A 72,089-nucleotide genomic window follows, 5' to 3' on the forward strand; every position below is an offset into this window, starting at 1 on the left:
ACACAGACGCCTCTTCGTTTCGCCTCCACCGAAAAGCAGCCGCCGAGGTCGGGTCCATACCCGGGTACTCCGGCACAGTAGTCGGTCGTCTTACCACTGCACCACCCCAGCGGGACGTTCTGTGTATGTAAGGATCGGCGAGGCATACATGTGACCCGGGAAAGGGGAGGCTCAGGGGAAGTAGCGCGCAAGCGTGCTGATGGGCAGCTTCATTGCCGGGAATTGTCTGGTACCCTAGAATCCATATCACACTAATCCTTTCGGGGGGGGGGGGGGGGGGGGGGTAGCGACGAGGATTCGCCGGCTGACGACACCGATGCGTCCGCGAAGGTAGTTATGGCAGGCCGTCAGCGAATCTGACATGATTGTAGCTTGTGCATTAGTGGCGGCGGCCGGGGCGATGGCTGCTTCTTCGGCAATACTCGGTTCGGTGGTGCGAAGAGGGACATAGTTGAGGAGAGTGCTCGTTGGAGATGTTACGGTAATGGCCATGCGTCTGCTAACAGGGCCAGCAGCGTCTACATACAGAGTATTCGGCTCGCCTTTCCATATTTGAGAGAGTTGAGTGGCACTTTCCTGTCGGCGGTCTTGGTGATATTCTGCATGCATGTGCTTGGGGATCCCCGCCGGGGAGGTACAATGGTAAGACGCCCGATGATGATGATGATAAACTCTTTATTTACTCCCAAAGAAGGGCAACCAGCCGAAAGACTGGTTGCACTGCTTAGAGAAGGTCAGCAGGGATCCCTTGGGACTCTGCGGCCTCCAATGCGCGCAAAATGAGCTGGCGCTGTTGGGCGAGCTCGGTGGTACGCAGGAGGAACTCCCACGCATCCACTGTAGCTGTATTATCTGCGTTGTGTCGTATACATGTCCACACCATGTGAAAGAATGTGGCCGGTTGTGAGCAGTGTTTGCAGCTAGGTGCAATAAGATTTGGGAAAATTTTGCTATTTAGCCATGGGTTGGGAAAGGTTCCTGTTTGTATTTTGCGCCAATGGACGGCCTCGCGCCGGGACAGTTCCCGGTGTGCAGGGGGGTATCGACACCGTTCGAGCCGATAATGCTGGAGGATGTCCGTGCGTGTAACAAGGCGAGTGCCTTGGGGAGTGTCAGAGGAAGCGGCAGGCTGAGGAAGGGGCTCCGCCCGGTAGCTGAGTTCTCGGGTTAGAGCATGCGCCTGTGCGTTCTCGACTACTGTCCGGAATACCCGAGTTCGAACCTGACCTCGGCGGCTGCGTTTCGATGGAGGCAAAAGGAAGAGGCGTCCGTGTGCTGTGCGATGTCAGCGCATGTTAAAGATCCCCAGGTGGTCAAAATTACTCCGTAGTCCTCCACTCCGGCTCCTCTTTCTCTCTTTCCACATCAACTCGCACCTTCCTCCCTTCTCTTACGGCGGGTCAGGTGTCCACAAATACAAGTGCGACCGATACTGCACCTTTTCCTTCCTGTGAACGAATTATTATTATTAATATTATTATTATTATTAATATTATGTGCTTGGGGAGAGATTTGACGGTAATTGCTCTCGGATATTCTCTGGCAGATCTTCGCGGTTTTCGGTGGTAAGGGGCGGAGCAATATTGAGAGTTTGAAGGACGTGCCTTCCATTGTACAAGACAAGTTGCGTCAGGCGAAGCCTTCCAGTACGGCACCTCTTTCTTTGACTACTACCTCCCCCTCTTCTTTACTGCGCGGTTCAGGTGTCCACCGTAAAATGTGAGAGATACATACGTCTTTCTGTTCATCTAAACTAATTTAACAATTTATGGCTACGTCCGCCAAAAGTTACACACCCGTTATGGTTTAGGTGACCAGAGGTAGTTGATACGACTCCCTCACACATAATGAAACTGAACACAACAAACTCAAACAACCGTTTAAAAACGCAGCCGCCGAGGGCGGGTTCGAACCCGGGTACTCCGACACAGTAGTTGAGCGTCTCACCACTTTCCACTTTCACTCCCATCTTGCCTTCCCTTACCATGCGGTTGAGGTGTCCACGGAGAGCAAGTGAGACAATTACCGTGCCTTTCCCTTCCTATAAATCAATCAATCAAACAACCGTTTATCACTGGTCTGAACCTCGGGTGACAAGACTACAATTTTGAACCAATGTACCCACACCAAGTCTTGGCGTTTTTTGCTTAAGATATCGACACGAAAATATCTGGACGGTAGAGGCACGCAACTTCGCTGTAAATATGGCGCAATGCATCTGGTTAAAACCAGCGACATATGGTTTCCTTCCATGTGGCGATCCATAGTGCAGTATTTATTTACGAATGATTAGAAAATTACTTGAAATTAATCATACATTCTAGAGCGTAGCTCATTGGCGCCTGTTCCTGGGTTTCGCGTCGCCGTCAGCGTCAGCGTTGTTCCTCGTAACCAGCTCCTTTCACTCCTACCTTCCTTCCCTTCCGACGCGATTAAGGTGCCCACAAAAACAAATTTGAGAGATACTGCGCCTTTTCATTCCTCTGAACCAATTATGAAACGCACGCTTCAAAGCTCAAGTGGACTTTCACTCCCACCTTCCTTCCCTTACGAAGTGATTGAGGTGTCCACAGAAACAAGAGTGACAGATACTGCACATTTCAATTCCTGTGAACCAGTTATAAAAGGCTTCAAAGCTCAATCACTGTGCGGATTTAGGTGTCCACAGAAACAAGTGTGAAAGATACTGTGTCTTTCCATTCCTGTGAACCAATTATGAAAGGCAAGCTTCAGAGCTCAATCACGGTGCGCGCATTCCAAGTCGAAACGCAGAACCACGTTCTCTTGACTCGCTAGCGCCGTCAGAGGCATCAGACAGTCGCTGCCATCTCTTGTCACACCATACTAATCCCGAAAACGAAGGAGGCATTGCATGAAGTATAAGACTAACCGGCCAAGAAGACGCACACAGGAAAAATCGACACAGAGAGAAAGAGAAACCAGCCTCTTTCTTTCTGTGTCGATTTTTCCTGTGTGCGTCTTCTTGGCCGGTTAGTCTTACTTCATGCAATGCACCAACTAGCCCAACAACGTGTTGGACGGAGGCATGTTGGCTGAAAACTGTTCAAGGGTGCCGGCCGATAACCTTATACAACGTGGATTATATTTGCGAAGGTTCCTTCTTCTCGTCTGCAGCTTGTGGTTTTAGTCTCTTTGCCGCACAACGTTCCTATGTGCCCAAGCGCTGGCTCCCGTAACCTCCCGATAACTTAATTGCTGTCTTCATTTCACCGACCACAAAGCTCCTTCATGACAGTGAAGAACTGTTAGTGGAGTGATTCTTGAAGGAATTTGTGTGAAAAATAAAATAGTTCTCTCTAATTATACACGCGTTGTACAATTGTAGTTTCCTCAATCTATCGAAAAAGATGAAACAGCTGATGAGCTGCGCTCAAATTTCACATTAGGAAGTAACGTATTCGTCAGCAGATTCTTTTAGGCAGCCTGGAAGGCTTCGAAACCGCCTCGACAAATTATAGTCAGCTCAGCCTTAACGTGACGCGGGAAAACATGAGTTTCTTGAATAAATCGGCGTACTTTTTCTCAATCGGAAAAGAAATTTTCGCAATCTAAACCCTGTATTTCTTTGCATTGAGGGAGAAAGATGCAGAGACGGCACAGTTTGTCTCTGCAGACATCAAGTTTCATTGTATCTTTCGTAAAACTCAAAAGAGTAATTAAAATGCGAAAACGTATTCTTGAAATAACACTGAATTTATTGTTTTGTGTGAGCCGCCCTGGTATACCTCGAGAAATTTCGCGAAAATATGTATTTTGACATGAGTTATCTGTATAAGAATAGAGTTCATTATCTGCCATAATCCTATCGGCAGTTGTGTTCTCATATCGAAAGGAATCATCATATTTAAGCCCTGCGTGTAAGAACCAGGGGGTTGTGTGGAACATCTGCTTCCTGTCTGTAAACGTGGAGGCCCTAAAAATTGTACGATTTGAGAAAAGAACTGCGTAAGAACACGCTTTGCAATGCAAAGATGTACCTAAACTGTCTTTTTTAACTTTCTGTGCCGGCTTTGATTCGTCACGCTACGTCCTTTGTGAAGTATCCACTATGTTTTTGGGCAGTAAGCGTCTAAGCCAATTTCGATCTTGGTGGCTAATAAGCGCCAGCGCAGTCAAGACCCTTAGTTCTGCCCGAAATCACGACCTACGCGCGTGCGCTGATATGGATGACATATAGCTAGCCTTCGTACGAATCATTTGCTAAGGCACCTTCTGAACAACGTTTGGTGCCTCTTCAAAAGTACAACGAATTATGTTGCTAGAGTTCGTAACAATGAGCGGAGCCATGATAAAATAATAACCGAAGTATACATTTCAGTTGTATTGTTCAAAGCACATGGCAACTGCACACGGAGCCTTACGGCGTGATGACGTCTCCCGCTCGCTTGAACCGCCAGCTGGTTGGTGTAGGGAGGTAGCGGTAGTAGGGAAACTGCGCCACTAGTGTGTCAATACAGTCGAGGAAAGTTGCTGTATCGTGCATAATGCGCGCAGTTTCCGGCTTTATCTTGTACTCCAGTAGCCCCAGCCTTGTTCCCAACGTGACGCAGACGATTGCTGGTGAAACAAATAAAGAAAAATTGATGTTGAAATATTATCGGAATACAATATTGTAAATATTGTAATACTGTAATGAAGAGAACTAGCTGTTTACGTTGTACACAGGTGTTTTTTTAAACTCTTTGCAGTTGCTTATTTGAATTGAGTACGAAATACCTCAGTGAGGTCTAAACAGATGGATCGTACACAAGGCGGAATGTGATAGTGGTCAGTAATTAGGTAAATAATTATCAAAAGGTATTATTGAGTATATAATGTTTTTATTTTAAGGGCCAACTTTAAATTACAGAAATGAAGGTAGTCAACAGCAAAGCAGAGTCCAGTTTTTAAGTTTTCACTATCGGCAACGCAGTTATAATATAACGTAAATGCGGATTTCTAGCTTTAAACCTCGCTTCCTGAAATGCTGGCTTTTAAATTGAGGTCGTTTTGTCTAATTTATACCGTAGAAGCAGTGAGAATTATTTTCGCGACAATACCACACAAGCTTTGAGCGAAGCCAGTTTTACGATACAAAAGTGAGTACTTTTGACGCCAAATATTTCCAACTGCATTAAATATAACGGAAATTTAAAACTTGACTGAACTTTTCTGCTCAAGGCCTATATTTTCTTATCATAATGGTGGCCCTGAACACAAAAATTTAATTATTTCATTTTAGTTAACTAACTGCCATATTATTGTGCTTCATCAAGTAATGTCCAAATTGCTCTATAATCTGCCAGTGTAGACCTCATTGAAACATCTCTCATAGCGTTTGAAATAATAAACTGTAAACATTTAAAAATAACGCACTATACATTTTACTGAGCATTCCTACATTTTTACAAAATTTTCAAGGCTTTCATAATCACTTACAATTACACACAGAGAACCACATTAACAGGCTTATCTAGCAGATCTGATCTGTTTTGTTGATATGGCGGCCGGGCTATCATCCGAGCATCTGACTGACCTGTCTCTTTGAGTTACCCTGGGACATTTATCCTAGGCAGTTACGCTGCATCGCATTGAAGCGAGTGCTTTCATTATCTCTCTTTTTATTTCCTTCTTCCTGTCTTTTTAAGCATATAGTTTAATGTTCCGTTTAAGCCTCCACCTACCGTGCAGTTCAGTTTAGCATATTCCGAAGGTTTAAGCTCATATGTCCTGATGACACATAAAGTTTATTATATCTCGCACGCAGTACATTGAAATCACACATCCGGAACGCATTTACCGCTGCAAGCGAATAAATATAGCCAGGTTCTATACCTCTAATAAACGTCGCATAGCGTTCCTTGATATGATTCACATAAATATTAGTGCAATGTGGAAAGCCACTATTACTGCACATACGTCTTTTGAACTTGATTTGCTAACGACTGAGGGTTTGAAGGCTACAGTGGCTGGTTTTTAAAAGTTAGCCGACAGTGTTTCAGAACTTGGTTGCGAATCGTCCCGGGATGGACCGTTTCTTTTTGGGAGGTTTAGAGGCGTGTAATAGTGGGAAGATTGAAAGGGCTAGCAAACACATGTATTTAGCTTCGCAGCCACCCCTGCATAGTTTATAGCATGTCGCATTTATAAGTCTATACCGCTCAACGGAAAAAACTGAGTAGGTCCGCTTACTCACTCTCTAGTGACCATTTCTTCAAAACTTGATCGCAGCCACCAACATTTCCCTGTTGGTCCCTGAGCCTTGTGATCAGTTCGAGAACATCATCGGTAACTTGTTCAATATGCTCTACGAAGGACTCGACGGCGCGGGGCCGAAGTGTGGATGCCTGACCCATGTTGCGTATTTTCAGCCACTCTTCACCTTGGCTGCAAAAACATTGAGCTGTTGTAAGACGACACCGAAAAATTGATAAGAAAATTCATAAGGAAATATTATAAGAGAGGCACGAAAAACACGCCGCTACCAAATATATTACACGATTGTCCCACACTTTGCAGCAGGCACGCTTTCAAATTGTTGCTGCCGAAATGTAGCGGCAACCTTTGGAATTCCCCATTGCAGATTAGCGCACATACCCATGGCAGAAACACAGCGATAATGTTTTTCAGTCAGCCAGAGTATGACATTTTAGGAGGACACTTCAGCTTTGCCGTTAAGGGTATGACGCGATAACGTTTCACATACATCACCAATCAATAATCAAACACTAGAACAGCAAATTGCCACGAAGCAAGTTTTTTTACACAGCCTCCGAATTTTTCGACACGCGGTGGCAACTACTACGCAGACAGCCTTTTGATCGAATGAGCTACATAAGCTATCGCTTGAAACTTCGTACCCACCGCCATTTTTAGTTCCTAATCTAGTTCTTCTTCTGTGGTCCCTCGTCCTTTTCCTTTCTGTTTTTATGCGGCAGGGAAAATATCTGCAACCATTGAGCACGCCGAAGATTTTATTGGCGGAGACGGCTCCAAAGAGACTGTAAAGTATTACGGCCGGAAGACGCGAACTAAGGTTCCGCCATGGCGACAGCATTTAGGGGAGTGGAATCGAAATTGTTGTTGGTGGCTATTTTTCACCACATTCGCGAATTTATGACCTGATATTGCAATAAAAATATCATTTAGTTTGAGTGGCTATTTTCTGGCTATTTATAACATTTCTTTTAAAATTTATTAATCACTCTTTAGATATAGGATATTACAATTAAAGCAAACACAACCCATTATTTCCAATCTTTAGTATCGCGGTACACGATGCGCATGCTTAGTCTCCACATGTTGACACGGTGGACTATCCAGGTGGACCATCCTGTGAACTATTTCGTCCGCAAAGATTAGCGATGACAGCGCCAAGCGGTTACCAAGGATGGTAGAAAAGCCATCAAAATTTGGTCGGACCATATGCAGATGTCAGGAGTGCTTGTTTCAGAGGTTGGTAGAGATGTGTTTTTTATCGTCGTGCAGCCTTCATCTGTTTAATTGCGTCTTTCTGAGGTGTTTGGTTTATTTATGTGTATGAAATGTGATGCGTTCAAAAGCAGCCTCAACGCGAAAGAGTTGTGCAATGCAGCAAGCATGTTTGAGTGTGTTGCATGCGGTGGCATCGATCAAGTTCGCTAGCTGTTTATGTCATTTTCTCACATGGTCGAAAACGGCAGTGATAATTTTGTCCCGGCCATATTCTGTTTCTTCCCTGCCTGCGTATTCTGCTCTATGAACTTGAGAAAATCTGAGATTCAAATTAGAGTGAAGCCTGACCTCTTTGGGGCATTTCATACTGCAGGTTGGTCTTTGGATATACGGAGATACAACTTTAACCATTAATGTTCCGCCTAACGTGCTGGCTGTATTATGATAACACTTCGCTGGGAAAACTGATATTTCTTTAATCTTAGCTGCGTTCATTCGCATTGAAAATTTTGTAGCATGTTTATTTGTTGTCAACCCACCCATGACTTGAAGGAAAAGCCAAGCGGTCAAACCTTGGTGCTCTGTAGGATATTCTACATGGGTATAAATTTGGAGGTTAGTAAAATGCGTGTCTGCTTTTGACTACTTCTAGCTTGCGTTCTGGAAGTTTTCAATTAAACCTGCTCAATTGCAGCCCTTATCAAACAGCAAAATGACGCCAGCATGCTGCAAGTGGTCATGGCATGTAGATATTCGGATGGATTATAAATAATTTCGACCCCCTCTACTTTGGTACCGCTTTCTACTTAACATGTTTCTCTCATTTTATTTCATCCCTTTTTCATGTCCGTATATACCACACGTATAAAACGTCCACTGTGTAAAGCAAGTTATCTGAATTTTACAGCTGAAAGAAGTCGGAATCGAGTAATCCGTTTTACGGCTTTATTATATTCATCCTTTACATTTACATTACTTATTGAGCGTTAAATATCGGCAAAACCTGAAGACTTTCAATGCAGGAGGAAAAATGTAAGCTTCAATGAATTTTCGCCTTATAGCAGCCATGTAGGGTACAATCAACAATGCATGATGAGGCAGCTGGCGACAGCATTAGGACATGAATTACATTTCTTGCAATGCGTAGGTTCTCAGTTTTTTGTTAAACTTTACGGAGTATTTCTAACTAACTTTAGTGACCACTTAATTTCTGTAGATAATGCAGACAACTTATAATTGCATGACGGGCTACGTGTAAAAAAATTAAATATATGGAAATAGCGAATCCGCATATTTCGCCAGAAATGGTCAACATAAAGTTTACAATTTCCTAACTAAGTCTCCTTTGGCATCTAACTCCTCTTCTTCCTTTTTCTGGCTAACCTCAACACTTCTTCTTCTCCGTAACAATGTTGCCTTCCCTGCACAGCGCATACTGCTCTTAATATGCACAGACGTAAGCTAGAAAAAAAATATTAGAAGACATAAAATGCCAAACTTTTTTTTTTTTTTCATAAGATTAGTTGGGCAATTTTCAAAGTATATACTATTGTTATATATGACAAAAATGCACGAAAAGCGGTGATGCGCCTAGGGAGTGGATGTTTGTCATAGTCATTCCTATATTTATAAGCGGAGATGTTAAAATGCCAGTTAATTATTTTAATTTTTTTACTTGAACTGTCTGCATAATTCTAGAAGATATCATTATGAAACATATGTATTTTTTTGAAAATAGCCCTCTGCTTAAAAAAAAAAAACAGCATTGTTAAAGAAAGGCTCTGCACAGTGACTCAGTTGACAAGAACAGGGCAGTCATTATCAATCGTGCACAAGCAGGTATTATTTGTCTAGATTTCCCAAAATCATTTAAAAAGATGTGCCGCAGTAACGTCCACTGCAGCTTCCTGTATACCTTGTTTCTGGATCTGTAATTTAAAGGTTAAAATATTATTTATTCAATAGACACCAGTTGTCATCTGCAAAAGTGCAGCTTTCACAAATACGATTAGGGTTTGTGCGCTGTGTGCCGAAGAACCATGCAAGCAACCACTCTTTTTCTCCTTCTTAATCTACATATTTATTAACATTAATGCTGCTATCAGAATGCTCGCAGACGACTGGATCATCTAAAATGCAAATAATAACAAAGATGACCAAGTTGGTCTTGAAAAGGCCCTCACAGAATCACTTAACGGCGAAAAAAAAAACTACATGACTGCAACTCGAAAAAATGACCAACTCGTCTTCCCTTCTCATGTTACATGTCGAAATAAATTAGGTATCTGGTGTATATATCTTTGCACATTATTATCTTGCGACTTAAAATGAGATATGCAGCCGACATGTATTACATTTAAGGCATACTTGGCGCTCAGCTTCCTTTGACGTGCCATTAAGATTTATTTCCCCTGAGACGAAATTGGTAGTATTGACGACACTCGTTGCTTTCTGTACCAGAGTGTGCAATGATTCCCATATGTAAACAAAAATTAAGATGAAGCTAAAAGTAGCAAAGGATAGGAAAGGAAAAATTAAATAACGGGAAAGTAATAAAAGTAATATTATACAATAATAACTGTTGTTATGATTCACCCAGAGAGCGCCTAATGAAAAAATATCTTTTAGCAATCTGCAAAACACCGACATTTTCGCTTCAAGAGGTTACTTTGTTTTGTTTTTTGAAAAACGCCTTTCGAATATCGCTACTAAATATTTCGTTCAATTCAGGCAAGACCCTCAAGATTTGAACACTCTAGACATATTTCTGAATACCGCTTTCACGTTGCTGCTTTCAGGTGTTCCTTGTTTTTCTAGGCTGGAGAGTGGAATACCATCGACACTAATACGTTACAATGAGCCGCCGTGTTAGCGAAATTTCGGCTCGCATTGCCGGTTTACTTTATCCTTACGTAGAGTTGGTACTCTACGATGATGTCTTGTGCTCGAGCTGATAGGAGCCCATGTGTGCCCAAAATGATCCTGTGTACATGGCGCTAACTTGCACAGAATGTCCTCAACAGACCGCATCGTTTTTAGTTGCCACTCGCCACTTTCCTATATGTATACGAAATGCATCTCCCTGCGCTCGTTCAGGTGCGTGTTTTGTTTTTGTAATTTGGAAATCTATGAAGTGCTTATGAGTTTCGATCATATTTTTCTGCGTATGAAATTTAATTTTGTAATACATCGAACGTCTGAACGTGAATATGACAATTCTGTACGGCGACACAACTCTGCTAAAGTCACTTGAATGGCTTGTGTAGTACGCCTAAATAATAAATATTATAACAATAAAAAGGATACATGTGACTATCAACACTTCTGCCAAACTTTTGCATTCAGTCTTTACTAACTTATTCGAAAAACAAACACATATATTTAATGCACACTCCATTATACCTAAATATGATGTGCTTATGTGAGCATCATGCTGCAGTGCCAAACTGCGGCTCACAAAATTTTGCATTTAGTCATCGCTATAGACCTTTGCATCGGGCAAGGAGGAGGCTGAAACGCCTCCTATCTCGGCTGTAGTAAACCGGTTTGGCTACCGCATTTATAAAATAACCTGCAGCACATCAAGGACATTATTGCAGGGGAGGGGGGGGGGGGGGCTATCAGAGTTAAGCATATGCCTTAAATGAAAATGCGACAAAACTTGGGAAAAGCAAAATCATAACAGAATACGTTGCATCAATAACTCGTCTCGATGGCAAACGGTCTTCAGGGCGCAGCGGTAAATCTCATATCATGGAATATACATAAGCTGTAAAAGCTTGGCATGCCTTTATTTTGGAAAGAACAAAATTTTACAACTATTCTTGCCCAGCCGTGTGAACACGCCGTGCTCCACGCCAAACGTGATACTTGTCACGGGGTTGGCACGCGGTTGGATGAACGATGGATACTGTCACAATCTCGGAAATATTTCGCCGTCGGTATCTGCCTGGTATCTACATCAGCGATGGATAATGTATATGATGCATCATACATTGTGCAAGGAGGAGTCATTACTTTCTGAAGGCTAATAACCGGCTCATAAAGAAGAAAGCACCTTTTGAAGTCCCTCCCAGTCTCGTCAGAACTCTACCTTCTCTCGTTAAGCACCTGAAGCTTTTTATACTCAGTCCTTCTGTTCCGCATGTTTTCATATTCATTAAACTTCACCTCTTGCCTTAAACAGCTTAAACATCATTGCATTAAACAGCTTGTAACTCTGTCACACAGTCTCAATTGCTTCATTTATCTCCTCTGCAAACTTATCCACGCCTACTGCGAAGTGTAGCTATAAAACATCCAGCTAAAGGTCGTTCATAAATTTTGTCAAGTTGCATTCTGCTCATTTCAAGAATTAATACCAGAGACCACAGTGTCGGCTTAAACATTTTACATAAATCGTTCCTGTTATAACTATAATGCCTAAAACTTATCATTTGCAATTGTGCGATGAAGTCGAGAAATCTAGTATGTGCCCACAATCTCAAAATATCTCACGACTCCTTTATTTACTGTTCACTGCCATGGACAGGATGTATGCCAAGGCTTTTAATTCGTGCTGGAAAATAAATATGTATTGCGCATCATCGTGACGGGCCCGGTGTAATCCTACCTTTTCTAGGCTGCAAAATTGTCAGACTGTGTTGAGGTACATTACACCCATGGTGCAAATTGAGTCACTGCCTACCCTTAATTATGTAGTTTTGTATAGCCGTATAAATTCGCCTATACTGAAGTGACCTTTCCGTCAAACATACCTTAATTTTATCTTCAACCATATTAGTCTTTAGAGCTACCGTCCTGTTCTGACTCCTTATGTCCACTATAATAGTTTTCGTTTCTTCCTCTGCACTACAAGATGGGCAACGCTTGAAGTTGAGAAGAGTTATCTCATTATTTTAGCCACATATCTGAAGACGAAATTTCGTGAATTTCACCAAGATTCATCATAAGTGTTAGCGTTACTAACTACTTGACACTTCCTATGATTAAGATTTTATCGCCTCTGAAACAAGTCTACGATGTCATTTCACTTCCTAATGCTATATCCTAGTCTCTTGGCAAGTGACGCTTGCAGACCATGAGGGCACCTGAGTTTTATTCAAGAATGTTTTCTCAATTCTGTATGCTAAAATTGTGAGTCGTCGGTGTTTAATTTAAAAAGTTTCAATCACATTTTCATTCAGAAGACCCGTGCGAAATAACGCTCTATATCGATATGTGCTGACTGATTTAAATGCAAACATTGTTTTAATGAATAGACCAAATAGAATATCAGTTTATTACATTTTGATGCTTTTAGCATGACGAGATATTGAATGTAAAAAGGGCATCGATCACTTGTTAAGTTTTTGTGGAATGCACAATGAAAAGGTAGAAATGCGGTGCATAGTATCACAACAGGAATTGCCAACACTTTTTGACTTAAAAAAATAATAATTTTTTCCAGCAACTTTAAGGCTCTGATGTGGGAATACCAACTTGAACCTTGTGTATATCTGCTCACTATAGTTTACCTCGAATCATAACATAGAAGTCAATTGTAAGCGCTAGACTACCCTTTATTTTTTTATTCATAAACTTTACCGCATATCTACCCTGAAATTCAAAATGAAAAGGCAATCATTATATATTGATACGCAACAGTTTAGCACATGTTATAGAAATCAGGTTTCATATGAAATTTTCTCAAACGTTTTACAACTTCACAACAGCAGTCTATATATCATGATGTCATTTTTTCGGCGGTCATCTCGTATTCTATAAATTTAAAGCGTACGATTGGTTCTCTCTGTATTCCCTCAATGGTCATTTTGCACGGGGGCCAACTTCAAAATTAAACATTTGCTATGCACTGAATGCTCATACAATGTTCACTTCGGAAAGTTGGTTGTACGTAAGATAGTAAGTTCGCAGAGGTAAAGTGGATGCACCTAGCACGGGGCCGGGTTAAGTGGAAGAATATGAGACAGACCTTCACCCTATAGTTTGACTGATGATAATGGAGATAAGGATAATGATGATAATGATATTTGAATATAGTTCCATGGAGCAAAATCTTCCCCCTAGTGTGAAATTTAAATCAACTTCCGAACTCTGTAAAGATAGCGGAATAAGCTATTCAGTCTTGATGCTTCATGCCGTTGAGATCCCTTTTTCATGAATAAGCCATGTTGAGCAATCGTCTATGCTTCCCATACTTTCAAGATAGATTGCGAGGAATTGGTTATGCCGATTGGTAATTTTTCCTCTAAAAATGTATCTGCCCTCCCCCCCCCCCCTCACACGTATGCTCTCCTTGACCGTCACCGCCTCCCTACTGCATCACAGTGAAAGTAATTCGTTTAAGGTGCCACATAAGCTATCTGACGGTATCGATTCTTCATCCCGCCAGCCTCTACTATTAGCATTGCGACATATTCTAGGTACCGCAAACCCTCTGAGGGATTGCTCTGCTACATTACGTCAGCAGTTGTAGTCGTTTGATCCTGCGATACTAACTTTAAGGTGTCAATTTTGCTCTGATTACAAGCTTACAGCACGCATAAAGGGGCACGAGAAATGAAGGTTTCTCCTAGACAACCTCATGCATTTGCTACAATTTTCTACCAGAAAACATTAGAATAGCTATCTGTGTGTGTGTGTGTGTGTGTGTGTGTGTGTGTGTGTGTGTGTGTGTGTGTGTGTGTGTGTGTGTGTGTGTGTGTGTGTGTGTGTGTGTGTGTGTGTGTGTGTGTGTGTGTGTGTGTGTGTGTGTGTGTGTGTGTGTGTGTGTGTGTGTGTGTGTGTGTGTGTGTGTGTGTGTGTGTGTGTGTGTGTGTGTGTGTGTGTGTGTGTGTGTGTGTGTGTGTGTGTGTGTGTGTGTGTGTGTGTGTGTGTGTGTGTGTGTGTGTGTGTGTGTGTGTGTGTGTGTGTGTGTGTGTGTGTGTGTGTGTGTGTGTGTGTGTGTGTGTGTGTGTGTGTGTGTGTGTGTGTGTGTGTGTGTGTGTGTGTGTGTGTGTGTGTGTGTGTGTGTGTGTGTGTGTGTGTGTGTGTGTGTGTGTGTGTGTGTGTGTGTGTGTGTGTGTGTGTGTGTGTGTGTGTGTGTGTGTGTGTGTGTGTGTGTGTGTGTGTGTGTGTGTGTGTGTGTGTGTGTGTGTGTGTGTGTGTGTGTGTGTGTGTGTGTGTGTGTGTGTGTGTGTGTGTGTGTGTGTGTGTGTGTGTGTGTGTGTGTGTGTGTGTGTGTGTGTGTGTGTGTGTGTGTGTGTGTGTGTGTGTGTGTGTGTGTGTGTGTGTGTGTGTGTGTGTGTGTGTGTGTGTGTGTGTGTGTGTGTGTGTGTGTGTGTGTGTGTGTGTGTGTGTGTGTGTGTGTGTGTGTGTGTGTGTGTGTGTGTGTGTGTGTGTGTGTGTGTGTGTGTGTGTGTGTGTGTGTGTGTGTGTGTGTGTGTGTGTGTGTGTGTGTGTGTGTGTGTGTGTGTGTGTGTGTGTGTGTGTGTGTGTGTGTGTGTGTGTGTGTGTGTGTGTGTGTGTGTGTGTGTGTGTGTGTGTGTGTGTGTGTGTGTGTGTGTGTGTGTGTGTGTGTGTGTGTGTGTGTGTGTGTGTGTGTGTGTGTGTGTGTGTGTGTGTGTGTGTGTGTGTGTGTGTGTGTGTGTGTGTGTGTGTGTGTGTGTGTGTGTGTGTGTGTGTGTGTGTGTGTGTGTGTGTGTGTGTGTGTGTGTGTGTGTGTGTGTGTGTGTGTGTGTGTGTGTGTGTGTGTGTGTGTGTGTGTGTGTGTGTGTGTGTGTGTGTGTGTGTGTGTGTGTGTGTGTGTGTGTGTGTGTGTGTGTGTGTGTGTGTGTGTGTGTGTGTGTGTGTGTGTGTGTGTGTGTGTGTGTGTGTGTGTGTGTGTGTGTGTGTTACGGCCTAAGTTATCCTCTAAATTTTATTAGGCAGGGGCCACGAGCCGCATGCCGCCTGCTGAACTATGAGGTACTTGTTGCGGTGCGTCGGCGCCAAACATTTTAGGCCGAGTTCCGAAAGCGCATTCTAACTTCATCGGCCAGTTTTACCACCAGACTCGTTTTTCAACTAAATTTAAATGAAGACCTCATCATCAGGCCTTGCACGTTGGAAGTTCTTGATAGCAATGAAAAGAGGTACTGGTAGCTTTAATTTTCTTGAACTTCGGACAGACATCACCTGTCCTCAGTACCCTGGCGCCGGATAACTCGCCGTTCCTTTCATCACTGTGGCGCTTTCGAAGCTATCCTGAAGCTGCGATTGTCCGTCGTATAGGTAGAAGGGAGAGCGCCCCGCTTTTCATTTTCACTCAGAATAGGAGCGTGGCCTGGAAACGAGTTGTATTGGTCGATTTGTATTGAATTTATCTTTTAAATATTATGTTTACTGATATCTTTCCACTGCTATCATTTCTCTCGCTCCAGGCTCACAATGGAATATTTTCTCAATGCGGCCTGCATGGCAATAGCAGTTTGAGAATTTCGACATACGCCATCCCTATTTCGTTCATTAAGAGCCATGATGCCTTAGTAAAACTTGTTGCTGGGCCAGTTTGTTCATGATCGTACGGGAGAAAGTGAGCGCAAAAAAGACAAACACTAGAGAAGAGACAGGACAACGCGCTACCGGCAACTGATTCTTTTATTCAAATCCACACAAAATATGGATGGATGGATGGATGGATGGATGGATGGATGGATGGATGGATGGATGGATGGATGGATGGATGGATGGATGGATGGATGGATGGATGGATGGATGGATCGATGGATGGATGGACGGATGGATGGATGGATGGATGGATGGATGGATGGATGGATGAATGGATGGATTATAGGAGCGTCCCCTTTGAAACGGGGTGGTAGCAGTAGCTATCATGCTCATTTTTCTCCATATATCTTAATTATTGATTTAGAATCGTTAACTAAACCATCATTATATTTATTAAATTTTGCTCCTACATTACTAACATTATGTCAATTCTCTGCTTTTAAGCCACCAATCTTCCAGCCGTTTTTTGCTAGTTTCCACCGCCGGTTTATTCAACCGGCCACTGTTATCTCTAAACCCCAGAGCTTCCGGAACAGTGATTGCGCCTGCATCAACTTCCGGATGGATACCATTGCATTCGAGTATAATATGGTCAATTGTTTCGCTGGAGTTTCCACATACCACACATGCGTCATCTCCATAGTTAAACTTCTTTTTGTAGCTGCGTGTTCTAAGGCACCCTGATCTAGCTTCAAAAAGTAGGGCACTGTCTCTTGAGTTCTCAAAGAAATCTTCCTTCCTGAACTGCATTTTCCACTTTCAGTATAATTACACACTCTGTTTCTTTTCCATCGAATTTATCCAATTTTTACCTTCTGGGTTTTTCACCTGTTGCTTAATGCTCTTTATTTCTCCGTCCTTGTTACTAGCATACTTACTAGTTAGTTTCCTAGTTCTTTTCCTCCATTGCGAGTCAACGCTTTTTAGGTACAGGCATTTAAATACCTTAGCTGCCCATCTGTTACTGTCCAATTTCCTCAGGCGTTCCTCATATAATATTTTACTCTGAGCTTCCCGTTCTTCGAAAGATGCCCAGCCCATATCTCCCTGTATCGCCTCATTTGTAGTTTTGCTGTGGGCACCTAGTGCTAATCGTCCAAAGGATCTCTGATTTGTTTCTAATGTCAACTGTACCTCTGACTTTAGGCACAAAACCGCATTTCCGAAAGTAAGTCCGGGCACCATAATTCCTTTCCAAATACCCCTCAATACCTCATACCTATTGTATCCCCACAATGCCTTATGCTTCATTATCCCGGCATTCCTTCGCCCTTTGGCCTTAAGTGATTGCTCATGCTTTCCAGTGTATGCCAATCCTTCGTTTACCCATACCCCCAAATATTTATATTCTGCTACTCTAGGTATTTCAAGGCCTTGAATTTTAAGACCCTGATCAGTTGAGCCGTTGAAAATCATCAGACCCGACTTAACTGCGCTGAAACTGAAGCCTAGAGCGTCCCCTTCGTCTCCGCAATACTTAACTAGAGTTTGCAATTCTTCCAGACTCTCAGCAAGCAGCACAATATCGTCTGCATACATCAAACCGGGGAGGCGCTGCTCTACTGCCTTTCCACCTAATCTGTATGAGAGGTTAAAACCTAGGTTACTGTCTTGTATCCTCCGTTCCAGGTTTATCATATAAAGCATGAACAGCACCGGTGATAGAGGACAGCCTTGTCTTAATCCTTTGCATACTTTGAGATCCTCCGTACTTCTTATCCCTTCCCACGTAATTTCAACTTTGTTATCCCGGTATATTTCCTGTAGGAACTCTATTACCTCATAACCGCTACCTTCTTCTTTTAATATGTTCCACAGGAGTTCCCTGCTTACGTTGTCGTACGCCTCGTTTATGTCCAGGAAGGCCAAATACAAAGGTCTATTTTCCACTCTAGATATTTCGATGCATTGGGTAAGCACGAACAGGCAATCATCTAAGCGCCTACCATTTCTAAAGCCGTTCTGAAGTTCTCCGAGTATCTTGTTACATTCAACCCATGCTTGCACCTTTAATTTCACCGCCTGCATGGCTAACCTGTACATTACAGATGTTATGGTAATCGGCCTGTAGGATTTTATGTGCATCCTTTCTCCTTTTCCTTTATAAATCAAATTCATTTTACTCTGCCGCCAGCTGTCCGGAATTTGCTTATTCGCTATGACTGTTTCCAAATCTTTTAACAACGTTTCCTTACTTTTTGGACCAAGTTCATTATTCAGCTTGATCGGAATTCCATCTATTCCTGTAGATGTGTTTTTAGGAATATTTTTTTCTGCCTTTTTCCAGTTGAGATTGGTCAGTTCTAAGGTGCTTTGTATTCTTCTACCTTGTGTTGCTTCCTGATTTGCGGAGATTACCCTATAGTCGTTCTTAAATGACTCGGCTATAACTGATGTAATGTAGTTCCCTGCGTTGTCTACCTTTAAACAATTGCCCTCGTTATCTTGAATCCGATCTTGCTTTCTTTCATTCTTCTTCCCTAGCCAGCTTATATGGTTCCAGAATTTTCTTGCTCCGCCTCTAGAGGCATCGTGTATATCAGCCATCCAGCGATCGGTGAACTCTCTTATTTTACTTTGGACGAGGGCCTGCACTTGAAGTTTCTTTTGTCGATATGATTCCCATTTTTGATCGTTTTCCTCCTATAAGCCTGTGCTTTCTTTGCCATTCGGTGTTCCCTTGAAGCAGCCCGTCGTTGTTCAATAGCTTCCCTGATTTCCTTATTCCACCAGATCCGTGGCTTCCTCTTTCCATTCCAGCGGTTTGCTACTTTAACCTCCTGAATTTGACTCCTTATGAGTAGTTCTACCTGTTCATAATCCCAGTCTTCCATGGGGCTTTTCTCTATTGCTTCCTCTATGTCTGCTGCTATCTGCGCAATTTGATCGTCGTTTAATTTTGCGTTTATGCTTTGTCTAAGTTCCATTTCTCTTTTCATCAAGGGCTCCATCGGCATACTGATACGTTTATGATCACTTCCTAGACTACACTCCCCTTCTTCGTCTATTTCCATTTTTGTGACCTTGCTATAAATTTCCTGCGACATTAGACAATAGTCAATGGTCGTCTGCCTGTTGCGGAATTTCCACGTGATTTGGCCTTCACATTTTGTTTCTTTATTTACTATAACTAGATCGTGTCGCTCGCAGAAATCTAGCATTAGCTTCCCGTTACAATCCGTGTATCCATCCAGATCGTCGATGTGGCCGTTCATGTCCCCCAGCAGAATAATATTATCCCCGTTTCCAAACTGGCTTATATCGTCACTCACTGAGACATTCAACAAGACCCCTGTTTTCTTGCCTGCATTGATGTCCTGTTCCTAAATAAACTACCCCTAGCCATGTCCTTATGCCGGTAATGGTTCCTGAAACCCAGATATGTTCTTTACAGGGTGATTTAATTCTTTGCCAATTTGTTCCCTGGTGTATCAACATACCTACCTCTCCACCCTTTCTTTCCGTTCTCGTTCTGTTGCACCCTTCCCAGACGTAACCTTCTATAAAGGGCGGGTCTTCTAGATCCCTGAGATGAGTCTCGCAAAGAGCGTACACAGCTATTTTGTCATCCTTCACCTGCTGTTCTATCTCTAGCCATTTCGCTCTTTTTCTATCTCCTTGCATGTTTATGTAGCTGATCCTAGTGTTAAATTTCTTTTTAGTATTTTTCTTTCTCGACCTACTCTTTGCCATTTTTGGGGGCTCAGCCTCCATTATTACACTTTCTTCTGCTTCACTTCTAACTACCTCTGTGCACGTAGTCCTCGCGGACCTCCTAAAAGAGCTACAGTCCTGCCTGCCAAGCGCCAGCCGATCTCTGCTCCGACCCTTCTGTTAAAATGAATGCCATCTCGCTGTAAAGCCCTACCAAAACCTGCTTTATGTACCTCCCTGTTTACCTCAACCACTTCGAAACGCTTCTCCAGGCTTAACTTTCTTATGTCCTGATTAACTGTCACCACGTCCTTTTCCATCCTCCGTTCAATCCTAGCACCTCTGGTACTGTGCATACAACTATCTGCGTCTGTTGTGCTATCTCCCTGATCTCGTCAACTCCCTTAGCTAAACTTTCCACCACTCCTGCAGCGTCACCATTTAGGACATCGTCTAGACCTGCGGCTACTATTACCATACTGCGCTCTGCGGAATCCTTCAACAGCCTATTTTTACTCTCTTTTAGTACAGCCCTCATTGTTTTCCCTGGGAAGGCTCCAACCAATACTCTCTTATCACCCCTTACACGTTCCAAGATATCTCGCTTGCACCTGTTCATGTTAGAATCTCCGGCGATAAGCACCTGGGCCTTCTCTCTCCCTCTCCCAACTGTTGGCTCCTGCTTTCGGTTATCTGTGTACTTATCTCTGGGATTTTCATTCTTCCTTACTTCTTCCTTTTTCCCGTTGTCTTAGCTGCTTCTAAATAACTCTGACGGTTCGGATCCGCCAGACCTACTTTGCTTATGCCTTCCATGCCAGTGCTGGCCCCAGCCACGTGGCCTGCATTGGAATGTTCGTCCTTGTTGGTTCCAAGGACAAAGTCGGCCCCTTTCTTTTCAATCTGAGTAAGCTGTCCAAGCAGTTTCTGATTTTCCATCCTTAGCAAACGTACCTCATTTTTTAAATCCTCCATACGAGACACTAAACTGCCCCTTTCTTGATCAAATCTGTCTAGACGTGCATTCAGTACGCAACATCGACACAAAAAGTCGCTGCCTTCCGCTTCACCTACAGAATCAAAACGCGTTTCTTTGAGATTAACCTGCGCCTCACACTGAGTACACTTTACCTTCTTTTGATTGCACATCTTAAGCGCTCATCGACTGAACTATAACTGTTACGAATTCTTAGAATATACAAAGTGCCAAAAGAAGACACAAGAAACGGCTAGCAAACATGCGTTAAAAACCAAGTCTGCGAATACCAATAGCCTAGAAAAAAAGATATTTATCTAAACAAGAGAGCTAAACAATGAACGCCAAGAAAACCTAGCTGCCGGCACGAAAAACCAGGCCGCTAGGACCAAGAGCTAAAATCTATTCTTTAGGCTGCACCTAACCTAACTAGCTGACAAAGAAATAAGGTAATAAAAGAAAGAACTCATCTATTTGACGCTTCGGAAGTTCCCGCTGTCGCCAGTCCGTCCGTTTCCGGTAGCCACGTGCAATCGGAGGAGCGATGGAACACGCGTCCGCACCACACGGCTGTCAACTGTCTACTCTCAATGTATAGGGACATCGTCACACCACCTATCGGCTCCGTACACGTCAGAAAGCAATATTATATAACAATAAATTCCATGTTTAACATAGGATGATCTAAACCTAAAAAACACCTTACTCTTTAAAAACAAAATGACACCTGATACGTAAAGGGCCAAAATAACACAAAAAAATAATACAACAGTAAATTGCATGTTTACCACAGGGTGGACTGAAACCGATAAAAGCACCCTTGGCTTTAAAAACAAACAAAATGACATGTGGTGTAAAGGGCCAAAGTAACATGTTGGAATGAATAAGAAGTGAGCGAAACTTAAAAGCATAAAAACCAACGCCGAAACCCCGAAAAATCATGTTACATCCTAAACCTTCTTCAATGTTTTAAGCACTATACGCACTTTGTGCCACCACGAAACAGGCAAACGAGACGTCTATGGTGATGAGACCCAGTGATATGTTGAAAAGGGAAGACGACATAAAAACCACGCGAAAATATAGAAACCAGAACAAGCACATGTACCAGATTAGGCAATCGCCAACGGTTTCGCCTTATGAATGCACAGAGTATATAGTAGCACAACTCTACTCGTTCTTTCTTCACTCTGATACAGGGAAACCGAGGCATCGTTTACACAATTTTGGCCTTTCTTTCTAATCCACAAGGCCTTTCTTTCGCCACAAGAAACTCATTGGAAATAATTACGTTTCTTCAAACAATCAACAAGTTGGGCATTTCTTTTCTGTTGATGCCAAGAAACGTTTTTATTCCAATTTCCATTAAGAATTGTTCTTAGCCGTTCGCGAATGCATAGAAGAGAACGGGATCGTACCCTTTCAGAATGGAGCCGGTGCTTCGCTTGAAAGTTTCATGTCATTGGTAGAATTTTACCTAAACCCTACAGTTGTGCAGTTTGAAGGCGGGTGTTTTATTCAGAGAAAAGGGATATGTATTGGCTCCTGCGTTGCGCCTGTTCTGAGTAACATTTTTCTTTCAATGATTGATCGCAGGGTGGAAGAGCATTTAAATAAAGAAAAAGTCTTGAAGGTTTTCAGGTTTGTAGACGATTTTTTGTTTATTTTTATTAAGCAGGATAAGCGCTCCGACCTAAGCACAGTTAATGTAAGTGTTGAAATATTTTATAAGCTTGGAGAAGGATTAGAATTTACGCAAGAGCAGCCTGAAGACGATAAGTAGACCTGCAGCTATCTATAGCAGGTTATATATTATGGTGAATCTACCACCCGCGTGCGCAGAACGGATTTTTCTCCAATGAATCAGCTCACTCAAAGAGAGTGAAGCGAGCGATTGCAACATCAGCCCTAGAGGCACCCATTGTAAAGTCATGTTTCCATACTATGCAAGCAAGTTTCCAGCGACAGGTATCCAGGCTTGAGAACGCAGGCTTCCCCCAGTCAGTCATGACGGGGGTAGTGGAGTCACTTCTTCAAAAAGTAAAAGGAAAGAAAAACAAACAGTCGAATGTTGAAAATGGAATAAATAGGCCAGTGGTTATTCCCTATAGCCATCGGGTAGCCCATAACTTGAAAAAGTAGCCTCAAAGTTTAAGGTACCAGTAGTTTTCCCTGCCCCCTGTAAGCTGGCCGCGTTGTGTCCTCGTATAAACTCGGAGAAACAGAAAGCCAGAACATGAGGAACAAAGATTGGCATAGGTACGTAGAGTGCAATGAAGGCGTTATATATGAGGTTCCTCTCACATGTGGCAAGAAGTACCTTGGGCAGACGGGGCGCTGTTTGAATGAAAGGTTCAGGGGGCATGAACGGTCAATGAACACTGGAACGGGGTCCAATCTGCCGCTGCATTGTAAGGACTGTGATCGCCAGTGCAAACCCATTTTAGAAATAACGGTGGTTTTGGACCAAAGCCGCGAACGTGTTGCCCGCGAACTAAAGGAAGCTTTTTGAATTAGAAGGAAGGGCCAAAATTGTGTAAGCGATGTCTCGGTTTCCCTGTATAAGAGTGAAGAAAGCTTTTTGGAAAACTTTGGCTGAACAAAGAACAAGAGTACGTGTTCTACTATATAATGTGTCTATTCAGAACGACGAAACCGTTGGTGAATGCTTAAGCTGGTACATGTGCTTGTTCTGGTTTTCACGTTTTCGCGTGCTTTTTATGTCGTCTTCACTTTTCAACATATCACTGGGTCCCATCATCATAAAAGTTTTGTTTGCCTGCTTTGTGGTGGAACAAGGTGCTTATAGTGCTCAAAACATTGAAGAAGGTTTAAGAGGTTACATGATTTTTTGGGGTTGGTTTTTATGCCTTTAAGTTCCGCTCACTTCTTATTTATTCCATCATGTTACTTTGGCCCTTTACACGACGTGTCATTTTGTTTTTAAAGTCATCGGTGTTTTTATCGGTTTTAGTCCACCCTATGTTAAACATGGAATTTATTGTAAGATAATATTGCCTTCTGACGTGTACGGAGCCGATAGGTGGCGTGACGATGTCCCTATATATTTTGCGGATTTCAATAAATAAATCAGTTGCCAGTAGCGCTTTGTCCTGTCTCTTATCTTGTGTTTGTCTGTTTTGCGCTTACGTTTCTCCCGTACGACCATGATGCTTTGTGGGCGATGTTGAATCTTTGCTTTGGTTGGTTTTTGCTGAGTCTGTAGCACTTAGATGAATGCTACAACGTATGAACGGGAAGGCACCGAAGCTGCCAAAAGGCAAACGTTCATGTTGAATACACCGTTTGACGGCAAAATCTCACTGCTGGATGAATCCCGATACAAGCAGTTGCTGGCGTCAGCAGCGGTAAAGTGTATAATTCCAAAGCACAGACAAAAGTCAATTGTTGGCATTACAATAAATATTTCCGCTAGAAAATATCTTCTGGCGCCACTATTTTGAGCACAAAACCAGCCTGTCCTTTGAGCGCACCAATTCCGGAACATACTCCAGTGCCTAAAGTTTCTACGATTGTCATAAAGACAACACTCTACAGAATAGTGAACCTCATCGATGATCTTCACACATTTTGTCTTCCGCATCTCAAAGGCCTCGAAAATTGCCCTTTTGTTCGTTGCCGTGAAGGGTTTAATTTTCCAAATAGCTAGATTTCAGGCTTACGCGTTTAGGATGCCACAATTGGCAAAATACTCCGGCCGGCTTGTATGATGCAACTTGAACGGATGTATCCCCATGCGATAGGGCATTTTCCTTTCTTCCTGGTACAGGTTTCGAATGTCGTTGGCACTGAACAGGTGGACCACAAAGCTGCGTCCAGGAAGCTGCTCGGCCACCAACGGACCGTAAAGCTGGTGCATGTCCCAAGCGGCATGGTTTATGTCGAGTCGGTGATACCGGCCTATAAACAAAAACAAGGCATAACTGCGACTTCAAGCATATAATAACTACCCCATTGCTTTCATCAATCCAAAGGTTTAAACAAACGTCAAAAAAGCAGGGCTAGCTACAACGGTGGAAAAGACATTGATAAACAATTAAAAACTGTTTATTTCTGACGAAATGTGCCTAAAGGAGTAAATCAGGGGACATTTATTATTACAATAGTCCTACCTCGTTGTGAAGGAAACGGCTATTTCGCCTTTTTTCACTTCTGGCCTGAAAAAGGTGGTGGCTTTACGAAAACTTCCTTGATTTTAAACACATGCTTCTTTGAGCAGCGCTCTATATAATTTGTATCTTGACTCTTCGTAAGAAATGGTGTATTCGCTTCAAGGTTTCTAATATAGGACACGCCGAAGTTATCAATAAACTGTTTACCTTGATATTCCGTGTTGCTAGGTGATATGACTCATAGGTCCCGTTATCAAGCGATGGAACGCCATTTTCTCTTCCAATCAGCCATTCAAAACCCATATATTGTTATTGGCTTTTTATGGGCACATTTGGAAAATGCCCCAGCCACTTGCGGGTGTATCATGCGGCTTCAATAGCTTTATTTTATACCAAAACTGGTTATGTCATCATTTAGTCATTGCTAAAGGCGCCCTAGCGAATACAGACGCCATATTCTGATCGACATTCTACTACGTACACCATCGAAATGGACGCAGCAAAGTGTTCACAGTCAATGGCTATATAGGTGCGCACGGGTGTGTAGCTGAGTTTCAATAGAAGCGATTACACCCTGCCGTATTCCCTCCACGAGAACGTTCCGACAGCCTCCTCTGTATTTTGAATGCCAGCTGTACCACTCGCTTTGTAATAGGAGCGCTGCGCACGCTTTAATTCAGCTGTTTGCCGCTACGCCCTGCCGGAGTGGACCATACACTTCGCAGGCGGCCTCACGTTTCGAGCTCGTACGCTGCTTGCATCAAAGCTTAAGGGGGCAGGCCGCCCTTTGAGTTCCTCCGTTTTTCACAGTGTGGTAATGTTCAGATGGTACTCTCTCCCTCTGAGGTACAGCTGTGCGAACAAAGGCTAGCTGACTAGGGTGAGTAGGCAAGAACAATGGACATTTTTCATATTTAGTCGACATTATCCGGTTGGCACTGAAATATAGAGGCGCTGTCACCATGCATCCGGCCTGTTATGCAAACGCAAAGTGACCACAGAGGCTATGCCTTTCGCTAAATTGTACCCTGATTTGAAGAAATCGACAGCCCATTTTCAGCGAAGTGATAGAAGACAGTATATCCTTACAAATTTAAAATGATAAAAAAACACCAAACGCGTTGAATACAAAGCAGGCAACCGAAAAGCAAAAAGAAGGTTCTAATTAGATGACTAAAAGTAAGGCGTGGGAATGTTTCAGCGTTAGATGTTATCTGACAGCAAAGCTGTCTAATGGCATATTTTGTTTTTCTATCTCAATTACAGACAAACGAATGTGAATGGGTACTTGGCAGGTGCTCTCAAACATCAGTCAGAAGCGAACTTCCACTGGAAGATTCTTGACACCAGCAGCAAATAGCTTGTACTCTTTATAGGCATGCTGATGAATTTGAATTTGATCCCACTTGTGGACATGAAGTGATAAGCAACCTTTATCGTCTGGGATCTTCAAAACAGGGTTTGCATTTGGAGGTGTGCAAAAGCACCTTCGGAGCATTTTGCAATTGCACAATCCTAATAAACCTGGTGCAGATCTAGGTGAGGTTTTTACTCATGCTTAATCATCAGTATAGATTTTGAACGAATCCCAATTCGCTTTCAAGGAATACGCCCACAGCACTTGCCCACCTGAGGACTCGAGCCTCTCTCCTTTGTCTCATACTTTCCTTGTTTTTCATCTCCGAATCTTGAGAGCGGGCTTCCTCATACTCTGCTTCGCTAATTGTAAAGACTTCACGCTGCTGCTGCCGATAGGGACGACCGCAATCTCAATGGCTAATGCTCTAGCCGATAGGCACATGATGTTTAAAGCAGAGGAAGTGAATCAAGTGACAATATGTCATCAAAACTATCAGGAACATAAAGTAGCAGTTGTGTCCGTCTTCCACCTGGTCGTCATTTTTGGCGTTAACTAAATATGGAATCAGATTCAACTCGCAAAACTTTTCACTTTACTCGGATACTATATTCACTGTAGTGTAAAGAGCAGGGATGTTGGAATCAGCAGGGAATTAAGACGCTTGAACATAAAGGCGATATATCAAGACGTGATAATATAATCTTTTCTGCTGCTGATGGAAGTTGACTAACTTTAGCTTTTCTTTGGCCTGGACACGTTATAAAAGTAAAAAAAAAAAACGCGATGCAAAGAATTTCAGCTGCAGGCCGGAACTTGGGTCGAGCCCCATGAAAACCAAACCATCTTCACTATTAACAACAAGAATAAATGAGACAAAAAGTGTCTCTTATTTGCACGCACAGTCCTATTTTGTACTCGTTTAATCCGTTTCCCCTTCCAACTATGCTCGCGCTTATTACGGACTGGGGAAGGACAATTTTCAATAGGATGGGGTTGAGCCTCTAGTAACGGGCGAGCTGCAGAAAGCTCTCACTACTACAAATGGCAAACGGGACCGAGTTTATGAGAGATAACGAACAAAATAATAAATACTCATAAATATTGCTCATGTTTCTACTTAACGTCATACAACAATCAAAAACTTTTCTTCGCAATATATATACCACGTGTATTAAGAGACCTCAAGACAATTGGGTGAAAAATAGTATGTTAGAAATCCGTAGATCAAATATTCTCATAAATGCACGTAGACCTCACAGTGGCTTCAACACAGCGAGATTCCCTCTTCAAACGAACGAGAGGCATAGACAGGGAAAATAGAAGGATCTGTTTGCTGCTACGTGAGCGCACAAACAGCTCACGATACAGTAAGTTCAAAGCGTCATAATAAAAAACCTAAAAGTTAATCCAGTGGTTTTGTTCGTAGCAGAGAGGTTGTCAATGTAATTTGGTCAATACAAACCAAATACTCAAGGCCGTGCTATGACCGAAAAGAGGGTAAATTCCTTACATTTCGTTTGGTTTTGGCTTTGTGGTCTTGACGTACCAAACCAACTCAGGCTATGAGATGCGATGTAGTAGACAGCTCCAGGAAATTACTACCACCTGGGGTTCTTTACCTTTCATTAACATCGCATAGCACACGGGAGTCATGTGTTTGGCCTTTATAAGAAATCGGCCTCCGCAGCAGGGATTCGATTCTGCATCCTTGGGTACAGAAGTCTAACGCTCTAACCACTGCGCAACCACGGCAGGTCCTTATGTTTTGTGTTGTGACTCCCGGGGTGTGTATATACATTGCTTGCGGCCGTTTACATCCCAAAGCGACTCGTCTCTGTTGGAAGGCGAGTGTAGGCCTCTATAAAATTTTGGTCATTGGGGGCTTTTAATGTTCATTGAGTAATCAATGAGGAACCGTGACATTGCGTATGCCTGATATTTCGAAATATTCAATGCAGATTTGATCCTTTCATATACATGGCAAAATACTTGTTTGCAATTTGGGCTGGTTGATTGTGCTACATGCTGGACATCATTGCTGCCACGAGTACAGGAGTATAATGCTTAAGTATCTAAATATACTTATTTACCATTCTTAGTTTTAGCTTCAAAGGGACAGAACACTGCACACAAAGCGTCTAATTTTTTAAGACGCAATGTAAACCTTCCTTTCCCGAGTGGTCGATTCCCAAATGGTGTTACCAAAAGCCCCGTAGAAAAAATTGACCGAAAGTTTTATATCAGTGCTTGCGCCCGTGTTTACGTAGTTCGATTTTGGAAACCATGATTAGCTGCCGTGATGACTATTGCGCGTCGGAAAAAGTGATTTACCAAAGACTAATTTAAGTTAATCCACCAGAGAGTGATTTTTCACTATATCCAAGGGGTTTATGGACCCGAACGTACCCATCATCGACAGAAAATTTAGTTGGCCGTGGTCAACATTTCATCAAAAACATTTAAAACACTATATGTCTCCATCTAGCGTAGCGACAAACGGTAAAATAACATTACAGCTGATGCGAAAGGAGGCTTTTGTTTGCTGACGGGCGCAGCGGAGAGTGTGCAAAATATTATAGGGCAACGCGAGCCCATTTCAAGCAATAGAGAACACGGTGCACTTGTGAAAACTAGTGACATTTTCCAAATATGTAATCGCGTGGGATATACCGTGATAATTAGTCTTTCGACGCAAGAGGCGACACCAGTCATTTTCATGAGACACATTCTCAAATTAGGATTAAAAGCCCTTGTTTCCTGGATATTGCGGAGCTCGATTCATACGAGAAGAAACATTTTTTTCATTACCACCATAATCCCAATACATATTTTGGGCAGTGTTCTGTCCCTTTAAGGCATATGAATAAAGTATCAAGCTGAAGGCTACCAACCGATAGGCGAGACCAGTTTAGGAAAAATGTGTCTAAATCCCAACTCTCTGTCCCGATTTTGAATAAAAAACATTTGAGAGCACTGCAGAGCCTGCACTAGGAAACGCGAAAACATGAGCATTGCTGTTTCTATTGCGACACGACACGTGAACGCGCTCGCGGATCTCGAAAGTACTGGCCTTGATGGTTTATGTACATAGCTTATTCATCTGAAATAAACGAGGGAGCAGTGCCTATTGAAGTTCTAGAAGACAGCAACGTGCACTGCCCAGCGCGAGAGTTGTTACAGTATTAAACGAGGTGTGATCGACTTCCGTATTAATATAATGCTTTCGCATGATTGTACACTATGCTTTGCATGTTCCTCTCAGCTTTTCTAATGGTTGTACGGCATTTTGATATTATAGAATGCAGCAAAGAAAAAAACTGCCATGATGTACGGCTTTCATGTATGGCCATGGTGGCTTATATGTTCGGTCGGGTACGGATTCGACGCCCAGTCGCGGCAGTACATTTTTCCGAAGTGTCATTTTGTGCGGACACACACTGGTGGCAGCCAGGAACAGATTAAAATTAAGACCTGTTCAAAAAAAAAAATCAAGAGGGCCACTATGACATCACTGCCCTGTTTCGCCCCGTGTTGACACTTTTGAATCTTGACGCCTTTTGTAGTTATCTACAGAGCATGAAGGCTATATTTATTCGCAGGTACTGCAGATTGTTTGTGAACATCGTCTAGACATATACTTTGCTGCAGAACATACAGGCAGCCTGACGTCTAAACTAAGCTATTACAGGAAATCACAGGACACATAACACCTTCTCTCAAAAATTATAACGCGAAGTCAAAAATAAATTTCTCGGTTGGTTATTTTGATGTCTAATTAGATAGCGCAGGACGATTGGCTGCGTGTGAGCAGAGATAATGTAGGTATGAGTCTTCTTCTTAAGCTTTCACAAAGTCTTACCTTAAAATCTGACCAATCTAATATTTTGTGATTTCATCCAGCAAGGTGAATTGAAACTCGCCTAAGGCATCGTTTCGATATGTTTTACATGCTGAACAAAGTGCAGTAGATAAAGATTATTACTCTTAATGCTGTCATCGAAGAGCTCTTAGCCTTTTAAATTATACAGGTGAAACCTTGAAGACAGAAAACGAGGGACTGAAGCAAAACAATAAAGCTCTGAAAACGAGACTGAGAGAACAGAATAACGCTTTGAAAGCGCAGAACGAAAACCTCGAAACGAGATTAGCTGATATGGAGCAACACTCAAGGAAGAACAATCTTGAAATCAAGGGCGTTCCTTGCTTGCAAGGTGAAGACTGTATTACTATTCTGCAAACAATTGACTCTAAGATAGACTGCCCTATTACTGCCGATGACGTAGACGTTGTTCACCGCGTCCCAGCTGCAAAGAAATCGGACACAAAAAACTTGATCGCCCGATTCCACTCCCGGTCGAAAAAGACTAAGTGTATCAGCAAAGCCCGCAAAGCCCGCCTCTGCGTGAGAGATCTTGGCTTCAGTTCTTCGGAAACCGCCTCGGTCTACATTAATGATCACCTCACGGCCCAAAACAAAACAAGCTGCTGTTTGCAAAGGCTAAACAGCTTAAAAAGTAACGGCTGGGAATTCTTGTGGACTAAGGACTGTGTCATACCGGCTAGGCAGACACATGCGAGCGCAGTTTACCGGATACAAAATGAATCTTATCTGCGGGTGTTCGAATAGGTGACACGTTTTTTTTTTCGTTCAAATTTTCACTATGCCGTACATAAGTGCTGGTCAGATCGATGTACATTTTTCTAATCTCTGTCACTAAGCAATACATTTCAATGCGCGTAGTCTGCTAAACATCATGATGAATTACAAGCCTTTTTATCTTCATGTCGCAACATATTTTCAGTTATCTGTGTGTCTGAGACATGACCATGTAGTGCTGATCATAACTTGCATTGCTTTCCGAATTACTACTCTGAATATTGTCACCGTGTTTCTTCTTGCCATGGCGGTTCTGCTACTTTGTTTCTGTTGGCATAAAATATAAACGACGAATTGATCTGAGCTTAAATTTGACGGACTGCGAGTCTGTTGGAACTGAACTGGATCCTTCTGTATTCGGTACAGATGATAAGAATGTTGCAATAGGCTACACATACAGGTCCCCAACCTCTGATATTCCGGCTTTTTGTGAAGCTCTCGATACTGTACTTGATGCTTTAGCAACAGATAATAAGTGTATAGTTATTAGGGTGATATAAACATACATTTACTAGCCCTTAATGCTTACAGTGACCAGTATGTTAACTGCTTTCAGGGGTATGGACTTCTAAGGTGTGTGCAAGACTGCATTACTGTTGATAATGATGAACTGGCATTCATTAATGCGTGCGGTATTTCAGTTGCTAGTTTCTTGGAGCTGTTATCCTTTTACCTTAGTTCCACTTTCGTCCGTTGGCAAGGCAGCACGTACATCCAGAAGTCAGGGGTATGCATTGGCTCGCAGGTCGCTCCTGTGCTCAGCGACATTTTTCTGTCTAAAGTTGACACCGCATTGAAGCCAGGTTTGGACGCCATCGGTATAGTAGCATTTCGCTACGTTGATGACTACCTTCTTTTCTTGAATAAGGATGGTTTCGATAATTTGGCGCAAGATGTGTTACGAATGTTCAAAGAGCAAGGTCAGGGTCTGTCTTTTACGTATGAATTTCCAAAAGATCACCATATACAGTTTCTGGATTTGGACTTGTGCTTTGAAGACAATCACGTGTGTTGGAGCTACAGCCCCAGGTCAGGGAAGCCTCTGCTTAGCTTTGAATCGGACCACTCGAGGTTGGTAATGGATGGGTTGGCGGTCACATGCATCAAGTCCGCATTACGTAAATCTTGCTATCACCGTGTCGAAGATGCTTTTTCAAAACAAATTTCGAAGTTGTTGGCGGCAGGCTTTCCAACTATCCATCTCGCTCGTCTGTCAGAACGTGTTTTAACGCGATCGAGGAAGAGTAAAACAGTGCAGGTTGGCGTTGGTGTGGCGACGCGACGAAATAAGGTGGCTGCGATACCTTACCTCCACGGCGTTTTTCACCGACTTAAGAAACTGGCGGCAAGTTACGACGTTGACGTTGTATTTACAGCGAGAAACAAGATAGGAGGCTTGTGTGCTAGAGTTATAAAGGGGCTCGACAGTGTACCTCGTGATAGTTTTCGTTGTGCAGTGTCTCATAAGAAAAAGTTCACCACCTGCAGAAAGAATGTGGTCTACCGCATTCCGTTGAATTGTGGCCGGTGCTACTACGGGCAGACAGGCAGATGTCTAAATGTGCGCCTGACGGAACACTCTAATTCCCTGGGAGGGAAGGCGAGTTCCAATCTTGCGCTACATGTGCAATCCCGAGAGTGTAAGTCGAAGCATGACCCGTCCCTTTGTGCGCCTGACTTCAATAACACGGGTGTAGTTTACAGCAATGGTAATCAACTCTGCAGGGAGTTGGTTGAGGCATTTTACATTGCTAAAGCCGAGGACAAGTGTGTGGCTAAGGCGTCGGTTAGCCTTCATTGTAAGGAATTTGACCTTTTAGAAAAGTCGTTAGTTAGGCCTTGACTTTGAATTGGCTTTGTATTTTCGTCTTCATCTTCTCCCCAATGTCTTGCATTCCACCGGTTGGGTTGTGCGCGAGCTTTTGGAAGGAGTCTTCGTTGTTTTCTTCCGATCATAAACATTCAGTTGATAGTCCAGCCTTGTCCTGTCCCCTCTTTGATTCTGTGTCTCGTCTTTTGGCTGGTTAAGTATGGACCCATACCAACGTGCCCAGTCATCAACCTTGTAGAACCTTCCAACTCTTTGCACTTCACCCGAGTCTGGCTCCCTGATTGATCATGCACTGTGCAATCTTCTTTATCCTCCATCAGCTTTTATTATTAGGGTAAATATCACTGACCACTATCCTGTAGCGCTCACATTTCAAAATAGTCCTCGCACAACATTATACACTTTCTCCAAGACCGTATTTGATCACCTACACTTTCTTCATTTAATCTATTCTATAGACTGGTCGAGTATAACTTTAATGACTGACGCTCAAATGGCATATAGTACTTTCTCATCTATAACTATTGACTGTTTGGCTTCCTGTACATTAACCGTTATTTGTCGCAAGCATTACTCATCTCCTAACAACCCTTGGCTTACCAAAGGCCTTCTTACAAGTCGTAGAATGAAAGAAAATCTATACAGAAAAACTAAAAGTCAACCATATAACACTCGCCTACATCAACGTTATAAAAAGTACTGTCGCACCTTGACAATACTTTTGAAGAATGCTAGGAAACGTTATTACGAAAATGAAATTCTTAGCTCGGGCTCTGATCCCAGTAAATAGTGGTGCCTCATTAACTCTTTTCTCAATAAAAAATCTAATTCATCTACATCAACAGTCATTCATGACGGAATACCTGTTCATAGCCCTGCAGACATTGCCAATGCTTTCAGCAAATTCTTTTCCTGCCCACCTTCTGCTCCTACTTCTACTTACGCTGACTGTCCCGCTCTTTCTGAGCATTCATTCCTTCTGGCCCCTACGTCACCTCATGAGGTTAAAAAAAAAACAATTTTAAACATGAAAACGTCGTCATTAGACAATATTCGCGGAAGTAATATGAAAGCGATTGTAGATACCATTGCTGGTGTCCTCGCCCATATTAATAAATTAATTTTTGAATCTGGTGTTTTTCTTCAATAACTAAAGGAAGGTAACGTCGTGCCTATTTTCAAAAATTGGGACAGAAACCTCAATAATAACTACAGGCCCATCTCTATCCTTCCAATTTTCAGAAAAATCATTGAGAAGCTGATCCACTTAAGACTCTCTAATTATCTAGAAAAATTTAACATGCTGATTGCGAAACAATTTGAATTTCGGCATAGTTTTTCCACTAACCTCGCTTTGACTTACTTTATCGACAAATGCAAACTTGAAATAGATAAAGGTAACTACGTCGGCTCTGTCTTTTTTGATTTTACTAAGGCTTTTGATACAATTAATCCCGATATATAGATTCATAAACTAACGTCTTATGACATTAATGGGATCCCTTTAAAATTATTTCGTAGCTCCTTATCTAATCGAGAACAAACAGTGTGCATATCAGGTTTCTTTTCTAATAAAAAGTTATTAGCATGGATGTCCCGCAAGGCTTCATTCTTGGTCCACTTCTATTCCTAATCTATATAAACGATCTTCCTAACTTTCTCTATCCTATCACCGATTGTATCCTTTATGCAGATGATACTACCTTTATTTCGTCACATAATTCTCTGGTTACCTTGACATCCAAGCTCAATTCAGATCTGATTAACATTGCTGCTTGGTGCGTCAAAAATGGTCTTCTGATTAATCCTACTAAATTCAAGTTGATGGTGTTCAGCTCAAAGCTTACTAGTGTTCCAACTTTTGTTTCAAAAAACTCTTACCATATATATCCCTCAGATGATTGTACATTTCTTGGTATTGAACTGGACCACTACTTGAAATTTACCACCCACATTCAACAACTTCGAAACAAAATATCATATGGAATCAGAATTCTTCTAAAGGCACGTCATTACTTTAGTTTACATAATTTATTTCAACTTTATTACGCTTCCATTCATTGCCATCATACCTATTGTATCACATCTTGGGGTCACACATATCATTCTCATCTTTCTGAATTTCAGATTATACAAAAACCAAGCAGTCCGTATAATCACGTGGTCAAATAGGGATTCTTCCATTTCTTCTTTATACTATCATTTTAATATCCTTCGTATTTCTGGGCTCATAAACTTTAACTTTCTAGTATTTGCTTATCTTGTGTTAAATAATCTTAACCTTCTACAGTACATTCATATGCAAGAATTGATCAATCGAAATACTTCTAGATTTGCATCCTAAATTAATTTTGCACTTCCAAATGTTCGAACTAACTATGGCACTCAGACTGTCGTGTTTTCGCTAATAAAGCTACGGAATTCTTTATCTCATTGTATAAAAACCACATCATGTGTATCTTCATTTAAACGAGAGCTCCTCTCATTTATTGTTTATTCCTGATGCCAAATTTTTTCACAGCATATTTACCCGGGTTGCTTCCTTTAATTCCGTTTTAGTCTATTTTTTGCTGGCTTTTTATAATGCTGTATTTTTTTTAAATTTCGCTAACAAGTTTTAAATCATGCAATGCTGCTTCATGTTAATATTTGTTCTTTTTTTTTTGTTTGTACATAAAGGTCCCAGTACAGTGTCCAACTTTCGGATCTCTCTGTAACCTTCTGTATAATCAAATGATTTATTTATTTCTGAATAGACTTTGAACTTGAGCTTGAACTGGTAACAGCGGAAATCGATTAGAAACTGATGGAACCAGCTAAAATAATTTTGGGTTTGTGTTCCTCTATATAGGGCGAGTACAAAATTTTTTACTTTGACTGGCAACATATGGGGCTGGCTTTGGTATTAATCGTATACGATGCGACGAACAGCTTCCTGCCATTGTTTTCCAGCCTTCGGGGGCCCCTTCTCTGAACTCCGGATAATCCGGCTGTGATGACAGCGTCTGCCGACGCACTCATGTGACGCCATCCTTAAGACGGTACAGTACAGAGGCCTTAAGGCGCCCTATTTAAAAGTTGAAATTGTTCATTGCACGCTCAAGTTTTATAAACGGGTAGTGGCGGTTAAATTGTTATGATCCTAACTTGTGTTATCACCGGCAAGATATTTACGCTATTGCCGTCACGATTCAACGCGCATCAATACTGTTTTATTCCTGTACTTGAACTGCAGCACAGCCAACTCAATATTATTGTGCCATTGAAGGCGTATTTCCCTGTTGACTCTTTTGAGCCACAATATCAGTTCAGAGACATTATCAACGTCAAAACCTTTCAATATGAATTAGGGCCTTCAATTGTGCCCTGTAGTGTTGGGCGGTAAAACAAAAAAAGTTGTGCAACTCAGCAGTACGCTGTATTGGGCTTGTTTAAAGTCGTTGATATTGTGAAATTGCGCAAAATAGACGAAGGACCGAGGAAAGAGAAGACGACAGGGGCGCTGTCTTACAACTGAAGGTTTATTTGGAAACACAGGAACAATATACGGTGAAAACGCGTGAAACCATAAACATAATATAAAGGATGACGCTGCAAAGAAAGACGCTTATCAATGAGGCTATCTCAGTTCCCTGTAATACAGCGGTTTCCCCACACACATTTCCGGCCTCTTAGCAGTGCATTAGGCTACAAACATTTCTGCCTATCAGGTTATTCAGCAGCAATGGATACTAGCTTTACGCAAGTCAGGCAGGCAACGGTTAGAAGCGGATTTTTTTTTTCATCAAGAGAATTTTCGTGCTCTTTACGTCTGATGTTCATGCATCTACCCATTTCATCATAATAAATATTTTTGCATGCCAAAAATAAACCTGTACACGACGCCTTTCTTTTTTTGTCTGGGAGCTTGTCTGCGTATGACACACAGCACTGGGGATTGTCCCCTGTGGATGAGCATAAAAATTTCCTTGCCGTGAGAAAAAAACCTCCTTCTAATCTCGTGCAGCATTGCCGTTAATGCAAAGATCTTAAAGATGACTCCTGCCAGCCTGACTTGTATGACACAACGCTCCATTAAAATAGCAGCAACCAGATAGGCAGGGACATTTCTGAAGCTTACTATCACTAAGACCCCTGACACGTGTGTGGCGAAACCGTCTGTTGCGTTACAGTGAAATGAGATAATTTTCATTGATAAGTGCTTTCATTTCAGCGTAATCCTTGATGTTTTGCTCTTGATTACGTTCGTTTTCACCGTATATAGTTACTGTGTTTTCTAATAAGCCTTAAGTTGTTAGACAGCGCCCGTGTTATCTATTTCCTCTTTCCTTGGTCCTTTGTCTCTTTTGCGCTATTCCACAACAGCTTATACAAATCATCGCTTCATTTGACCGCATTGACCATTTTTCATTTTCACAGTACCCCATAAATATTTTACGCCTTGCACCTGCACATCTGGCCATGGTTTATAAAATAAAGCGTGTTTTTGGTACCCTTCCAAATTCCAAAATCAAAACAATGAAATAAAGAAATATATCTCCAGACGCAATCTTCGGATTGCGGCTGGAGCAATGTGTTGTATTGTGCTTGAAACATATTGGGAACTGAAAGAACAAACACAGTTCTGTGGTTATCTCTAATGCACGCTGGAAGCGGTTGACAAAGCAACCCCAGATAAGTGCTGACAATGTAGGCGGGGTTGGCGTGGGCATGAAATTTCGGTTCTGTAAAAGACAAACTAATTGGTGTATCAGAAAAAGAATAGAACTATCGAATTGAGCGTTAAGGAAAGGTGTGCAAGTGACAAAATGGGATATATGGGTTAATTAGGTAAATAATTAGAGCAAAATAAGTCAATCAAACGTTGAAATGGCCGGGATGGGTAATGCGAACACCCAAAGTGGATTACGTTGTAGTCGACATCCTGTTACGTAGGCCTCACTTCCGGTGGCGGGAAATTTAAATGCTTGAACGTGAATGAGCTGAAAAAGGAATGATTTGCCTGCACAACTGGGTGGAAATGATGAGAAAGTGTGTGAGGAGAGGTAATCAACCAGCTGAAGTCTGAAAAGTTCCGACAGCACCGCGAAGTCTGCAGTGCAGAAATTACAACTCGCGGCCCTTGTCGAACCGAACGAATCAATGTTCGTCCGTGTTCTAATAATTGGTTTATAGGTAAGGAAAAGCGCAGTATCTGTCACTCGCGGAATCCCGCTGACATATCTCGTGGACAAACGTCAGGCTTAAGCATTTCTCCAGAGCAGATTCTGCAGTGATCTCAGAATTGTTTGCTCACAGTGCCTCAGAGTGCAGCTTGTATAATGCGTTTCAAAAGAGTGTTTCTTCTCCAAGAGCACTGCACATTTTGTTTAGAAAGAACAATGGATTTTCCGGAGCACAGCGGCCTGGGCATCTCGAATTGGTGGTTGGCGCACTTGTGTGCCACAGTGCGCGGACAATAAAGCACCGGAGCCTCGAACAAACACAGTTTTCACGCCCACGATAAAGCACTGACTTTTGCAGGGAAGTGTCTGCCCTCATACGGGGTCATTTTCTGATAGTGTATACAACTGGAATCGTTTTTCTCAGCGGACAAAGTAAATTATATAGTGTCATTTGCCTGTCTGTATGGTAAAATTCATTTTTACCTCTCGCATCGCTTTCCAGCGAACGATTTCATAGATTGTGTTGCGCTAGAAACTAAAATTTATCGCGCAGTCATATTGACGTGTCAAGCCTCATGTGGACCAGTATCGGTCGGGCTTAGTAGTGGCCCCAGTCATTGCCCGCTGTGACACTCTATTTGAGGTTAAAATAAGTCACCGTCGTCAGGTGGTCGTCACTGCAGGCATTCGTGCCTGACAAGGTCCTCGCACAAGAAGCAATTTAAAGGACCGCTGCAATATCTCATGAAACAAATACAGCAGTGTAAAATAAATCATAAAATACAAGTAACACACATATGTTAACATATTGCATATTCGTTGTTGGTTTGAAAAGCAACTGCGTTTAAAAAATTATATAATTTCTAGGATTTGGTTTTCAAAAGCAGACTGGTTGAGTTTTTGACCTCACACAAAACATGCGAAATAAAATATTCCTGTGCGTCACAGACACACGCTATTTGGTTCAGTGTACTTATAAAAGTATGTCAAGATGATCTATGCTTGTCACGTAATTATTTTAAAAAGCATATCAATTTTTTAGAGCAGTTCTAAATACTTTTTGTGAGGCATCTGAGGCTTAGACGATTGCAATCAATTTGTTCATAAATATCTTCCCGTATTGCACAGCTGCCACAATTCCATAACGCAGCCGACCGCTTTTACGGCAACGTTTACCTACTTTATGAGAGCGGGGAACAAAACAATCATAAACTATCAGACAATCAAAGCTGTCCTTGAATCCTCCACGCGTACGCAAGGAACCCAGTCCATCTTTTGTTAGTAACGAGCAGGACTAGGCTTAGAGTGAGGGTAGAGAAGTAGGCTTCTTCTAAGAAAGGTGCTTTGTAGGTAACAGAGCGTCGTCAGCATATTATGAAATCGAAAATTTTTAAATCCTACATTTTCAATCATTGAACCAAATCTTAATAATTTCGCAGGTAACAACTGACCTACAATGCACACTAGAGTTTAAAGACTCCTTACACCGAAAATGAACTGCAGGCCGCAAATCTATAAATACCGGCTTGAACCATTTTCCTTGAAAAATGTAGAAAGGCACACGGAATTCCCTCAAAAATATCAATTTTTTGGCAATATTAGCAAATCTAGGAGTGAAACGCTTTCGCTTCATGAAAAACAGAGCCTCATAAAATAACTTTATGCACTTCTGTGAGCAATGCATCATAAAACGCTTCAAGAATTGTAACGGCCTAACGTCTTGTAACTATAGGGCCAAATGGTAGTGATTCAAGATATAAAATTTGTTATAGGACGAAATAATAAAATTTTATTCTAAAATCAGATTACGTATGGGTGTGATAGAAATTCGCCGGTTGATTTCTTCTCTATCTTGCTTTCATAACTGCTGAATCGAGTGAAACAACATAGGCGCTCTAAAAAATCGTAACCCTACGAAAACATGATAACGCTTGACAGAGCACTATTCCTCCGAAGGATGTGGGCTCATATTCAATCATGCCGAAAGGCTTTTTTTACGAAAAGTAAAAATAATCTCTTCCCATTCACCACATGAAACTAGCGAAAGAGAAGCTGGCGTGTGTTGGAGTGTATCAATGATATTTTTCCTGTTTATGGACAAACTGCCCCTTGGAACGCTCTATGGAAATGCCTGTTCAAAGCATCTGCTTACTATAACTTCTTACTTCCTTAAAAAAGAGTTTACATTTCCCGAAACTCACACGTCACAGATGATGCATCAAATGCCAAGGTTTGCTCACAATATTCGAAAATTAACTAGAATTCGTGAAACGTACTGGTGCTTGGCAGCAAGCCAAAGGAACTCAAACTTAATTTTGGGCAACAAGCTTTTATTTTGCTTTGATTGGTGTCTTACTTCTATGTTAGCGCAACAGAGAACGCCAAGACGTTATTTCCAGTCAAGCTTTCTGAGACTCTACAAGAGTAGATGGAACATTCACAAGTTCTTACCGCTATAAGATTCTAAGAGTCCGTACGAGAATAATATGAACGTATTTCACTCTAGCAGCCATTTGTTTTCTACATTAGAGACGATGAGCAGGCAGCTTGTAAGGGTAACTGCTCACATGCTTTCGTGGGCACATAGTAATCTTATCATGGGTAATCCACATTTACAAAACTTTATATCGAACATGACCGCGGCAATGCATCAAGTCCTACAAGAAACTGCGCAGGGCAAACCAAAGGCTGTTGATAACATATACACCGAAAATGTTCCTTAAAAACGTTAGCTACTCAATCTTTAGCATGCATAAAATGTATCTGCACTGGAAGTCCTACAATTATTGACACATGAACCGATCCCGTTACTGCAATGTCATTTTTGTGCAATATTAGACAAGCCTCGACAATTTCAGCTGTAAATAAAAGAACTGTGTGAAGTAATTATCTGCAGACTTCGAACGTTAAAACACACACCAATGATAACTTCTAACCGGATTAAAAATTTCGCCCTAAATGGATTGAAAAGCTCATATTTCGCATGAACAAAATACCACATTTTTATAACAGTTTTCTTTCGTTCGATTATTCAATTATTAGACTCTGATTCATTCTTTTTCATGAATATGTTTTTCTTTTTCAGCTGGAAAACTCCTAACTGGAGATTCCGAGCCGAACAAAATCGTGTAACGGCTGTATATGCTCATGCCTAACGCTTGTGTGTCCACTTGTACAGCTTTCGAACTTTAAAACATCATTGTAGAGTGAATTATTACATTGAAATTTCTCGTACGAAGGGAGTCGGGAGCGTCGCAGCTAGAGCGGCTGTCTATCATCCGGTGCGTAGAAGGCAACAAACTGTTCTGCTCCTGTACATTGCCCGTCGTACTTTCACCTCTGTACAAAAGTGGTCACATATTCTACTTGGGGCAATAGTTTCATCCCTCTCCCATTTTTTGCAACAACACCAATGACGCTCCTGTTTAGGATATTCCCTTAAAATTCAAGAAGTAATGGGTGACGTTAGTCACGTTATCACTGCAAATAAACATTTGCGAATGATTCATCCTCGGAAAACAGCTTCAAATTTCAACGTCAACGCGTTCAGAAACAGTTGGTGTTCCGAGTGTCTGATGTAAAGCGCAAAGCAGCAGCAGGTCAATATCGACTTGCGCTTTTAAATGGCGAAAATCCAGGCAATTCCGGTTTTGCTGCTAGTTTAACGAGTGTTTTATAATACATTCTCGTGTATCTCGTGAGGGAAGCCAGGAATCCCAAAGTTTTCAGCTAAATTCCATTTTACTTTTTTCTAGATTTCACCATATTGCTCCATGTAACAAAATTGTTTTCAGAGCCCTATTTTCAGCAATTTTCGGCACTTGAAATTTTGGATCATGGTGTTTCTGTGTTGAAATCGAACAATAATTGTAGAATTTTACCTCACCGTGCTCTCCGTGAGAAAGAGAAAAAGACGAAGAAAAATAAGAAAGAGAAGAAGGGAAAGAAGAAAGCAAAAAAAAAAAACAAGAAAAAAGTAGAAGAAGACCGATAACTATGCTGTTGGCAGAGGCGAGCGACAACAGCGAGTTGCTAGGACGGCCGTTTTTTGTTTATTTGCCCTATGTTAGGGCCTGAGGTTCTAAAAAACAAAACATAAAACTTAGCTTGGCCCATGGCAGGTGAGATAGCAGTTATTCCAGACCATTATAGCCCGAGCTGAGACAATGATTGGCTTTCAGCACATGACATAGGATTGTGTCGGTAAGCGACACATTTTCAAGCAGTCAAATTTTGTAGCGCCGTTCCTGTCCATGACTGTCAGTGGGAAAAACAAAAAGAAAAAGAAGAACAGCAAGAAGAAGAAGAACAAGAAGACAGATCACTCGGTAGTTGGTAGAGGCGAACGACAGCAGCGAGTTGCTAGGACAAAATGTTCGTTCGAACGTTGTGACGGCGATGTGCCTAGTGAGTTCGACGTAGAGACGATGTCATACCACTAGAGGCCTTCTACACTCAATGAGAATGGTCAACGACAAAGGCAAGGGATGTTCATAGGTGAAGTGATTCCCCTATGCCATAAATAAAGCTGGAATCATAGAGTAACCTACTATGCACAAAAGCTACGGTTTTACTTTGAAGCCGAGCCTAAGTGTAGCCATGCAGATTGCTCTCGCGTAAGTCCAGGTTTCACCACAAGCGAAACCATAGGTATTTTGTTGTGTTTAATACGGAAGAGCAGAAATACTGAACAAGAAGCAGCAGCAAGTGAATACTGCTCGCCGAGAAGTGTGCCTGCAGTTGAGCTTCAGTCTGGGAAAGCATTCCGAAAAGGGAACTCGCGCCTAAATAACAACTAGGATCGAATCGCTGACAAACGCTATTGCACTCGCCCCGGTCTCTTCAAAGCCCTCGTTAGAACTGATGGCCCATGTAGCCGCTTTTCTGCATAGTCTGTTTCCTGAGAAAACCATCTAGCGGACACCGCTGGTGAGGAGAGGGTGAGGCAGACCGAAAAGAGCAGAATGGCTGAGCTGGTTTCGTAGCAACCTTCATCGCAACTATCGGCATGCGCTGTCTATTCTCACAGAGCACCCAAGGGTGGCTGCGGTGCTCTAAATTCCAGGCGGTGAAGCACACTTCTGCACTGTGCGGAAGCCTGCAACGAAGATCGAACAGGAGCACTTGCAGAGAGTGTGATACTATAGGGTGGGTACGAAATCTTGCAGAAGTGATTCCATCTATCATCATATTGCATGAACAAAGCAGAATTATTGCCGGCAGTAGCGGTCTTCTTAATACCGAGGATCCATGAGCAGAGAGCAGATCTACTAAGAATTTACGGGATCATTTGCAGTTTCATTAGGCCGACTGTACTTGCTGCTATTTTGTAAAATTGCCTCAATATAACGCTGGGATCACGCAAGAAAAGTAAAATGCGGGTGCTATTCAACGTGCAATTATTGCATTTTCTTTCCTGAGATGCCCATAAATATTTCCATGCTCTAACCGTATCAGAACGGTTTTTTTGCCATGTCTCTAATAAATACACTTTAATAGCGGTTACACAAGCCACATTCCTATCTACTTAGCGCGTTAGTTTGGGTATTCCTTTATTTCGTATAGAGGCATGGTCGTGATTGAATAATTGAAGTGCATACCATTTCCGTAGTTAAGGATGAAAACGTTCTCTACGTTTGCAGCTGCCAACATTCTGAACTAAAAACGCGACCCATTTTATAAGAGCTTGAGGCACGCAACTGGGGCAAAAAATGGGCACACTGATTATAAAAACAGGTTTGCTTACCTATAACGGGGAGGTATATCCAGGAACTTCCCACGATTGGAAGAGATTTGATCTTGGGCACTTCGCTGAATGGCTTGACGCAGGAATGTTTGAAGATATTACGTGAACATGCATTCCTTAACGTCACGAAGCACACATTTAACTTAGATGCCTTCCTAAATCCGTTATGTTGAAGCATTCTGGCGCAAATTGAACCGCGTCAAAACTCGGGCAGAGAACGTTGCACTGCTATTTATTGGGCACGCACGTGCGCTGCGCTTTGTCCCTGAAGCTGCTCAGTACTCTTGTCATGTAACTGACGCATGTAACTGACGCAGGTGGTATTGGCTTTTTTAAATCATTTTCTCTTTAGGAGTTGTGCGGTGTTTGTTTGACTCCGTTAAAAGGGTTAACGTCGTGTTAATCCTGCATGCCTCTTTTCCATTTCACAAGCTATGAGTATGCATGTCTAATTTCAGATGTCTAATGTGTGCCAAGGAAAAGCCTTAGCACATCACTCATGATATCCAAATTACTCAGTTGTTGCAAAATGTTTTTTGTGTCTTCTCGTGCGATACAGCCTGTAAGACATCCAGAAAACACAAAACTGACCCTTAAGCACACGAGTAATCAAATTTTGCCGAAATCTAGGGCATGCAGAACAGTGCACAGAAGCTACTAAAACATTTAGGAATCTCTAGATAATAACTCTTTATTTTCGAATAATAACAAAATTAGTCTCAGATCTCCCAAAGTAGCCATAAGCTGCATAAACTATGATTGTCACAATTGATAAAGGAACGTAAAGAAGCGATATATATTTTGAATGCCCAAATTTATTTGTGGGCTGAAATTCATTATCCCGCATGCGGAAAATAATTTTACATATTCGCCAAACAGCCAGCAGTGGTGAATGTTAGTGAAACGGCTATTGTTGGTGAAACACTTGACTGATAAACGCATACTTGTATAATCCTAGTTGACATTTTTAAGGTGGAATGGTACCCTGCCAGATGTCGGTGCAGATGACTCAGCGTTTCTCAGTTAGTACTGAGAAAACAATCTTGAAACGTTACTGTGTGGTTTATGAACGAGATAGCATGAGGCTCACTAGGACGTATTAAGAAATAATGAACAGATTTTGGGTAAAAGGCTGTCAGTATTTTAATGTAATGCACTGATAAGGTAAATTTACCAAAAAAATGTTGCCACCAGAACAATCAAAATCAACTGCAATCCTTTGTATTATACTCAGTGCTCAATGAACTAGAATACTATTGCAAGCCCAGCCCTCTTATACAAAAAAAAGCGTTTTTGAACCTGGTCATTTGGTTTCCACACCATCTTCATTGATGCAAATATATATTGAAAACAACTTTTCGTCATACTGATTCCTTTTGCTATGTAGATGCAGAGCCCTACATTTAGTTATGCTGACAGTTTCATTTTATTATTTTTAACAGGGGATGATAACTTGTCCTTAACAGACACCAATTAAGTTTTTTCAGAAATTGCATTACAATTATTTTTGCTTTTTGATGACACTTAAACGCACTCACCTATGGCTTCCCTACTGAAAAACCAAAAGTTCTACAGGGCAATAACCTCATAAAATCTCATTTAATCGCATGGAGTCTCATACGGTGCACATCATTATCATAAAATACCGTACATAATTTATGATAATGTACAAGAAACTACGAGAACTTATGCAATTATATGCGACTTGTACGTGATTTCTTATGTGAATTGAGTGAGATTGTGTGAGAAAATGTGACGTTATTGCCCCTTACAGTTTTTTCAGTAGGGTTATTGGTCGCCTTCCCATCGCTCATATATTTTAAACGACCCTTTTCTGGTTGCTTTTCTGGGCTTTCCTATTCTCCCTCCGGTTTAAGACCGCAAAGCAGAACACTACTAGCGTTTTTCTTAGCGCTTTAAGGACTTTCTTCCCTCTCCTATTTCTATTTTTGTACTACACAACTGCATTGTCCACGTCCTCGGTTTGAAGAAAGATGTAGAAGTCTTAATTTGCAAAGCTTGGGCGCCGTGGATATAGGTGTACAACGGTATTGTGAACATATCTTTAAACGCCTGCTAAACAACCGAGCGAGAAGTGGTTTGAAATGATACAAACCTCTTCTGGCGGCAAAAATTATAAACTACGCAAAAAAGGAACAGATACTATATTTAAGGAAAAAACTTACTAGAGTTTTACTTGCACACCAATTAAAAAAAACAAAGAAAAACAAATTCTTGGGTAGGCCATCTAAAGGGGGGAGGGGGGGGGGGGTCCCTGTTGCAAAAACCAGCGTCTCCAGTGCGAAACCAGTAAGATTTTCGCGCTGGTTTTGCACTGGATCTGCTGGGCACGCTGGAGGTCTGCGATATTCACTGGAGCAGTAACGGGAAGACACTGGCTGCACTGGTGCGATGGGAGAAAAACGCTGGGATTAGACTTTTGACGCTGGGTGTGTCGCTGGCATCCGCGATGCACTCGGAGAAGCGCTGTATGTGCGCTGGGCCGCACTGGTCCCAGTGCCCCGGTATAGCCGGTGCGGCGTGCGGCGTCAGCCGGAGTAGCATCCCTCAGGGGCCAACAGGGCAACAGCGTACTTTCAATCGACCATCGGGGGGCATATGAAAAATATGGTTCAAGCAAGCGCTTTTTGCTGCGAAGTCGTTGCGCATTTGTAAGAAAACAAAGGCAGTATCTTTTTTCTAGAGTTTCCATGTTTCGATAGGTCGTTTCGAGCGTTTCGAGAGCGACAACGATCGCCGCGCCTCGATCTCATGACAGACTGACTACTAACGCACTACTAAAGCTGGAATTGAATAATGTGGGCTACCATGCATAACCAACTTCACAGCTGATCTTAAGGGCACTCTAACACAATGATTACTGCCAAAATGTTCAATGCGGGCTCAATCGCAGGCGAGCGTAGCCTGCACCACGGCCCAGTATAAACAGCAGAAAGAAAAACTAAAACGAGGAAGAGAGTAGTTTACCCAGCGATGGGTCCATGAGAGAAAAAGCAACAACATACAGCGCTTGTAATACATAATATTTGGCGTGTTTCTCAAGCTTTTGCGCTCCTTCTTACTCTGCGTATCAAGCAGCCGAGCCCTCGGTCATCGCAACGCTTCCCGCAATGTTTACATACAAATAAGGTTTAGTTACACGCAATTAGGGTCATCGCTGCGGCGCTTGCCGGTATTAAAGCTTGGTCGCACGTTTTTCCTTGAAGGCTTCTACTAAAGCTCCGTGTTCAGCGAAAATTACGCCCACGGTAGCAGAGCACCACCCAAGAGCCGGCGTTGGTAAATTTGCCAGCGATGTCAAACTACACTTGTTAAAAATGATTCTAGTGCACAAAATAGCGCGCATAGGCACCCAGAACATTAGTTGCAAGTCGTGAGAGCAGACAGCAAGCTAAAATGGTCAAGAAGTTGCAATTGTTAGAACGGTAGCAATGGCCTGTAGACTGCAAAACATGAAGTCCCAACCTTATAAATGCGGGTCATGACATAAAATGCAAAAATGTTTACAGGAAATCCAGTTCTCGGCGTGGCCGAGTGGTTAGCGTGCTGAGCTAGTAATTGGTATCTGCCTAGGGACTTAGTTCGAGGCACGCTTGGTGCACTAGTTTTTTTTTTCTTTTTTTTTTACTTCTTTTTAGGTTTTTTATGTACCTAACTTGTTTCGTTACTTTTTACTTTTTAATTTTTATCCCACGCCTTTTTTTTCCGGGCGAACAGTGCCGCCAGCGCGGAGCGTCCCAGTATGCCGCGTCCCAGTATGCCGCGTCCCAGTATGCCGCGTCCCAGTGCGCCCAGTGTCCAGCGTCATACTGGGACCATAATCAGGTATGGCGCTGGGGCGCTGGCTCCCAGTGGCACTGGTTTTTGCAATAGGGGTATGTTGGCGGGAATTTTAAACCGCTTTTCACGTCAAAAATTCCCTTTGCTATGGCTGCTCTTTCTCTTTGCATTTTCACTCTCATCTTCCCCCTTTCCTCTACAGCGCATTTCAGATGTTCACTGGATAATTTTTACATATACTGCTCCTTTCCCGTTATGCAATTATGATTTTTATTATTTTCTTATTATTATTATTATTAATATTATGGTGCTATAACGACGGGAAAGCACACGCCGCCGTTACAAAGATCAAGACTATAACCGAACAGATACTTATATGATTCGGAGAGTATCTAACAGAAACCGAGGCCTTAAAGAGGACGATGCCATGAGCCTGTTCGCCTTGTCGCGGGTTACATATTCCGCCCCGTACCTCCAGCTTACAAAGGCGAATAGGCACACCCTAAACACTATGCTTCGTAAGGCAACGGGAGAAGCTCATTGAAGCCTACCCCTGTAATCAGAGAACCCGCCTAAATCATAAGGAACACGGACGAGGCGTCCTAAGCAAAATAGGATGGCAGATCGAGCCAGTACCTATCAAGGCGGCCCTTCCGGAAACTAGAAGACGGCCATTCAGTCCAAACTCGTTCCCTGGAACATGACACTGGGAAGGACGATGAGAGGCGCACAGCGCGGGCCAAAGCCATAGCCCGGAAGCTGGAAAAGAACCCCAGTGTCCTCTACGCGGAGGCCTAGCTTCAAAAAATACACTGACTGTGCGGCGGTGGTGGTTGCGTCAAACGACAGGCTGATCGTCGGCACGTCCATGAGGAAAATAGACACCGCAGTTGCCGAAGAAGAGGCCGTGGCCCTCGCACCCGCACATCCCAGCGTGGACACCGTGGTCACCGACTCAAAACCAGCCTACGGAAGCTTCCGCGGGGGAGGCGGGTGGGAGGGAGGGGGAGGTAATTTCCTCTGCGCCCCGATCCATTATATCCATGTGTAAGTCTCCGGGAAGTAAGGAAGGCAGTAAGCATGGACGCAAAACTTTAGAATGCAACAGCACACTATTGATGCTCACAACATCACACAGAAAAAACATCACCTTTCACAAAGAAATTAGCGCCACTAAAGAGAGTGAAATATTTTCTCCTGGTATTTTCCTGGAAAAGGAAGATGCTGTGCTATGGTCCCACTCCTGTACTTGGTCGGCGCTCACGCGGGAAATGGGATCGGCCAGAAAATGGCGCTCTCGAACCTAGTTCGAATCGCTGCACTTTCAAACCCAGATTTAAGGTTCCATCTCTTTCCGAACTGCCAAAAGGCTGCTCAAGTGCCTTTTCCCTATGCAAAACAAGTGAGCTCCACAACCTGTGGTAGCGTATACTGATTTTAGCGTCGTGCTACTGTAAGTGGGAAGAATCGTCTCAGCCTCACAGCGTTGCTTACGGAGGTGAAGTGATAACCAGAGGAAGAGAATCGCCGGTATTTTATGAGAGCTGTTGGCGACGTGATCGAAGTATGGCCAAATATTTAGGGGAATCCTCCAAGGTGGAGCACATTTCAAATAAGGCAGTAGTATGCCGAAAGCTCAGCTATTGTGGAATGTCAACCTGCACCGTTCACCGTTAAGTATTAAACATTTCGAACTGAGTAATAAAGGATTAGACGTCTATGATGTACTGAGCAGCAATGGAGAAGTTTTAATGCACAAATAAATTTTTTGTAACAATTGGCCTGAAAGCGTGGTCTTCGCAATGTGTGTCATTAAGTGCTGCAGGAAATCTCGGCATGCCCACAGCATTTTCTTGACTAAACCTGGCACCCAGAGAAACACTTGGATCACTTTTGTTTCTTTGCTACATGAAAAGAATAAGTGCCGTGCGTTTTGTTGTGTTTACATAACACCGGCATCCCGACCGCGAAGGCCGCTTTTCGATGAGGGCGAAAAGCAGGGCACCCGTGTATTGTGCGATTAGCGCACGTTGAACAACTCCAGATGGACAAAATTTTAGACACCTCCACTACAGCGTATCTCGTGGCCTGAGTCGCTTCAGGATGTTAAACCCCATAAAAGAAACCAAACTTAAACATATTACCGGCCTTTATCTATATGGCACCTATTCAAATAGCACTGTGGATGCATAGTACAATGGATGAATCCTAACGAGCTGGATTGACTGGAATAATGTAAAATAGTCCAGGCCTGTTTGGTCGTTGGAAAGCTCCCTTCCTCGCATTTGTACCTACCATGATCAAACCTTCTGAATTGATAGAGCATCGTCAGGGTTTCTCGAAATACTCATAACATCACGGACATGCGGGTTCATTATTTGCAACTGGCAACAAGTGCTAGACACATTTCTTGCTTGTGATAATACCTCAAAAACTGCAAATCAGGTCTGCATTCTAGAGGTACGCCCTCGTCATGCCGCAAAGCCCATACGTGCCGATGACGGTGTCTGCCAAAGCTCGCTACAGTATTCAAGCCTGTCTGCATCGTTTTGCGTGTTTATACTGTCCTGAAATGTAAAAAAAAAAAAAACGAACTTTGTACAGTCCTACGCGCCCACCTGTAGTTATGATGACCAGGCAGTCGCAAGCTTCTGTGAAGCTGCAGAATCGGCTTTGAGAAGGGCAAGAACGCCATATACTGTACTGAAGGGCGTTTTCAATGCCCATGTAGGAAGAAGCACGCTGGAGGCGACGCAATTGGTGACTAAGTCATTGGTTCTCAATATAGCAAGGGGGAGTTATTAGTTAAATTCTCAGAACGAAATATCTTAGAAGCAATGACCACCTTCTTTTGCAAATAAAAAAGCAGAAAAGGATCTGGAAAATTTTTAACAGGGAGACTAAAATTGAAACGGAACTCCCTCCTAGCAACGAGCAACTTGCTTTGGAGGACGTGCGTGCGATAATCGACGACCGCTTCCGGAACAGCACCCCGACCTACGCATCGCAAGAGGGGAGCGCATTCACAGCGTCAGCGGCCGCTCGCTGACTCGGCTGCACTGCGCAGTGATCCTCCGTGCACGCATTGGATGTGTGCGGCCTGGAGAACGACGGATGCGCCACGGACTTGCCACCAGTGACGTGTGTGACGGCTGTGGCGTGGTAGAAATCTCGAACATCTTCTACTGCACTGCGCCGCGCTAGCCGAACCAAGACGTTTGTTGCTGGCGGCTTACAGAGCGCAGGGGGTAATCCCAGACAGCGTAGCTGTGCGCCTGTGGCCGCCGGGCAGTGCACGCGTCCGCGAGCGAACACACGTTAGCCTGTGTGAATATATCGAACAGGCGGGCTTGATGACCCGTCTATTTCACCTCGCCAGATAGTGCGTGCTGTGACTGAACTCTCCGCGTGTGCTATTTCGGACAATAACGACCGATCGCCCACGACGGCCGTCAGTATTTTGTACAGTGTGCAAGTGCGTGCGTAGTGAACAGTTGCCTGAGCTATTGCGGAGGCCCGCCCGGTGTGCCGAGTGCTCAGTGACCTAAGACATTTGCGTGGTGGGCCTCAAGCAAACTACTGTATACTGTACCATAATGTATATAATTCTTTTATTTTTACCTACCCTTTTCTTTCTTCCTATCGCTCACCTCTTTGATTTCCTCTACCTCTTCCTCTCTATGCCTTTATTTCCGCCGCCCCAGTTCAGGTGCTTCAGATAACATATAGCAGATGCGCGGACTGGCAAACATCTTTTCTTTCGTTTTGTATATATAATAAATAACCACCACCACCACTTCAAACCTCGTTCCAAACCTGGCATTCTGCAGGACGTGATGTATTTGGAAAGCTGGAATCAGTGATCACAATATGATAAGGTCTAGAATCAGCTTAGATATGAAGAGTGAGTTCACAGGTTAGTTAAGAATTTGAAGCTTTTTAATCCTGTTTCCAGCCCAATGCTAAAAGGAGCTCGACGAAAACTGAAAAAATATCACTTGACAGAGTTTAAGCCCCTTTTAGAAGGCATACAGCAAGTACACACTGACATGCATAACAACATCATTAGAATACCGTACATTGTAAAAAATTTCCACTTTCAAAAGGAACGTACTGAACGACACACCCTTGCACCCGACCTGTTACGCTAGCACCTTTACTGAACCCAATTAATGTGTCGGCGGGTCGTATCTAGTGTTTGCATCACAAATATCCTTGGAGATTCAAAAGTGCCTTCCTCAAATTTATAAAAATAGCTTCACATCAATGCATGCCTGCCTGATTGGGAAAGGAAACGTTGGGGAGCGAAAGCCCGAGTCCTTGTGTTTAATGGAGGCATTTATGTTACATTGTGACTCTGAAAACTTTACGTGCACTTATTAAAATAACAGGCACGTTTCACACTTTATCAGGCTTTACTGATGGCCAGCGAAGCGATTATTAAGGCACCATGCGACATATGGTGCAACCTTTCAACTATGTGTGAAAGCAGGATAAACTCTTTAAAGATGCCGATATCATGTGCTTTCTACAAGGCTGCACATTTTGGTGCGCTTAAAATTTAAGTTTTCACAAAAGTTCACCAATGACAACGTGCGGTATGTGGGGTTGAATTCCCATAGTTATGCGAGAGCAGCAGATAGGGTGGCACTATACGTAGTGGAACCAATCGAGGTTAAAATGCAACGAACAACACATTGGCATTGTCAATATTTGCATGTTTTAGCTGCAGCTCATTGTAAACTTGCGAACATCGTCTAGCTGTGTGCAGCACCAAGCCGGTCACAGGCCATATGCATGAGATTGAACCTAAAGCCAAGTTGTTTCCTCACCCAATGCGCATCGTGTCCCTCACGATTTGTGCGTTTCGTGACGGCGTCAAGCGAAGCGAGCAATGTCGGTGTGGCATTGGATTCTTTACAGCGCTGCTTTTACATCGTGAATATTCAGGGCACGATACTGCAAATGCATTGTGACCCGTGCGTAGCTCGCTCACGTCACTTTGTGCTCCTAATTTATTTATCCACAGATTTATGCAGAAAGGTTACCCCTCCCTTCATCCCAAACGCGCCGCCATCCTCCCTTACCTTCCGACTGTCCTGCCTGTGTGCCTTCTGACTTTCCTATATCTCTGAACTACCCTGCTATTAATGCCAAGACGCCGAACGTCGCTGCACAGGCCTTCGAAGGTCGATTGAGGGTGCAGCGAGGGTGCAGCTTGGGCCGTGGCAGTGCGCTAGGCACGCTTGCTGACAGCAGAATGCTTTCGCCCTAGAATATGTGCTGCCGATCGCTATTACCTTAAATAACGCTCCCTGACTACTAGTTAGGTGTCATTAACATTGCCGCCTGATGCGCTGAACCGGTGGAGAAATGCCCCCCACCAGAAAAAAGAGGCTGCGTTAGAACTCATCAAGGCTTCAGTTCCGCGCATATACTATTTCATCCAAATTCAAATGTCGCCGCTACAGTGCACCCGCCAGAGTGGAAGTAACGAAACATCAATAAGCGGGGCGTTACATGGTGTTATAAATTGGAAAATGAGCATTCTGTTCAGCTTAGTTTTCATGTATTCGCTGTTTTTGCGTTCCATGTACTACCTAGAGTTGGAAGCCGACAGTCTCCCTTTAACGACCTCTTTTAACTCGTTATGACTGGATGTGAAACGATTTGGAGTGTACTTAATGTATCTTTGCTTTGATACGGGTTTGTTTTTTAATTTTAATGCGTACCGCGAGCCCATCGTGTCCGGTGTCAGAGCGAGCACACATGCAACAGACAGCAATCATTATTGCTGCTACAGTTGTGTGGCAAATACATTATTCATTTTGCAATAAAACCGAAGACGAAAACGGCATTGCATGCCGAAACTGCATGCCTGCCACCAAGCGGCCATCGGTAACCTGGTGGCTTCCTGACATCATTTATACTTTCTCTTAAGCGTGCGGCTTGCCGTCTTTTGCGCGGTTATTTCAGGTTCGCCTCAACTGCATTTTAGGCTATATTTTCAACGTGTCGAAGTAAACTGTACTGTTTTCTTGTGTTTATTTACTTGTTGTGTCCGTAGTTTTGTTCACTGTTATCAATGTACTGCCTGACACGCACTCGGTGCAGAAGGAGCCCTCGAATGCTATTGGCCTCGAGGTCGAGCAAAGTCACTACCTAGCGGCAAAGCGGCGAACCCTACTCAGTGAGGATGCGTGATCTCATCACGTGCTAGCCCGCAGTGACTTACGTGCGCATGTGGGGCGTGTACAAGAGGGCGTTTTGTTTGTTACGCAGTTCCTCTACGCTTTTGCTTATCTATGTGCATCTTGAAAAACAACAATGAACAGGCTCTCGCCCCAAGCTGCATTAAAACAAACTACTTGTCAATATCGAGCATAGCATGCTGAAAGGACATCTTCTGTCGCTGTCTTCGGCGCCTGAGATTCTTTGACGAGCGGTGTCTCAAACCAAGCGGTGCTGTCGGTAGGCGCCGTGTCAAAGCAAGCCAGGTTGCTGCCGTCGATAGAACTTAAGGCAAACGCTCCGAAATCGTATATTCCCATTTCTGTTTGGACTACCGCAGCTACTGAAACATGCGACCGGGTACTGCTGAATAGAAAAATCCACTTTGAGTAAGACACAATGTGCTTTCTTTATCCACGATAGAGTTGTGGTGGTGAAATAAAGTAATTATTATAATAATTATTATTATTATTATTGAATACTTTTTTTTGCTGTTAATCCTCTTGCGGCGTCTCAGTGTTGGGGTGCTCAACTGCTGATTTCGAGAACGGGGGTTTGATCCCAGCTGTTTCGAAACGCGCTCCTAGGATGTGGGATTAGATTGCACGTCAGACAAACCCACGCGGTCAACATCACCGAGGCCCGCGCCTACATCATCCGTCATATAGCCGATGTCGCATGGCGCATTTTTATTTTTTATTTTCTGTTGAAGGATTCTGCGCATACGTAACAGTGGTAATAAGCACATTTTGCTTTATAGAAGTGATCGCAAGTTTGAGAAACAAATTTTTGCAGCACCTGTTACACTAAATATTACATAATACGAACAGACCAATGCACACTGGTAGCCCATTAGATTCATTATAATCACTTTTCGTTTGTGCTGTATTTCGAGAAAATTGGTTGCTTCTGACAAGGCAAGTAAAATAGCTTCATACTTGCTTAATCATCGGTGGTTAGTTCGTCACTAAATACATATTTATAGTCACATTAAAAATGAACTCCATTTCTTTCAAGACATTTTTATACCCCGCACCTGTTTTTGAAGTAAGGGACAGAACCGCTCCAAGTCACTGCTCAATTAATTATAAAGAAATCTTGGGCCTTCAAAATTCCTTACCAGAACATAAGAGCGACCAAGCGCAGTTTTTACGATGTCTTCGCAGCTACTGATTCGTAGCTTCGACTATGTCGTTAGTGAAAATAACCACTAATAATTCTAAAAGTTGTCATGTGCGTAAACATTCGGTCGCATTGTGAAATTCATTGTCATTGAAAAGAGAAGTAATTACACTACAAATTTACTATTTATAAACATCAAACACATTAGAAGTCCATTATACTTCCCTCGGTTTCAGGAAAACAGAGTCATTTCCACAGTGCAACACTACGATATTATCTGCCGCGAGAAGCACCCGCCTTGTTGAGAGATCGGCAAACTTAATCCACACAGCGCTCTACACGCGAGCAGTCAGATTTCCTGTGCGGCGAGGATTCCTCTAGAGTGTCGGCGTAATCTCATTTCTGGGGAATACTTGTGCCTGGTTGTCTAGCCAGAGTTGATGTTCATTCAGTCTGCGGCAACCCGCCGGGCTGTGTGCTGTCAATGCTACATTTAGTCTGCTTAATCCTCGAGTCGCCTGTGATATTATGAAACAGGCTACCACGATCCATTCTAAAGTACTGCAGGTAAGAGCACGAACCTTTTATCTTTGTGGACTTGACGCTAAATTTGCCTGTCTCAATTGTATAAGACACGCGCACACTGCTTAAAGGGCGATATGTCATATCCAGGCCCAAGTATCCGGCCCTTGAGTGTCGTATAAGCCAAAAAACGTGAAAAGCGGTGCCAGTAAATCTAAAAGACAGGCGATTGCGTGCCTTGTTTTTCTAAAATCCGCGCTTTTTTTTTGTTTTTGTTTTTTGCTGCAGTGGCGAAATCCACGGATTTATTTTTTTTTTTGCAATATTGGAACACTCTAAACCGTAAAAGGCTAATGCATTGCATGAGACACATTTTCATCGCAAGCCAACACACCGTAAACTCGGAAGCAGACCTATGCTGCGCGCATTTCTGCGAGCGCCGCCGGCTGCCAGTCCACTTTAGGAGCGACGGTGGTGCCATCTCTAGGTATATCTCGCAGCGAATACCGCGTGCTTAGCGTTCTTTGTTCTCTGCATGGCTATGCTCGGCCTCACTCGAAAGGTAAGCTTTCTTATGTATTTACACAAGTTGCTTGGCGAATTTCAGAACGCATGTTTTGCTTTAGGAGTTCTGTCATACTGCTGAGGTTGACGTTCAGGCAGTTAGAAGCATTACAGGCTGTTGTTTGGGGCTCACCGCCTAGGGTGGTTGCTACACGAACGTGTAGCACGAAGGGGGCAGCCTTGAACAAAAATATGAAAAATGGTTCGATTCATCGTGTTTTTGTTATGACTGGAAAAATATTTACACATTACTTATGCATACTGTTTAGAACATCAATATTGTTCCGTTAAATTCAACACTTGTTAAGTTAGATGTAAAGGAGAATTCATTTTGTAGTTATTTATCTCGTCCAGCGGTTTTTCCACTTATGAGAACATATTCTTAGTCTGCGTCAAATACATTGCGTAAGAACAACGTTTGAAGCCATCGATGACCGCTGGTTTGTGCATCTGGACGCATTGCATTTTCGAGGCTGTCTTCAGCTTGAAGGCCTCGTCTCCAAGAAAATAGGTCCGTGAGCCAAGGTCCCGCCAGACGAGTGACAAATCCAGTCTCTCTTAAAAACACCGGTTTATTCCGGATAAACGGAAAAACAATAAATAGAAAGAAAAAACATCGGGTGCCACTGCCCTGTAAGTTCTGTCGAGATACGCGACAACGGATGCCTAAAATAAAACAGGACAATGGTCAGTGCTTTACCGCGGGAAGACAAAACACACTACGGCGCAGACAGGGTAGGAGAGGGGGCCAGAGCGCTAGCGGCGCTACAAGAAACATTACTCCTCACGTAGCAGCCACTCACGCAATTACGCATAAGCCGTTTGAAGCAAGCACTGCTTCCGCATTCGTGTGGCACGTCTTCGTTCCGTCTTCCTTGCGCAAACAAGGTCGCTCCCATGGTAGCGAAACTTGCATAGAGCCCATGGGGACCGACTGAGTGAAGAACGAGTTCCTTTGCACCGCCACGCCGCACTGAGAACTGTTCTAAGTACTAGCGCTAATAAAAAACAAACAAAAAGTTATGACTTCATAGTGACGTATGCTTAGCGCGGATTTTGAATCCATTTTATCATAGAAAAGAAAGAGAACGCTGTCGACGACGAAGACAGAACGATGGTCGGCTAAGTCGACCACAAATTGACCCCGTAACTGTTTTCTAAACTTCGTTTAACAGATAATTTGACAAACAATTTAAGGCAAATCTTGGTGTTGAACTGGGTCCATTCTTAGCCGAGCTGTCCAAACCTCGGTCAGTCACCATCTTCGTTGGCCTTGCCTTTCTGTGCCAGGCATATAAAAGCATGCAGCCTTACACCGCTAATTACACCCACCTTCATTATTCAGGCATGCACTGCCTTGATGAGTGACAAATGCGCCGTAGTGTTTCCCCACCGCGAAAAACGAAAAACTAGGGAATCGGAGAAGCAGCAGAAGTTTGTCAGCTCTCGGACGTGATCAAGCAGCAACAGGTGTGGTAAATGAAACGAAATGCCTTAAAACAAACTGGAATATACAGCTCCAATAATAACACAAAGTAGTATATCGCAGCAGCAGTACGGCCAAGCTTGAAGATGAAAACGGCACAAGACAAAGCATGTACTGATAACATATCGTTTTTGTGTGTATAGATATGTACAATATAAATTGTGCACAGCTATGTGCACAGCTATGTGATGTTATGAAGATAGTGAGAGGCCGGAAAGCGTGGCGTGACATGGTCCATAGGGTCACAAAGAGTCGGACATGACTGAACGCCTGAACTGAACTGATGTGCCCACAAAATCAGGGCATACAAGTGAAAGAGAGCCAGTATGGAAACGAACGTGCCGGAGTCTCCATAACAATTAACCACAGCATTCTGTACAAGTACACTATGACATGAAAGTGCATCGTATTTGGTGGAATAACATTTTACAAATAACATTCAGCTTGCGCGCATCATTCCAAGGCAGTAATGTTCCAATCAAGTCAAATATTACGCAACAGAGAATATGCATACCGCAAAACAACCCTTCACTAACAACCGCAATAAAACATCTGACAAATAAATAGGCTCAAGTACTTAGCTTTTGTGCCAGTGTGCTGCCATCGCATGAGCATCCAAGTAACAAATTTCGGCCTTTCTTTGTCCCACAAACCAATGATGCCTAACTCGTGTAAAGAAGGAAATATTTCATCATATACAGCACCGCTACCGCACTGCCAAGAATGTTCTATTTTTTCATCAAGGATGGAGCAAAAAAAGGCTTGACCGATATTGTCTCTAGACACCAGCCTCTCAATAAAAGTCTTAAAAAGACATTTACACGCACCAAAATAAGCAAGAAGCAGTTCACATGAAGTTCCATTGCATCTAGCCATGAACTCCAGTCAATTATCGCTAAGTTTATACCCCTGCATGCTACAGAATTTTGCAAGGATTTCAGACCTATCGACAGGTGTGTTGCAGCACTTATTTTGAATGTACATCTCTTCACACATTATGGTACATGCACACCCGGATGCCGAAAACGAAGGTCCTTACTTTTTTTACTTGCTGCCATATATTCATGGGAACACACCTTCAATCAGAGCTGCAGTGTCCTGACGTATGTTGACATAAAAAACTGCCTCAATTATCCATAACCTTTTTGGGATGAAAGTGAAACTACAGGGCAAAGGTTTTGTTGTAGCTGCTGCAAAGGTAACCACAGCATTTAACGCTGCTGAGCTTCAGCAAGTGCAGCAAATGAGGACGATGCGTATGTGCTTATAACATCTCGGCCAATGTCCTCTGCCGACGTCGTTGTGCAGACTGCAGAAATTTCTGGATGAAGTTTTGAAGCAGCTGGTAGTTTTTTCGAGACTAGGGCTGTTTCTAATTATATAACGGCGGCTAGTGTAGCAGATATACAATGCTGGGAAGTCAAGACGACTCGCGGGAGGTTATTGCCCATATATGCCGAGATACATTCGATGCCGACAAGCAATCAATACTAGCATTGCAATATGCACCAATGTATGCCATTATATATGCAATGCTGGCCAGTCACCACAGCTCATTGGGCAATATTGAACACTGGAACCAACAAGCATACATTGTTGGGAAGCCACTTAGTCCGGCCGGATAACATTAGCCAATATATGCCAAGATATGTTAAATCTCGACAAGCCAGCTATACTGGCAGGACAATATTCACCATTTTATGCTATCACCGACCACTTTGTCTGCAGATATACACAATGTTGTGAAGCCGTCCCGATTTGCAGGGGAATATCAACTAATGTATGGCAATATATATATATTCGATTTTAACAAGCCGTCAATACTGGCTGGACAGTATTTACTAATGCATGCCATGATGTGTTCAATGTAGGCCAGTGGCCACCCCTGAGTTGGGCAATATCGGCCACTGGAACTGAACATGGATACAATGCTGGCAAGCTACTACAACTAGCGGGATGATATTGACCAATTGGTGCCAAGCTATATTCAATGTCGGAAAGCCATTTATACTGGCAGGAAAATATTCACCAATGTATGCCATGATTCGCGAATTATGGGCAAGACATTGCTGATAGCTGGGTAATATTGGCCATCATATATCATTGCGTATACAATATTGGCAAGCAATTCTATACGCAAGGTCATTATTGCCCGTTGATAGCCCATGAATGCCAATCATGGGAGGAACATATAAATAATTGGTCCAAGAGTGGTCAATATTATCGCATGGCTGTACCATTACTGGTAGCATATTGGTAATGCCGGCCACTGGTGGATCAGACGTCGCCAATCAATTTCCAATATCGGGCCGGTCGCATGTGCTACCTCGGTTGTTGCCTTGATTGCGAAGCCGTTGCAGCCGGTGCTCCTTGGACACCTTGGCACTATTTTTTTTTTCAGTTGACGCTTCGCCTATTTGTGTGGCGCCGCCATTTTCTTTTAAGCGTTGGAGAAGCGAACTTGGCGCTTTATGAAGATACAGCGCCTTCAGCCTCAAACCATTATCTACCTGATTGAGGTAGGTATGCACCTTTCTATGGCTACGAGGTGAGCTATATACAATTGTCATGTTTGTAAGCAAAGGTTAAAACGCAGCGTCGCTACCTTTAATACGAGTTCTCGCGTGCGAATATTCTGAAGCGTAGGCTTCGCTTGTACGTAGAAATGGTTTGGTGTATACCTGGACTGTAGTTCAGCGCGTTTGGAGCCGAGTTCTGCTGGAATAACGCGAAGAGCTCCATTGGGTTCCTTCACCGTGGCCTCAACAGCACGGCTGCGATGGGCGGCTGTAGTGTTTGATGAAGTGAAATGAAAGCGAGAAAGTGCAATGTATAGAAAAAAACTAATAGTCAACATTGTTCAACTCTCAAGCCTATTGCGAGCGCATGAAAGAACAACGATATCAATCACTGGAAGTGTGTTTTTGGTATTAAGACCTGAAGGGCTCTCTGCTGCTTTAAGCAGCTCTACTTTAAAGAACAACATTACTGGCAACTACATGGAACAATAAATCATATTTCTAGCTTACTGTATCTGAAACTTAAGTGACAAAATTTAATCGAATAACAACAACTCATTCTTTTAGTTCTTTGTAGCATATTCGCCTATAGTGCGCTGCCAAGTTGTTCTATTCTGTTCCATAAAAAGACGTTTCACGTCTGTTTAATCGTACATACGCGTCGACGGCATTCACAGGTTAATATATAAATGAAGGCTTTTAAGAATGCTCTCATTTTGTTCTCTGCTCTCTAGAAGAGGTGCGCATGAGCGTGAACGCAACAATTCACGATCGCATGTATAAGAAATTTAACCGATCTTCTGATCTTTTTAATACACTTGGAATATTTTTATTCAAATACGCGTCGTTTTATTCTGCTCGTTTTCCACCCCTCATAGCATAAGCAACTTTGGGGCATTAAATTGCATATACCATATATACCATGCTTAAATATTCTGCTCGGTCATAGCAAGGTAGTACGTGGATATTTAACTCGTTCGTCAGGTTCCTAATGACCTTCAAAAGAAAAGAAAAAAAAGGTCCATCCAGTCTTCCGCTACATCAGTGGGCAGTTCTTGGAAGATGATCTTGGGCTCCCGGGGCTGCACGAAGACAACCGTAGCTGTCGACTGGACCATTTCCAAAGTTGATGACTTCCAGTGTCGAACGGGATCAAGCAGCAGACCGTGTTCGGATTGCAGCCCTTGAAGTCGGCGGCTGGCTCGGTAACCTGTAGGCTGGTCCTTCAGGGCGACAGGAGCAAACCTGGGGACTTCGCTTGATGCATCAAAGGCAGCACCTGTACTAGATGTCACGTAGTGGTGACAAGGTCGATGACACCAATGAAGAGTCTTAGAGTGCAGGGAAGTAACTCTTTATTGAGCCCGCCAAAGAACTAAGCAACTCGGCGGCCGTGAAAGCAACTAACATGCTCGTCGATAGTCGAACTAAGAATGCCCGTTACACTTGTCAGCACTCAATATAAAGGTGGCGAGCAAGGATGTAGGCAAAGCCGCAAACGGTACTAGCATGACCTGGAACAACAGAAACCCAAGCGAGCAGCCTGAATCTTCAAAATACGTCCAGACGCACCTTTCGCGACAAAGAAAATGATATCGCGTCGTCTCGCGACAACAAGCATGAACATACACAGAATACAGAATCAATAAACGCGCTAGAATTACAATGATAAGGCCGCATGCCGGCTGCTATCGAACAAGAACAAATAAACATACGGCTCGCGGCAATATGTTTAGATGGTTTACGTCGTTTTGTGGCGTTAAAAAGCAGATATATGAGATTATTACGCCTGGTGAGCCATGCATGATTTTCCTAAGGAAAGCTGCACGTATTGTTTCATGTACATCAGCCTACAACTGGCGAGATACGAGTGCAGTTCTGTATTATGCATTGTGATCTCACACACACATATTTGATAGCATTCGCAAGCAAGTAGAACCATTTTGTGAAGAACGACCTAGATGGTGTGGTCTGCTTATCTACTCCCCATAATGATCATAAACTGCTCCGCACTGTGCGATCAGCCAACTGTGTTAGTAAACAGCTGTCACAGGGAGGTTTCCTCTTTTCTAAGAGCATACGGAGGCATATTGATGGTATGCACCTATCATCTTTGACAAAGCATCAGGTGCCCGGAAGGTCTTTAAGGCAAAGCCCAGTATTAGATACGTCAACGTTCAACCTACGATGTACTGAGCTGACGATATTTCTCTAATAATGCCTCAGTCGTCACAGTGATGGTTAGGTTTGATTATAGTGCTCAACTTCTTAAATGCATTGGTTATGAATGGCGCTATCGTAGTAGGAGGCTCCTAAATTTTGATCAGTTGTAGCTTTTTTATTATGCCCTCCCAACAATCGCATACAGGGCCTTGCTTTCCACCTCCATTAGTCAGCGGCCCGATAATTGGCGCTGCACTCTTTCATCAAGATTATAAATCTTCCAGGCGAATCTTCCAGTGGAGATGTGGACGTTAGGAACAGCGCATTGTGGTACCGGATAGCTAAGAAGTTTTCAGAGTCTGATGCTCCTTATTTAATCATATTCTCAAGCTCATACCAGTCTATAACAGTACCTTGAGCGAAACGTTCACTTCCGTCTTACGTTGCTACAGTGACTTCTTGATCAGGGTTCATAGTTAGATGAAAGATGCTGGATGACATCAGAAGCTAAGCGTTAAAAGACGTGTGTGTATGTGTGTGAGAAAGAGAGAAGTTTGTACATGCACATAAATATCTCTTGTAACGCTTAGCTTTTGGTGTCTTCCATCATATGACATTTCAGATTACAAGACGATGAAGGCGCCGCATTCATAGCATTCGGTATCGCGAGCCTCATACCAGGGACATACTGGCAGGCAGAAGAAACGAGACCATGCCTACTAATTCGATCAGGTAGTATAATCTTCATATATATATATATATATATATATATATATATATATATATATATATATATATATATATTTACTTGCGAAAAAGACGTTCTTGGCTGCAGAAGAAATAAATAGTGGAGATCATTAACACTTCATTTATTATTCGTCGACGTTTCGACCGGGGTCCGGTCTTTTTCAAGACTGTGGTTACATTGATTGCGTTTCAGTTTTAAAGGTTTGAAAATTGTACAGACGCAGGAAAAAAGGACCACTAAAAAAAAAAAGGAAGGAGAAAGACTGCCATGGGGGATCTGTTGAATGCTAGGAAAGAGGGTGAGGACAAAACATGAGTACGGACGGGCGGCAAAACCAAGAAAATACGGGAAGCGTGAAGATTCCAAAGGCCGGGAAAGCGGGGGCAAGCAGATTAGCAGAAATAGGAGATGACAGGGGATACGAAAAGCGAGAGGGGGGGGGGGGATGGAATTAGGAGAAAATGGACAAAACACTTTCGGTATGGTCTCAGACGACGGCGCCGACTGTGTCTCTTCGTGAAGGCGGTTAACTAAATGCAGGTACACAGGGCTAAGGTTATCTTCACAGTGGATCTGTTACTTGGAATGCTTCGATAGGTTAGTGACCCCGAAAGGCCGAAAGGATGCCCGGATGCTCAATTATGCCGCAATCTACTGTATTAAATTTATTAATAAAATACGAGTCACGTTGCTCACGCTCACAATTAGCTCCGAAGTTGCTTTGTAGTAGAGTAACTTTTAGTTTTTTGAATACATGACCTGTTTGATTAGTGTGCTTGGATAGGGGAAGGTTAGGTAGTGACTTGGTGTGTGCGCGGTGGTTATTGAATCTTATTCTGAAGGGAGTGTGGGTTTGACCTATGTATTGCATCTGGCAGTGGCCACATTCCAGTAGGTATACAACGTTACCCGAGTCGCAGTTAAGGTTTTCTTTAATGTCACGTTTGAAAGCTGAATGTGTGCTGTTAGCCTGTTTTGTTGTCTGCATGTGCTTGCACAACTAGCATCGACTTTTGCCACAAGGTAGGCAACCCGCGGGAGGCGGTTTGTTTACTTTAGTGCGAACTACGTAATTTTGTATACTTTTTGGCCTTCTGTAGGTTACGGGTGGAAAATTTGGTAACATTGTGGAGAGTCGGTTACTTTGGTCAATAATATTAAAGTGCTTTTTTTTAATTTTATTGATGTTAGGGAGGCTATTTGTGAAAGCTAGAATCAGGTTTGAGGAGTGAGGATTGGGAGATGCAATTTGACGTTTCCTGACAATATTCTCACGACTTAGTTTGGTAACCTTATAATTAGCGTCGTTTATGATGGGAGCCGGATAGTGTTGGTTCTTAAGCAACCTCCGCAGACGATTGGCGTTTTCCGCGAAGTCCTCAGGGCGTGAACAAATACACTTAAATCTAAGGGCTTGGGAGTAGGGGATCGATGTTTTGCAGCGTCGTAGATGGCAGCTCTTAAAATGAAGGTATTGTTGTCTGTCAGTGGGTTTTTTGTAGACGCTAGTGGGTAGTGTGCCTCCTTCTACATGGATCGTGACGTCCAAAAAGTTTATTTGGTGCGCGGAGTAGGCGTGTGTGAAAGATATAGTTGGATGGGCGTTGTTGAATGCTGCAATAAACTGGTTTAGGTTGTTTTCTGTGTCTGTCCATATCATGAATATGTCGTCAAGGAATCGCTTGTAAAGACCGGTTTAAACGAATTTGAGGAAAGGAAATTTGACTCGATATGAAGCATAAATATATTGGCGTAATTTGGTGCCATTTTAGTTCCCATGGCCGTGCCGCTCGTTTGGAGGTAATAGCTATTATTAAATCCGAATGAGTTTAGTTCCAATACAAACTTGATGAGTGTCATGATCGCCCTCGGGCTAGGGGAATCTTTGCTGCTGTATTTTTCGTAGTCTATGACTTGGACCTGCATGCCATCATTGTGTCGAATATTAGTGTAGAGGGAAACCACATCCTAGGGTTACAAGTAGCGCGCCTTCCGGAACTTTTACTCTTATTGTGAAAGCAATACTACTTTCACTTTTCAGCCCTTCGCTTAGCAAGGCGGTAGCTACGATTGACCTTTAGCGTGACCTTTAGCGTGAGCACAGCTGAGCGAAAACAGGGGCCCCAACTCGCGCCGTAAAACTGCGACGCGGTAGCTACCAACCGCGGCCTAACTCCCGCTCCCTCCGTGAGGGAGCGCTGCAGCCGGAGTGACGTCATCCCATCTGCCGCAAAAACAGGGGCCCCCACTTGCGCCGTAGGCTCGCGAGGCGGTAGTTACCAGCCGCGTCCTAACTCCCGCTCCCTTCGTGGAGGAGTGCTACAGCCGAAGTGACGTCATCCCTGAGACTGTTGTGAGACCGTTTAGAACGACGTTTGGGGCGCCGGTTCGGGTACGCCCTTACACACCGAGAGGTAAGCCCAGCGTTGATCTACAGACGGGCGGAGCTGCAGTTGTGCCACATGTTCCTTAAGCTAAGAAGAATTATGGGGTTGCGGCCGCAGCTACCGCCGGAGGTGCAACAGTGGATACTATAGGAGGTGGCCTAGCTGAAGGTGGAACCAACGCAGTCTCCAGAGATGCTTTCATTTCTGCTGGCGTTAAGAAGGACGTCGCAGCCGATGCCGGAGCGGCAGTTGTACATTCTGCCTTAACCTCACCCACAACAAAGTATATCGTTGCAGGCACGGCAGTCCTTGCCTCGCTACTAGTTATACATAGAATAAGCAGGTGGCACCTCGCAATAAACAATAGTTGAAACATATGCCGTGGCCAGAGTGAATCACTGCATACCATAAACATAACCAAATCACCACAACCAGCTACACCCCTAGCTGAACCTAGCGTTGCCATAGCTATTGCTTTTGCAATTACCAGGCTTAACCAAGGTAAGCCACTGCCAATTTTTGTTAACTCTTCGAGAAAGTGGCTAGTATCGCGTATGTAGGACGGGTGAGTGAGGGGTATGTGTTTGATTAGAGAGTCCATGTAAGCGGAGATGGGTTCCCTGATTGTGCGATGCCGGAAATTATTGGTCTACCTGGGTTGTTTTCTTTATGAACTTTTGGAAGCATGTACAACCGGCCTAGAGACGGGTTGGTTACTGTAAGTGCCTTGTTTATTCGAGGTTTTACTTCTCCTTCCTGGTTTAGTTGGTTCAGATAGGTCGTTATAGTATTTTGATGTTCGGCAGTGGACTCTGCAAGGAAGGATTTGTAAAATTAGGTGTTATTATGTTGGCGGTTACCTTTCTGTGTGTATTTTACTGTATCCAAAGTTACTAGCCCCCTCCTTTGTCTGCGGGCTTGATAGTAATATCATTTCGTTTTTTTAAAGCATCTAAAGCATCACGTTTGTTTTTGAGATGTTTGGTGATCCGGCCGGTTGTTTTGTGAAAGCGTGAATTATATCTTGTTCTAAAGCCTTTATATTGTGAGTCTTTTGTGGACTTCTTTCATTTGTACATGCCATGATCTTTTATTTGTACATACCATCATCATCGTCCCGTGGCGCCGGCTCCGGCACGCGCCTGGGTTCGTGATCGGATTAAAACGCTAGACAAGGCTTCGCTGTCCTTGCCGTCAGGACCTCGCCGTCTCGACCTAGCCTTGTTTCACAAGTGGTGGAGGTGAAATTTGATCCCCTTGCTGCCTTGGGCCCTGCCTCTCGCTGGAGCTACGTTGCGGTCGCCGTTTGGCAACTGCCACCATCACAACTAACTGGCCCACCTTCGAACAGCAGTTCCGACAGTACTTCGCCGACCCGGCAGTTCGGACTGAGATCGCGAAGGCTAAGCTCTCTACCCGCCTTCAAGGTCCTGATGAGTCATATGCGTCTTACATATCGGCCATACTTGCACTTTGCCGGCGTATTAGTCCCACCATGGCGGAACCTGAACGAGTACACCACTTCTTGAAAGGAATCAATTCTATGGCTTATAACACCCTAGTTGATCAGAATCTAACTATTGATTCCATTATTACGACCTGCCAACCATCGACCAGCTGCAGTCCTCCTGATTGCAGCCCGGCAACGCTATTGGCCCGATCTATGCTGACCTCGATCTGCGGGCACTTATTCGAGCCATCATCCTCGAAGAGCTCCAAGCCTTCAAGCCTGTCTGTCGGCACGGGTTTCGATCATTCTTCCGTAACTTCTAATGCCGCCGGTCTCCGCAGCATCATAAAGTAGAGCTGGCAACAATCGCCCAACCTATGGCATCTGACCCTCCTGCATCCCGCCCAGTACCGACTTACGCGCACGTCGCAGCATCCCCCGCTCCTTTGGTTCCCCCGCCCCGACAGGCACCAACCTACAATCACGTCAATGCAATAGCGATGGCTCAACCTTCACCACTCTATTACGCACCTTGGCGCCCCTCCCGACCAGTTTGCTATTACTGTGGCATTAGAGGACATATATCCCGCTTCTATCGTCGCCACCTCCAGAATGAGCGCTGTGGTTACGACACCATCGAAAGTGACATGTTTTCAACGTTATATTATCAACGACGGTTTATTCCAAGCCCACCTCGAAGATCATCCCCACCTCCAGAATCCTCCTATGAGCCTCGTGGAACCCATGCATTCCGACGACGGTCCCCATCCCCATACCGCCGCTCAGTTTCCCCTCTCCGACCCGCAACAACTATTCCTGTCCGCCATCCGGAAAACTAAGCGTTGCAGTTTCAGGAGGTCAAACTGCACTCTGCGAACTTAATAAACGTACTCCTGATCGCCCGTATAATGTGATTTCTGTTTTGGCTGAAGGATTACCGCTCGAATCATTGATTGATACAGGGGCCGCAATTTCTGTCATTCACGCTGATTTGTGCTACCGTTTGCGAAACGTGACGACACCATATGATGGGCGTGAACTCCGTGGAGCCAATGACGTCCCTTTGGCCCTTTAGCGAAGTGCACCGTACGAGTTGTTATTGACGGCGTCCGCCATCATGTGCAGTTTGCTGTGCTCTCACCTTGTGCGCATCTGATGATTTTTGGATGGAATTTTTTGTCAACCGCTTCGGCATTAATTTCTTGTGGCGACCGTGTTATCCACATGACAGACAGCGATTCTTCATCGGAAGTTTCTGAACGACATCATCCCCTCGTTGCCGCCGCTGACACTGTTTTGCCTCCTCAGTGCGAAAAACTGCTTACCGTTGTTTCTGATCACATCACTAACGGGGACGTACTCGTCGCACCATCTTATCGTCATCTTGCACGCGGTGTCGATTTCCCGTCTAGTCTTGTGAGATTCTGCAACGGCCCAGTGATAGTTGCGGCCACTAACATTTCACGTGAATCCCTCGTGCTCCCAAAAGGAACTTCTCTCCCCTGCATGGTGGATGTTCAACCTTTGTTCTTAATGGTGCTCATCGCGCCTCTGCCTCATAACCCTGTTTCGCCACTCTTTCTGTCCTCGCAAAGACTATTAATCCTAACCTCACGCCGAACCAACGCCAAGAACTGCTGACATTGCTTCCACACCACCAAGCCATTTCTGATGCCACTTCCCCACCACTGGGACGGACTAGTGTTGCGTACCATCGCATCATTACTGAAGGTAACTCTATCGTTTGCCGACGGCATTATCGGATTTCCCTCTCTGAACGAAAAGTAATTGAATAAAATGTAAATGACATGCTCCCTCGCCCCTCGACAAGCCCATGGTCCTCCCCGGTAGTGTTAGTTAAAAAAAAGGACGGCTCGGTACGCTTTTGTGTTGTTTACCGCGCACTTAACAAAACTACCCACAAAGATGTATACCCAATGCCAAGAATTGATGACCCCCTTGACTCTTTCCAAGGCCCCGATTGTTTCTCGAGTTTAGACCTCCGCTCAGGTGTTTGGCAAATACCTATGCACGGGGACGATAAAGGAAAAAAAACGCTTTCGCAACTCCCGATGGCCTTTACGAATTTAATGTTATGCCTTTCGGACTTTGTAACGTACCAGCGACATCTGAAAGAGTGATCGATAATGTGCTTGGTGGCCTAAAATGGAGAACCTGTTTATGTTACTTAGATGACATTGTCATCTTACGCGCCTGAATGAGGTTCTCACGTGTTTCGCTTCAGCGGGCCTTCAGCTCAACACTAAGAAGGGCCACTTTGCACAGAAGGAAATTAAAATATTGGGACATCTAGTCAGCCATGACGGCATTATTCCAGACCCTGAAAAAATCATCGCAGTCTTGAACTTTGCTCGTCCACAACAGACTATAGAATTGCGCAGTTTTCTCGGCCTGGCGTCTTATTTCCGGCGTTTTATAAGGCATTTTGCAACTATTGCTGCTCCTCTTCATGAACTACTTAAAGCTCGCAGCCCTTTCGTGTGGACTGAAGAGCGCGAAACTGCTTTTAATAACCTGAAGCACGCCCTCACATCAGATCCTGTTCTTGGCCACTTCAGTGACAGCGCTCCAGCCATCCTGCACACTGATGCCAGTGGTCTCGGTCTTGGAGCTGCACTTCTCCAGTGTGATGCAACTTCGCGTGAGAAAGGGATTGCCTTCGCCAGTCGGACTATGACTCCAGCTAAGAAAAACTACACCATACCGAGCAGGAGTGCCTTCCCGTCGTCTGGGCTGTCTAAAAATTTTGCCCTTACCTATACGGTCGGCACTTCACAGTTGTGACCGATCACCATGCTCTTTGCTGGTTGTCTGCGTTCAAAAATTTGACAGGCCGAGTTGGCCGTTGGATTCTACGCCTGCAAGAATACCATTTCGACGTCACTTATAAATCGGGTCACCAACACCAAGACGCCGACGCGCTTTCTCGCTGTCCACTTTCGGAATCGGCTTGCTGTTTTTCTTCCCAATGCATTTCCACCTATGACCACAGCCGACCATCTCTTTTCCCGACGTATATCATAACAGTTTCATTTGACGACTCTGAAAACAAACACGCTCTCCGCTCACAGCAATTAGCCGATGCCTACTGCTGTCCCATCATCGACCGCCTTATTGGCGCTTCGGACCCACCCAATGCTCGGCTTCGCTCACAGCTTCGCAATTTCAAGCTCGAAGATGGCATCCCACTCCGCTTCGTGTATTGCCCTGATGGAACTCGCTGGATCCCAGTCGCGCCACGTGTGCTTCGCCCCGTATACTGGAGGCTCTCCATAATGACGCTACTGCAGATCAACTTTGTGTTGACAAAACCTACGACCGCATAAAAAAACGATTCTTTCGGCCTGGCCTATCTTCCAGCGTTGCGAAATACGTCGCCTCCTGCACTCTGTGTCAACGTCGCAAACGGCCGACGTCTTCGCCCGCTGGCCTTCTACAACCTGGGCCCTGCCCCGCCACGCCATTCGACGTACTCGGTATCGACTTATATGGTCCCCTACCTCTCTCCGACAGGGGGTAACCATGAAGTATAACAGCTGTTGACTACCTTACACGCTACGCTAAGACAGCACTTGTACCGACCGGTTCCGCTCAAGAAGTAGCAAATTTCTTTTTGCGAACAATTGTATTGCGTCATGGTGCTTCTCTGTGCTCCTAAGTGAACGAGGGACGGCCTTCTTATCGACAGTCGTTGCCGAAGTTCTTTACGCGTCATCCATCCTTCATAAGACAACCTCAAGCTGCCATCCCCAGAATAACGGGCTGACTGAGCGATTTCACCGCACCTTATCGAATATGATCTCCACGTACAGCCTCGTCCACTTCTAGCTATAACACGGTCACTGCTTTCAAGGTGTCATTGCATCCGACCCGGCCACGCAGTAATCTAAAGTGGCTGGCCATGTGAAGCAGCACATCCGTGTCACTGTGTGCTTGCATCGCTTTGCATCGATATCTGCCTGCGTCAGATACAATGTTGCTTTAAAAGCAGTGACCGTGTTCTAGCTAGAACTGGACAACCCTGTACATTACACCCGTTCATCGAAATGGGGACACTATTCTACCATTCGTCACTTTCGCCTATAACACTACGATTCGCCTATAACACTAGCTTCTACGATTGTACGCATCGCGTGGTCTCTTATCCTCCCGGTGACGAAGTACTGGTTTATACACCACTGCGCACCTCTGGCCTTAGTGACAAATTCTACCACCGCTACCTTGGTCCCTACGAGATCATCAGCCAAACTTATCCAGTTAAGTACAAAGTCACGCCTGTTGATCCCCCAGCCGATCGACGCCACCGTGGAAGTGAAACTGTTCGTTTCTCGCTTGAAACCGTTTGCGGCGCCTTGCATCGGTTAGTTAGGAGCGGCCAGGCTGGCCGCTTCCGATCCCCCGGGCAGAGTGTGTGAGCCTTTTGTGGGTACTTCTTTCATTTGTACATGCCATGATCTTTCATTTGTACATACCATCATCATCGTCCCGCGGCGCCGGCTCCGGCACGCGCCTGGGTTCGTGATCGGATTAAAACGCTAGACAAGGCTTCGCTGTCGTTGCCGTCACGACCTCGCCGTCTCGACATCCTTCTTTCACAATATATATCTCAAGCTGTTTGTCTCTTCCGGGTGAGAGTGTCCACTGTTCTTGAGCTGGTGGAAGTGAGCTAGCAGGCCTTTGTTTATCAAAGAAATATTCTTGTAATCGGAGTTTCGGATAAAAGTTATCCGGGTCCTTTAGTAGTTTTTTATTTTTTAGTGGTCCTTTTTCCTTCGTCTGTACAATTTTCAAATCTTTAAAACTCAAACACAAGAAATGCACCCACAGTCTTGAAAAAGACCAGGCCCCGGTCGAAATGTCTATGAGGAATAAATGAAGTGTTGTTGATCTTCGCTATATATATATATATATATATATATATATATATATATATATATATATATATATATATGTATATGTATATATTGTGAAGAAGGTGAGCCCTTTTTGCTGGACGCTGATGAAGAGGAAGCAGTCTGTGGAATTGTGATCGCGCAGATCATCGTGCTGGTTTGATCATCGTGCGCTTCCTTGCCGACCTCGACGCCGTCCTCGACATATAGATTAAACCTTCTCTTGCATTTGGTGGAGGTGCGGCCTGATACCCTCGCCTTACGCTGGAGCTTCGCTCCCGTACGCTACCGGTAATTCACATGGCCGAAGACGAACACCCACCAACTGCCACGATGACCCCGCCGGTCATCTGCTCTGGCTCCTTACGCCAGCGAGACCCTGCGCTCTTCTGTGGGACTGACGACACCGACTGTGACGACTGGCTTGCGTTATACGAGCGACTGAGTTCGTGCAATAAGTGGGACGATGCAACAAAGTTAACGAACGTTACCTTTTATTTGACCGGAGTCGCCAACCTGTGGTATCGTAACCACGAAGCCGAAATCACAAATTGGGACTCATTTAAGGTGAACTTTACCACCGTGTTTGGTGGTCCTACTGTACGCAAGCTCCGTGCCGAACAACGCTTGCACGATCGAACGCAGCGGCTCGGCGAGACGTTTACCAGCTACATTGAAGACGTGCTCCACCTATGCAG

General features: G+C 43.6%; 1 protein-coding gene across 1 annotated transcript; it reads right to left on the minus strand.

The window, feature by feature from the left end:
* Positions 1–4,367: 4,367 nt before the first annotated feature.
* Positions 4,368–43,663, minus strand: LOC146193497 (putative cytochrome P450 301a1, mitochondrial). Its single transcript, XM_084600566.1, has 4 exons — positions 43,486–43,663; positions 24,277–24,514; positions 6,197–6,387; positions 4,368–4,578 (listed from the first exon to the last, which is right to left on the minus strand). Exons 1-4 carry the CDS (start codon positions 43,661–43,663, stop codon positions 4,379–4,381), a joined length of 807 nt encoding a protein of 268 aa, XP_084456692.1. The 3' UTR covers positions 4,368–4,378.
* Between the last annotated feature and the right edge of the window lie 28,426 nt (positions 43,664–72,089).

This window comes from Amblyomma maculatum, chromosome 4, assembly GCF_055883805.1.
Source record: "Amblyomma maculatum isolate TAMU_Amacu chromosome 4, ASM5588380v1, whole genome shotgun sequence".
Classification (NCBI taxonomy): domain Eukaryota; kingdom Metazoa; phylum Arthropoda; class Arachnida; order Ixodida; family Ixodidae; genus Amblyomma; species Amblyomma maculatum.

Coding starts and splice junctions, on each gene's coding strand:
- LOC146193497 (XM_084600566.1), bottom strand. CDS start 43,663: ATGCTTCAACATAACGGATTTAGGAAGGCATCTAAGTTAAATGTGTGC. Junction 24,515..43,485: donor GATATACCTCCCCGTTATAG/GTAAGCAAACCT, acceptor TTTTGTTTATAG/GCCGGTATCACCGACTCGAC. Junction 6,388..24,276: donor AATTGTGGCATCCTAAACGC/GTAAGCCTGAAA, acceptor ATGTTTTTGCAG/CCAAGGTGAAGAGTGGCTGA.